At 44.5% G+C, this 72,089-nt stretch overlaps 1 protein-coding gene across 1 annotated transcript; it reads right to left on the bottom strand.

The window, feature by feature from the left end:
* Positions 1 to 31,353: 31,353 nt before the first annotated feature.
* On the bottom strand, positions 31,354 to 33,957 carry LOC123410912 (uncharacterized protein At1g01500-like). The gene is made up of 2 exons (XM_045103839.1): positions 33,351 to 33,957; positions 31,354 to 31,896 (listed from the first exon to the last, which is right to left on the bottom strand). The coding sequence occupies exons 1-2, from the start codon at positions 33,846 to 33,848 to the stop codon at positions 31,672 to 31,674; spliced, it is 723 nt and encodes a 240-aa protein (XP_044959774.1). The 5' UTR covers positions 33,849 to 33,957; the 3' UTR covers positions 31,354 to 31,671.
* Positions 33,958 to 72,089: the final 38,132 nt, after the last annotated feature.

Raw genomic sequence — 72,089 nt, 5'->3', positions numbered from 1 at the left:
GGAGTTAACCGTGCGTGAAACCACAAAGGGATGCGATGTGTTACAGGCTGGATTCCTATGGCTTAGGATCGGGGTCCCGACATGGGGTTAATCGGAAAGGAGACTTGAGTTTACCCAGGTTTGGCCCATCTATTCAAGGTAAAATCTAGTCCTTCATGTTTTCTTATTAATCGTGTTGTTTCTCAATTACAAGGGTGCTGCATCGCTACCTCTGTCTCAAGAGCTTCTCCCCAGTTCCTTTAGATGACCTAGGAACCCCTTTATATAATAGTCGGGTTCCTAGGATTACAGGTGATTCTAGGTTCTCCCCATAGTCGGAGTCCTACACTTAGTCCTTCGTGCTTTCCGATTACGAAGTCGTAGTCTTGTATGTGTACTCTGTCAAGCCGGGTCTTACCAATCTTGGTCGAGTTCCAACCGGGCTTACCAGCCCGCTCAGACCTGGACTAGGTGGTTACCTATACAATATAGTCTTGGGATTCTTGCCTACATGGGTCATGTTCCCTTTAGGCCCTCTGGCTTACTAGGACCCTACCCAGATGTCTTCTGGACAATTCGGTCTTGGGAGTTCTGGTCTTCACATGTCCGGCTCCCTTTAGGCCCTCCAGCTCATTGGGGGCCAACCGAGGTAGCTTCCTTAACAACCTTTTCATATCCTCTTTACGCTGGGCAAGTTGTTGATGACCCACATGTATAGGGTATGAATCGTAGTCCCTTTTATAAGTAATAGTGTCGAACTCAATGAGGAGTAGAAGGGATGACAAGTGGTTTCTAGCAAGGTGATTCCTGCAGGCATTGAGAGTAGCGGTAACATGTAGTTTGATAGTAATGCAATTTGTAACAAATGAGAAGTAACAAGTGTAAATAAGGTGCAACAAGGTGTCCCAATCCTTTCTGTAGCAAAGGACAACCCTGAAAGTTCTCATATATAAAGTAAAGCGCTCTCGGGGACACATGTGAATTGTCGACTAGTCATGTTCATCATGTTTAGTTGATTCGCATTCGATACTTTAATAATTTGATATGTGGGTGGACTGGTACTAGGATGTTGTTCTTAATCTAACAAAGAACCCACTTATGACTACCCCCTCTCGCAAGCATCCGCAACTTTGAAATAAGAATTAAGATAAATCTAACCATAACAAGAAACATATGGATCCAAATGAGACCCTTACGGAACAACGCATAAACTACGGTTTAAGCTTCCATCACTCTCGCAACCCATCATCTACTTATTACTCCTCAATGCTTTCCCTTAGGCCCAAGTATGGTGAAGTGTCACGTAGTCGATGTTCACATGACACCACCAAAGGAAGAGAAAAATACACATCATCAAAATATCGAACGAATACCAACATCACATGATTATTTATAACCAGACTTATCCCATATCCTCAAGAACAAAAGTAACTACTCACAAATCATCATGATGTTCAAGACTAGACGTATAATGAATCTTCTTAAGGATCTGAACATATAATATTTCACCAAGTAAACCAACAAGAATCAACTACAAGGTGTAATCAACACTACTAGCAACCCCCAGGTACCAAATTGAGGTTTTCAAACAAAGATAGAATACAAGAGATGAACTAGGGTTTGAGATGAGATGGTGTTGGTGAAGATGTTGATGGATATTGGTCCTCCCACAAATAAGGAAGCGTTGGTGATGATGATGGCTTCGATTTCCCCCTCCCGGATGGAAGTTTCCCCAAAGGAATCGCTCACGAGAGCAAAAGTGCTCATGCCAAGGTTCCACCTTAATATGGTGGTGTTTCATCCTAAAAGTCTTCTTATTATTTTTTTTATAGGTAAAAACCCCTCATATAGCAAAATATAGGCACCAGAGGCCGCTTGTGGGACCCACAAGCCATTAGGGCACGTGTGAAGGTGGACGTGCCATGTTGCCTTGTGGGAAGGTAGTGGGCCCCCTCAGGTATTTCTTTGCTCCAGTATATTTTATATATTGCATAAAAATGTCCACCAAGTTTCACGTCATTTGGATTTCTATAGAATAGGTATCTTATCTCTCTTGTAGATTTTCCAGGTCCAGAATTCCAACTGCCGATAATATCCCTCTCCATGTAAATCTTGCAAATTAAGAGAGAAAAGGCATTAGAATTGCATCATAAGGTGGAATAATGACCAAAAACAATATATATAATAGTACGAAATTATGATGCAAAATTGATGTATCAGTTGTGCCTTAGGTACCACGGTCCGATGTGCGAGTAATATCCCCAACATAGGGTTTGGATGCAAAGTGCTACGTCTCCAACGTATCTATAATTTTTTATTGTTCTATGTTGTTATATTACAATTCTTGGATGTTTTATAATCATTTCATAGGAACTTTATATCATTTTTTGGGACTAACCTATTGGCATACTGCCTAGTGCCACTTGCTATTTTTTGTTGGTTTTCCTTTGGAAAAAATCAATATAAGATGAAGTCCAAATGCCACAAAACTTTTTGGAGATTTTTTTGGACGAGAAGGAAACTTGAGACCCAGGGATGCCAACCAGGGGAGGACGAGGTGGCCCACTAGGCACCAGGACGCGCCCTGGGCCCCTGGCTCGCCCTGGTGGGTAGTGGAGGCCTCGGGCACCTCCTCCACTGCATGTGAGCTCTATAAATACCACAATATTCCAAAACCCCTAGAAGAGAATACGAACAACCGTTTCAGCCGCCGCAAGTTCTAGAAGCCACGAAATCCAATCTAGATTCCGTTCTAGAGAGGAACACGGTCATGGAGGGGTTCACCATCCTCATTGGTGCTCCTTCGATGATGCGTGAGTAGTTCATATAAGGCCTACAGGTCTATAGGCAGTAGCTAGATGGCTTTCTATCTCGTTTTGCTTCTCAATACAATGGTCTCTTGGAGATGTATTTGATGTAACTCTATCTTTTGTGGTGTGTTTGTTGGGATCCGATGAATTGTGAATTTATGATCGGATCTATGAAATTATATCCATTCTTGATTATTATGGCCTCGTATTTCTCCTTCGATATTTGGGTTTTGTGTGGCCAACTCGGTCTTTTTTTATCTTCCAATGGGAAGAGGTGCTTTGTGATGGGTTCGATCTTGCGGTGCTCAATCTCAATGACACGAAGAGACATGACACGCATGTATTGTTGCTATTAAGGATAAAACGACGGGGTTTATTCCTACATTAATAGATCTTGTGTACATCATGTCATCATTCTTAAAGCATTACTCCATTTGTCCATGAACTTAATACACTAGATGAATGATGGATAGCAGTAGATGTGTGGAGTAATAGAAGTAGATGCACCCAGAAGTCAGTCTACTTGTCTTGGGTGTGATGCCTATATACATGATCATTGTCTTGGATATCGTCATAATTATTCACTCTTCTATCAATTGCCCAACAGTAATTTGTCTACCCATCGTTTGTTATTTTCTCGAGAGAAGCCACTAGTAAACCTATGGCCCCCGGGTCTATTTTACATCATCTATTTGCAATCTCTATTTTGCTACTCGCGTTTCCATTTTATTTTCTCTTTTATTTTCAGATCTATATTATCAAAAACCCAAAAATACCTTGCCGAGTTTTATGTCCCATCACTTTAATTGCATCTATCAATCTATCCTTTTACCTTTTTATTTTACCCACGAGGGATTGACAACCCCTACACGCGTTGGGTTCCAAGTATTTGTTACTTGTGTGCAGGTACCGCTTGCATAGTCTTGTGGATCTTCCTACTGGATTGATACCTAGGTTTCATAAATGAGGGAAATACTTTTCATCGTTGTGCTACATCACCCTTTAAGCTTGGAGGGAAACCAGCACAATCAGCGAGGAGTCAAGATTTGTGGCGCCATTGTCGGGGAAGATCAAGTCAAGAGTTATCAGGTTCCTACACATAAACTCTCATCTCGTTGCAAATACATTATTTGTCATTTACCTCTTGTTTTCCTCTCCTCCACTTCACAAAATTTAACTTTTCATTTGCCCTCTTTTCGTTTGTCATTTTCTTGTCGGATTTCTTTTTTGTATGCATTCTTGTTTGCATAGTCACGATGACTCAAGAAAACACTAAGTTGTGTGATTTTTCCAATACCAATGATAATTATTTTATTAGCACTCCAATTGATCCTCCCGGCACTAGCGCGGAGTCTTGTGATATTAATGTCGCTTTGCTGAATCTTGTTATTAAGGAGCAATTTTCCGTCACTCGTATTGAGGATGTCACGTCCCATTTGAACACTTTCGTACAATTATGTAATATGCAAAAGAAGAAAGATGTGGACAATGATTGTTTCCGTTCTCTTTGCGTGATCGTGGTAATTTGGTTCTCGTTGCCATGAAATAGTATCGATTCTTGGAACAAGTGCAAAGATACTTTTATCACGAAGTATTTTCGTCCCTCGAAATTTATTTCTCTTAGAAATCAGATTATGAATTTTAAACAACATGAGCATGATCATGTTTCCCAATCTTGGGAAAGGATGAAATTAATGATAAGAAATTGCCCAACTCAAGGTTTGAATTCGTGGATGATCATACAAATGTTTTATGCGGGATTGAATTTTGTTTCTAAAGATCTTTTAGATTCTATTGCGGGTGGTACTTTTATGGAAATTACTTTGGGTGATGCTACTAAATTTCTTGATAATATTATGGCTAATTATTCACAATGGCATACTAAAAGAGCTCCTACTAGTAAAAAGTTATTTCTATTGAAGAAATTGATGATTTGAGTGATAAAGTTGATGCTCTTATGAAATTGGTTGCTACTAAACATGCTCCTATTGATCCTAATGATGTGTCTTAGTCTACTTGATTGAGAAAAATAATGATCCCATAGATGTGAATTTTGTCTCACGAAACAACTTTAATAATAATGCTTATAGGAACAATTTTAATCCTAGGCCGTATCTGGAAGTTCTTCAAATAATTATGGTAATTCTCATAATAATAATTCTAGGATGCCCTCTGATCTTGAGAATAATATTAAGGAATTTATCAATGCGCAAAAAGCTTTCAATACTATGACAGAAGAAAAGTTGAATAAGATTGATGATATGTCTAGAAGTACTGACAGAATTTCGCATGATGTAGAAAATCCCAAGAATAATAATTTTCCTAAGGTTGATATTAATGAATCAATTACAGCTTTATATGTTTCCATAGATGAAAGTAAGAAAATAACCGCTATGCTTAGAGCTAAAAGAGAATTTTTAGAAAGAAAAATGATGAAGAAATTAAAATGATTGGTGTTTCTTCTATTGATTCCTTCTTTAGTAATGTTAAAATGAATGATGATGGAACTGAAGAAGAGTCAACTTTTTCTATAAGGCGTTCCCATGATTTGGAGGGTGAAAATCTTTTTGAAAAAATTGATAAAAGTGGGATTCAAGATGTCAAAACTTTAGCTAGTGATGCACCCACTATTTCGAATCACAAATACTTTAATTTTGATAGTTGCTCTTTGATTTAGTGTATTTCTATGTTGCAATCTATGATAAATTCACCCAATGCCTATCACCAAAACAACGCTTTTACTAAACATATTTTGGATGCGGTAATAAAATCTTTGGAAGAGAAGTTAGAACTAGATATTTCAATTCCTAGAAAATTATATGATGAATGGGAACCCACCATTAAGATGAAGATTACAAAATTGAGTGCTATGCTTTCTGTGATTTGGGTGCTAGTGTTTCCGTACTTCTGAAATCTCTTTGTGATGTGCTTGGTCTTACCAATATTGAAGAATGTTCTCTCAATTTGCACTTGGCGGACTGTACTATTAAAAAACCTATGGGAAGAATTAATGATATTCTTATTATTGCATATAGAAATTATGTGCCCATATATTTATTGTTCTTGGTATTGATTGCAATACGTCTTGTCCAATAATTCTTGGTAGACCATTCTTGCATACTATAGGGGCCATGATTGATATGAAAGAAGAGAATATTAAAGTTCAATGGTCAAATCATTCTGAAAAAGAGTCAACTTGGGAAAGAGAGGATCGTCTCCGACTTGAGTATCCTGCGTTATTCCCGACGACTTCTAAATCTCGGGACGAGATTCTTTTGAGTGGGGGTGAGTTGTCACATCCCTCACACCTTAATCAAGTTAGCTTTGTGCTCATGCTTTCTTTGCATTGCATCTAGGAAATTTTCAACAAGAACAAACCAAGTGGTGAAGGAAAATTCTAAAACGCTAGCCACTTCTCAAAATAAAGGAAAATTCAAACTAGTTAAAATCAGTGAACCCAAAATGGCCTCAAGAAAAGTTCAATCTTTCTGATAAATCATGGAAGTAAATAAGCAATGAAGAAAACCATTTTCTTGATACTTTAAGCATTTTAAATAAATGCAAAAAGCTACTGGTTTCAAGTTTAAAATTTGAAATCAGAAACTTTAAATTTTCAAAAATGTTGAAAACTCCAGGAATGGTTGGATATATTCCAACAAATATTCTGGGGTGTTCAAAATAGTTTTTACAAACTATTTGGGAGCTGAAACAAATAGTAAATAAATTAGTTAGCAGAACGGAAACAAAACAGAAAAAAATAGAGGAAGAAACTACCTGTCGCTCACCTCAGCCCAGGCCTAGTAGCGTTGTCGTCTTCCTCCTCGCCACTAGGAGCAGGAGGTGGCCGCTGCGTCACCGCGCGCCTCCACGCAGCTCCCTGCCTTCCTGGCCGCCGCTTCGCGCTGGCAAGCACGGGGATAACCTCCCCGAGCACGTAGCTATCCATTCCCGTGCTCATTCTTCCTCCTCTCCTATCGGTTCTCCCGATCCCCTCTGCCGCCATTGACAGGAACTCGAGCTCGAGCTGCCCGTGCCCCTAGCCATAGGATCTTCCTCCCGAGTGTGCCGTTAGCTCCGCCTCGACGAGCTGGTCCTCCCTGCAGAAGCCGAAGCCTCCCCGAGCCCTGCAACGCCTACGGCACCGTCGTCTTCAACCTTCGGCCGCCGGCGAGCTTTGCTCGATTCGTCGCCCTCAGTGCTTCCCCGAGCCGTCTAAGCCCTCCTCTGCACTCCTCGTGAGCTTGCGCATCTTTCCCCTAAGATCTCCTCGTCGATCCCCTCCTCTAGGCCTAGTTCCATCGGAGCCCGACGAGGACCGCCACTGCAGCTCGTCGCCGGTAGCCCTCCGGTGAAGGGTTGGTCCGTCTGAGGCCACCAGCAGCTTCAGGACATCACGTAGATGCTTTAGGAGCCCAGCCCCGCGCGTTTTCACCCTGTAATCGATGGCTTCGACGATGGCCGAACTTGGTTGCCGCCAAGCTCGTCGCCGGCGTTGATTCCGGCCACCCCAGCCCCTGGGGTTTGTCCCATCGTGCGCGCCGTCGAGTGGTCGTTCTCCCCGTGGCCTCTGCCGTGAGTTTGGTCGTCGGAGGCGAGTTTCCGATGCCCTCCACCGTACTGGTGGTCGCCGGAGGCTCCCCGCTGGCGAGGACGACCTCGTCGCCGGTGGATCTCAGCTGGCCTGAGCCACTGACGTGTGGGGCCAGCCTCTGGATAATCTGGAATAATAAAAATTAAATCAAATAATTTAATAAGTCACTGAAATGTGGGTCCAGTGAGATTAATTAGCTAATTAAGATTAATTCTAATCTAAAATTGACAAGAGTCACTGACCAGTGGGTCCCACTGGTCAGGTTTGACTTTCAACGGCCAGTTGGACCTGCTGATGTCATGCCGATGCAATAAAGAGTTCTGATTTAGAAGAATTCCAGAAAAATGTTAAAACTTCTAAAATTCGTAGAAATTAATCTTTAACTCCACTGAAAATAATTTATATATGAAAAAGTATCAGAAAAATTCAAGGAATCTGAATATGTCATTCTCAAACATGTTTGAAAATGTTACAGAACCCAAACATGTAGATTAATGAATAAGTTAATTCTTATAAATACTTTGTAGATGGAATTTGGGAAAATATTTAAATTTCACTTTAAATGACATGATCAAACACTGTCCTAATTACAAACCAGCAACCTAACATGTCATCCCATGCATGTTAAAAGCAAGTTGATCAGAGCATCAGGTCGAATCAATTAAAATGGTATCCGAGAATACCTCGTTTGAAGTGATATTTGAATTTGATTCAAATCAACTTGAAACCTAATACATGTTAGCTATAATAGTTTACCATCTTGCATTCTCATGCCATGCTCATGCAACATCTTGACTACATATGTTTGATATTGATTGTTGTCATTCCTTTCGGTAGGCTCCGCTCCCCCGGATTCCACCGAATATCCGTGTGACGGATATTATCACTCCTCTGAGCAACAAGGCAAGCAACCATTTTTGATCATCCCGATAAATCCCATGTTCTTGCTCCTGCACTTACTTATTGCATTAGGATCAAATGCTTCAAATGCTTTTGCCACGTTAGTTGAACCCACTTCCTTTGCATGACCTATCCTTGTCACAGTAAATAGTTGAACCTTGCAACCTAGCATACCTGGTAGTTGCTTGAGCCATGATGTGCCTTATCCTGCTATGCTTAGAGCTGTGTATGGTCTGTCATCTGGGAGATGAACAGAATTGTGAGAATGTGTTCGGTAAGCAAAGGTTGCGTATTGAAACTGATTTGGTAAAGGTACCGGTGAAAGGCTGCGTAGGAGTACATGGCGGGTTGTTTCATTGGAACCCTTCTTAGGAACTGAGTTTCGTGTATGTAATCCAAGACTAGATACTACCACACGTTGGGATATTTAATTGACCCTCTCAACTTATTAATCGCTTAATTTTCGGTCCAGGAGTTGCAAGTAGTTTCTGGTGTTTATAGTCATGCTGGAGGCCGTGCATAGCGCTGGCCTGAGAGGTGGGCTGTGATGCGGTAGGCAGTGGCACGGTGTACCAAGTGGCACCCGGATGGTGGGCTTGGGAACCCTGCGCACATCGTTTGAGGCCGTGGCGGAAACCTCGGCCGGACTTCCGTACGGGTTACTCTCAGATAGGCGATAAACCTGGACCAGGTACTAGTGTGGTTAACGGTCGTGGCCGACTCCCTCGCTGGGCTTCCACTTGAAGGTTGCCAAGGTGCATGACGTGCACATGGCGATAAGTGGCGAGAGCGTGTCTGACGAAGTACACCCCTGCAGGGTTATGATCTATTCGAATAGCCTCGTCCGCGGATATGGACTACTTGGAGACATATGTTCATAGATAACTTCAATGGCTACACATAAAATTGTCAAGATAAGTGTGAGTGTCGTGGACGGTATTTCCGTATGGAGACGGAATGATTCCATGATGGAGTATTGTTGTGGTGTTAGTGGACTCGAGTGCGAGAAGTCAAGTTGTCAAAATTATTCAAAAATGCAAGTTGTCTAGCCACGAGTCAAATGTTGGCTTTCCGCATGAAACCCACAATACCTTATTGATACATTGCATGAGTAGATAGTTATCCTGAAGTCTTGCTGAGTACCTCCGTACTCATGTTTGCTTAATAAATGTTGCAGAGGTTGCTAATGACCCAAATGGTGGGTTCTTCATAGACATCGACGACGACGAGTAGCTGGTGTCCCAACTACAATCTGGCCCTAGGTTGGGTCTGTAGTATAGTCAGGCTATGTGCCTTCTAGTTGCACCTGTCTGTACTCAGACAGTTTTAAACACTTCCGCTGGCTTGTAACTGAATGACTGCTATGATGGGTCGTGAGACCCTTACTGTGTAATATTATGTGTGTGGCTCTTCCGAGCCTCTTAAAGAAAGCTTGTATGTTTATGGTTATGTTGTGATGCCATCGATGTATCTATACATATCGGTATGCCATGCGTACGTGTGTCGTACTTGATATGTATGGGGTTCGATTACCTAGCCGTAAACTTTAGTAGCACTCCTTACAGGGAAATGCCCCTTTGTGATCCAACGAGCCATGGTAGCTCGCTACTGCTCCAGATACATTGGTTGACCGGCATGTGTCCTTCTTAGCTATTGTGTCTGTCCCCTTTGGGGAAATGTCGCGCGATGTAACGGAGTCCTTGTAGCTTGCTATGACTCGTCTACACTCGCTGGTGACCGACACCTGCTTTGTTGGGTCATGTATGCCTGTCCTTGTGCGGTACTGCCACTTTGGTTTATGACTAGACTTGTCGATCCGGGTTCTTTGACATTGGAATGCTAGCGACACAATTGCATACGTGACTCAAAAGGCGCAAACGGTCCCGACTAAGGTAAGGCTACAGCCGTGGGGTTAACTGTGCGTGAGACCGCAAAGGGATGTGACGTGTTACAGGCTGGATTCATATGGCTTAGGATCGGGGTCCCGACAGCGTTGGTATCAGAGCCTGACTGACTGTAGGATTTCTAAGCCAAACTGGTCGAAGTTGAGTCTAGAATTGCTTTAGTTATATATAAGGGAATTGTTTGTGGAAGGGAACGTAATACTCTTGTTCTCTTCTCAAGTTATTCTATTCTGGTCATCCTCGTCTTTTCTGCGGGAATTAAGGACTAGGTTACTCATCTTCTTCTAGGCTCGTGTTTCTGATCGGTAGATTATAGGACTACGGGTCAAGAGATATTTGGGTTTCTTTCATTCCTAGGAAAAAGGAAGTAAGTTTGATGATCAGAGAGTTGAACTTGATAGTTGAGTGGTTACGCTACCATTTTTGGGTTGTCTCAAAATTTGTTTTTGAGCATTTACAGCCGTTATGCTGCCCAATTTTGCATTCGGAGCTCTAATGCTTTTGCATTACTCTCTATTTACAGATGCCTGGCCGTCCTTCTCGTCAGGTGGTACGTCTAACCAGGTGCATTGATGTACCGGGTCATACGGCCATGCTGGTCAGGGTGATGTCGGTGTGCGGTTACCGCTGGTACCCCGAGTACATAGTGGAGGAACAGTACCGAGACTTCAACCAGAGCCAGTATATCTGCACTGTTAGGGTATTTCCAGACTACCCTGGAGCTGAGGAGCCAATCCATTGGTCCTATGGGTTGGGAGTCACTGTTGACATGGCAGTACAAGATGTTGCCTATTCAATGCTGACCATTATGAGAGCGAGACATGCACTGCTGCAGAATTCAGAGTCCTGCTATGTTCCGGCCTCTTAGCCTAGTGAAGAGGGATACCTCAGTAGAGTCTATTTTGATTCTTCTATGGAGGATCCACTACTGCAGTCCACAGTTGAGATGCTAGAGAACAGATACAGGGATGCTCGTGCTCTTCGCATGGAGCTTTATGCTACACGTGCCCGTCTGTGGACGGCTTTGACGCAGCTGGCACCGGCAGTCCAGACAGGGTACGGAGATATGGAGATGTTGAACCCTGTTAGGACCCATCTTCCGGCCCACGTTGACTGGCCAGCTATAGGAGGAGTCACCCCTCTTCGGGGACCCCTCTTACCACCAGTCAGGGGACCAAGGCCACATCCGTGTCCTTATGGATCCCAGGGATCTCAGGCTAGAGTGTTTCCTGATCCGCAAGTTGAGCTTCCAGGTCATGGAGGTAATCTCTATGAGATGTTCTATGCGGATGCCTGAGCTGTGAGCGGAAGGATAGTATGGTAGTAGCCGTACGTTCACAATCCTGCGTGACTTGTGAAGTATGCCTGTGATGTGAAATGAATTCCAGAGGCCTAGATAAATAATGTACAGGAAGCTTGTAAGCCTGTGATGAGTAGTTTCATAATTTCAGTAGTTTGCTCTTCCGATAAGGTTGTACTAAACTATGTAAGGGTGTGTATGAACCATGGTGTATATATAGCAGTTGCTTGTTACCATGCTGTTCGGATATTCATTTCCGCATTCCGTGTGCTCAGTACATTCTTAATCCATAGCTAGTATTGATATGATATTGGTCTAAGCTGTGAGTTTGTTTGCCACGATGGTGTTCACCAGGTTGAACCGTGCCCCTGCTCATGAGCAAGGCGAGGGTAGTCAAGTGTCGCAGGAAGACCTGCCTCACCCGCCCTCTCTGGCGGAAGTTATGCTTGAGGTAGAGAGAAACAAAAGGGAGACCAACCGACTGTTAGAGCGTATTGAGCAGAATACGACTCGTCAGCCTAGGAATGCTGCAGTATCCCTCAACGACTTTGTGAAGCTGAATCCTCCAAAGTTTCATCATTCCGTCGATCCCCTCGACGCTGATGACTGGCTGTGCAGCATCTCACGCAAGATTTGCTCTGCGAATGTTTCTGAGGCCGACAAGGTGACCTTTGTGGCGTATTTCCTGGAAGGACCCGCCAATCTGTGGTGGGAGAACTTTGAAGCTATGCGTCCTGCTGAACCAGCAGCCACATGGGCAGACTTCAGTGCAGCCTTTCGTCTGCACCATATTCCAGAGGGCCTGATGGACAGAAACAGAGAGGAGTTCTGTGCTTTCACCCAGGGAAAGTTGACCGTGGATGCCTATAGCCGCGAGTTCGGTAACCTCGCCCGCTATGCAACAGAGGAGGTGTCTACTGACGCCAAGAAGCAAGCAAGATCCCGTAAGGGTCTGAGCCCTGAGCTTCGTCGTGATCTGCGCCTCCACGAGTGTGCAAGCTTTCAAGCCCTGGTCAACAAGGCGATCACTGCCGAGACTGGTCATACTGACTTTGAAGCCACAAGGAAGCACCCCCGTGACTTTGGCTCGTCTTCTGGTTCCGCGTTTCCAAAACGCAGGTTGTGGGTTCCGAACAGTTCTCTGCCGCCAAGATACACTCCGAGGCCATCCTACGTGGCGCCTCAGACAAATCAGACCAACCCTCCAGCAAAAACCTATGGTGGTCCAGCTAGCAATGCTGCACCACGTGCCAACCAAGTGATATGCTACAAGTGTGGACAACCAGGGCACTATTCCCGTGAGTGTCCTCAAAATGTGGGTGCCAAGCAACCCGGAAAGTCCGTCGGGCAAGGAAAGTCGGGCAAAGCTTACTATGTGAAGCCAACTCCTGCACGTGGCCGTGTGAACTCTGTCTCAGCAGAAGAAGCTGCAGAGGATCCCGACGTCATACTGGGTACGCTTCTTGTTAATCATCACCCAGCGTCTGTTCTCTTTTACACTGGGTCTTCTCATTCCTTCATTTCAGAAAGTTATGCACAGTTGCATAACATGTCTTTTTGTGATATGCCAATTCCATTGGTTGTCCAAACTCCTGGTAGTAAATGGCAAACCTTTAGGATAACCTATGACAATGAAATTCTAGTAGACAGGCTAGTTTTTCTAGCCTCATTGATAGCCTTGAAATCTTCGGATATTAATATCATCTTGGGTATGGCCTGGATGTCAGCTCACTATGCCAAGATTGATACTCATTCTAGAAATGTCCACCTTACCCATCCCTCGGGTGAGATAGTAAATGTCTCTACTCGGGTTGCCAAATGCCAACTCTATTCCTTAAATGCCAACCCTCTTCCGGAACTTGAAGACATTCCGGTAGTCCGTGACTTCCCGGATGTTTTTCCAGAGGAACTGCCAGGAATTCCACCTGACAGAGATGTAGAGTTTGTGATAGATCTTGTTCCAGGAACTGTCCCAATAGCCAGAAGACCATATAAGATGGCACCCTGGAGCTAGCCGAACTTAAGAAGCAACTAGATGAGGCCTTGAATAAAGGTTTCATTCGTCCTAGCTCTTCTCCTTGGGCTTGCCCCGTCCTCTTCGTCAAGAAGAAGGACGGAACGGATCGGATGGTTGTAGATTACCCACCAATTAATCTGGTCACCATAAAGAACAAGTATCCGCTCCCCAGGATCAACGACCCGTACGATCAGCTCGTTGGGTCCTCAGTCTTCTCCAAAATGGATTTGAGGTTGGGATACCATCAAATTAAGATCAAGAACGGGGACATTCCAAAAACGGCTTTTGTTACTCGTTATGGCCAATATGAGTACACCGTCATGTCCTTCGGTTAACCAATGCCCCAGCCACCTTCTCTCGTTTGATGAATTCAATCTTCATGGAGTATTTGGATAAATTCGTCGTGGTATACCTCGATGATATTCTCATCTACTCGAAGAACGAACAAGAACATGCCGAGCATCTAAGGCTGGTATTGATGAAACTTCGAGAGCATCGCCTTTATGCCAAGTTTTCAAAATGTGAATTTTGGTTATCAGAAGTGACCTATATAGGTCACGTAATCTCTGGTAAGGGTATTGCTGTCAATCTCAAGAGAGTTCAAGCTGTCGTTGATTGGACTCAACCTGAATCGGTTAAGCAAGTTAGGAGTTTTCTTGGTCTAGCGAGCTATTGTCGCTGCTTTGTCGAGAATTTCTCCAAGGTTGCAAAGCCTCTAACTGAACTCCTCAAGAAGGATAAAAAGTTCGAGTGGACACCACAGTGTGAGCATAGTTTTCAGGAACTGAAAAGACGCCTGACTTCCGCACCTGTGTTGCTACCACCAGATTTTTCTAAGGACTTTGTTATCTATTGCGACGCCTCGCGACAAGGATTAGGTTGCATTCTCATGCAAGATCGTCATGTGATCGCATACGCATCTCGATAGTTGCGTCCACATGAGGAGAATTATCCCACACATGACCTTGAGCTTGCATCTGTGGTCCATGCACTAAAAACCTGGCGACATTACCTTTTGGGTAATCATTGCGAAATATTCACTGATCACCAAAGTCTGAAATATATCTTCACCCGGCCGGATTTGTATCTCAGGCAAAGACGGTGGGTTGAGTTGATCTCGGATTACGACTTAGGGATAACTTACACCCCGGGGAAGGCCAATGTTATGGCCGATGCACTAAGTCGTAAATCTTATTGTAATAATTTGATGCTACAACAAGGTCAACCACATCTCTATGAGGAATTTCGGAAGTTGAATCTTCATATTGTTCCTCAAGGATTCCTTTCTACCCTGGTGGCGAAGCCTACTCTTAGGGATCAAATCATAGCCGTGCAGGCTTATGATAAGGGTATATCCCGGATCAAGGAGAATATTGCTAGCGGTAACGCTAGGGATTTCTCCATCAATGAGAAAGGTGTTGTGTTCTTTCAGAACCGTTTAGTGGTTCCTAAGAGCAAACGTCTGCGGCAATTGATCCTTAAGGAGGCTCATGACTCTCCTCTCACCATTCATCCCGGTAGTACTAAGATGTATCAGGACCTACGCCAGAGGTTCTGGTGGACTAGAATGAAGAGAGAAATTGTTGAGTTCGTTGCTAACTGCGACGTTTGTCGTCGAGTTAAGGCAGAACATCAAAGGCCTGCTGGCACCCTTCAACCTCTAGCTATTCCTGAATGGGAATGGGATAAAGTTAGTATGAATTTCATTACCAGATTTCCCAAGACCAAGAAAGGAAATAATGCTATCTTTGTGGTCATTGACCGTCTTTCCAAAGTGGCTCATTTTCTTCCCGTTCGTGAGAGTATAACAGCTAGCCAGCTAGCAGAGTTATATATCTCTCGAATAGTGTCTCTTCATGGTGTTCCCCTCGAGATTAACTCGGACCGTGGGAGTATCTTTACTTCTTGCTTCTGGGAAAGTTTTCAGAATGCCATGGGGACTCACTTGTCTTTTAGCACTGCTTTCCATCCCCAATCAAGTGGTCAAGTAGAAAGAGTGAATCAAATCCTAGAGGATATGCTCCAAGCTTGTGTTATATCGTTCGGTATGAATTGGGAGAAGTGCCTTCCATTCGCCGAATTCGCTTATAACAATAGTTATCAATCAAGCTTGGGCAAAGCTCCTTTTGAAGTTCTCTATGGACGAAGATGTCGAACACCTCTTAATTGGTCAGAAACCGGAGACAGGCAACTCTTTGGCCCGGATATGATCCAGGATGCAGAAGAGCAGGTTCGCATTATTCGTGAAAAGTTGAAAACAGCTCAGTCTCGTCAAAAGAGCCAATATGATCGTCATCATAAGGTTGTGAACTTTGAAGTTGACGAGAAGGCTTACCTTCGGGTTACACCTTTGAAGGGTACCCAACGATTCGGTATCAACAGCAAGTTGGCTCCTCGTTACATTGGTCCTTTTCGCATTCTTGCCAAACGAGGAGAAGTTGCCTACCAGTTGGAACTTCCTCCGCATCTTTCCAAGGTTCATGATGTCTTCCACGTCTCGCAACTCAGGCGTTGCTTTTTGGATCATATCCGTGAAGTGGACCACGAAACGCTTGATCTCCAAGATAACCTTTCATATTGAGAATACCCCGTGCGTATTCTTGATCAAGCTGAGCGTACCACTCGACGTCGAAACCTTAAGTTTCTTAAAGTTCAATGGTCAAATCATTCTGAAAAAGAATCAACTTGGGAAAGAGAGGATCGTCTCCGACTTGAGTATCCTGCGTTATTCCGGACGACTTCTAAATCTCGGGACGAGATTCTTTTGAGTGGGGGTGAGTTGTCACATCCCTGACACCTTAATCAAGTTAGCTTTGTGCTCATGTTTTCTTTGCATTGCATCTAGGAAATTTTCAACAAGAACAAAGCATGTGGTGAAGGAAAATTCTAAAACCCTAGCCACTTATCAAAATAAAGGAAAATTCAAACTAGTTAAAATCAATGAACCCAAAATGGCCTCAAGAAAAGTTCAATCTTTCTGATAAATCATGGAAGTAAATAAGCAATGAAGAAAACCATTTTCTTGATACTTTAAGCATTTTAAATAAATGCAAAAAGTTTAAAATTTGAAATCAGAAACTTTAAATTTTCAAAAATGTTGAAAACTCTAGGAATGGTTGGATATATTCCAACAAATATTCTGGGGTGTTCAAAATAGTTTTTACAAACTATTTGGGAGCTGAAACAAATAGTAAATCAATTAGTTAGCAGAACAGAAACAAAACAGAAAAAAATAGAGGAAGAAACTACCTGTCGCTCACCTCAGCCCAGGCCCAGTAGCGTTGTCATCTTCCTCCTCGCCAGTAGGAGCAGGAGGTGGCCGCCGCGTCGCCGCACGCCTCCACGCAGCTCCCTGCCTGCCTGGCCGCCGCTTCGCGCTGGCAAGCACGGGGATAACCTCCCCGAGCACGTAGCTATCCATTCCCGTGCTCATTCTTCCCCCTCTCCTCTCGGTTCTCCCGATCCCCTCTGCCGCCATTGACAGGAGCTCGAGCTCGAGCTGCCCGTGCCCCTAGCCATAGGATCTTCCTCCCGAGTGTGCCGTTAGCTCCGCCTCGACGAGCTGGTCCTCCCTGCAGAAGCCGAAGCCTCCCCGAGCCCTGCAACTCCTACGGCACCGTCGTCTTCAACCTTCGGCCGCCGGCGAGCTTTGCTCGATTCGTCGCCCTCAGTGCTTCCCCGAGCCGTCTAAGCCCTCCTCTGCACTACTCGTGAGCTTGCGCATCTTTCCCCTAAGATCTCCTCGTCGATCCCCTCATCTAGGCCTAGTTCCATCGGAGCCCGACGAGGACCGCCACTGCAGCTCGTCGCCGGTAGCCCTCCGGTGAAGGGTTGGTCCGTCTGAGGCCACCAACAGCCTCAGGACATCACGTAGATGCTTTGGGAGCCCAGCCCCGCGCGTTTTGACCCTGTAATCGATGGCTTCGACGATGGCCGAACTTGGTCGCCGCCAAGCTCGTCGCCGGCGTTGATTCCGGCCACCCCAGCCCCTGGGGTTTGTCCCATCGTGTGCGCCGTCGAGTGCTCGTTCTCCCCGTGGCCTCTGCCGTGAGTTTGGTCGTCGGAGGCGAGTTTCCGATGCCCTCCACCGTACTGGTGGTCGCCGGAGGCTCCTCGCCGGCGAGGACGACCTCGTCGCCGGTGGATCTCAGCTGGCCTGAGCCACTGACGTGTGGGGCCAGCCTCTGGATAATCTGGAATAATAAAAATTAAATCAAATAATTTAATAAGTCACTGAAATGTGGGTCCAGTGAGATTAATTAGCTAATTAAGATTAATTCTAATCTAAAACTGACCAGAGTCACTGACCAGTGGGTCCCACTTGTTAGGTTTGACTTTCAACGACGAGTTGGACCTGCTGATGTCATGCTGGTGCAATAAAGAGTTTTCTGATTTAAAAGAATTCCAGAAAAATGTTAAAACTTCTAAAATTCGTAGAAATTAATCTTTAACTCCAATGAAAATAATTTATATATGAAAACATACCAGAAAAATTCAAGGAATCTGAATATGTCATTTTCAAACATGTTTGAAAATGTTACAGAACCCAAACATGTAGATTAATGAATAAGTTAATTCTTATAAATACTTTGTAGATGGAATTTGGGAAAATATTTAAATTTCACTTTAAATGACATGATCAAACACTGTCCTAATTACAAACCAGCAACCTAACATGTCATCCCATGCATGTTAAAAGCAAGTTGATCTGAGCATCAGGTCGAATCAATTAAAATGGTATCCGAGAATACCTCGTTTGAAGTGATATTTGAATTTGATTCAAATCAACTTCAAACCTAATACATGTTAGCTATAATAGTTTACCATCTTGCATTCTCATGCCATGCTCATGCATCATCTTGATTGCATATGTTTGATATTGATTGTTGTCATTCCTTTCGGTAGGCTCCGCTCCCCCGGATTCCACCGAATATCCGTCTGATGGATATTGCCACTCCTCTAAGCAACAAGGCAAGCAACCATTTTTTATCATCCCGATAAATCCCATTTTCTTGCTCCTGCACTTACTTATTGCATTAGAATCAAATGCTTCAAATGCTTTTGACACGTTAGTTGAACCCACTTCATTGCATGACCTATCCTTGTCACGGTAAATAGCTGAACCTTGCAACCTAGCATACCTGGTAGTTTCTTGAGCCATGATGTGCCTTATCCTGCTATGCATGCTATGCTTAGAGTTGTGTATGGTCTGTCATCTGGGAGATGAACAGAATTGTGAGAATGTGTTCGGTAAGCAAAGGTTGTGTGTTGAACCTGATTTGGTAAAGGTACCGGTGAAAGGCTGTGTAGGAGTACATGGCGGGTTGTTTCATTGGAACCGTCCTTAGGAACTGAGTTCCGTGTATGTAATCCAAGACTAGATACTACCTCACGTTGGGATACTTAATTGACCCTCTCGACTTATTAATCGCTTAGTATTCGGTCCAGGAGTTGCAAGTAGTTTCTGGTGTTTATAGTCATGCTGGAGGCCGTGCATAGCGCTGACCTGAGAGCTGGGCTGTGATGCGGTAGGCAGTGGCACGGTGTACCAAGTGGCACCCGGATGGTGGGCTTGAGAACCCTGCGCACATCGTTTGAGGCCGTGGCGGAAACCTCGGCCGGACTTCCGTACGGGTTACTCTCAGATAGGCGATAAACCCGGACTAGGTACTAGTGTGGTTAACGGTCGTGGCCGACTCCCTCGCTGGGCTTCCGCTTGAAGGTTGCCGAGGTGCATGACGTGCACATGGCGATAAGTGGCGAGAGCGTGTGTGACGAAGTACACCCCTGCAGGGTTATGATCTATTCGAATAGCCGCGTCCGCGGATATGGACTACTTGGAGACATATGTTGTTCATAGATAACTTCAATGGCTACTCATAAAATTGTCAAGATAAGCGTGAGTGTCGTGGACGGCATTTCCGTATGGAGACGGAATGATTCCACGATGGAGTATTGTTGTGGTGTTAGTGGACTCGACTGCGAGAAGTCAAGTTGTCAAAATTATTTAAAAATGCAAGTTGTCTAGCCAGGAGTCAAAAGCTGGCTTCCCGCATGAAACCCCACAATACCTTATTGATATATTGCATGAGTAGATAGTTATCCTAAAGTCTTGCTGAGTACCTCCGTACTCATGTTTGCTTAATAAATGTTGTAGAGGTTGCTAATGACCCTAATGGTGGGTTCTTCATAGACATCGACGACGACGAGTAGCTGGTGTCCCAGCTACGATCTGGCCCTAGGTTGGGTTTGTAGTATAGTCAGGCCATGTGCCTTCTAGTTGCACCTGTCTGTACTCAGACAGTTTTAAACACTTCCGCTGGCTTGTAAGTGAATGACTGCTATGATGGGTCGTGAGACCCTTACTGTGTAATATTATGTGTGTGGCTCTTCCGAGCCTCTTAAATAAAGCTTGTATGTTTATGGTTATGTTGTGATGCCATCGATGTATCTATACATATCGGTATGCCATGCGTACGTATGTCGTACTTGATATGTATGGGGTTCGATTACCTAGACGTGAACTTCAGTAGCACTCCTTACAGGGAAATGCCCCTTTGTGATCCAACGAGCCATGGTAGCTCGCTACTGCTCCGGATACATTGGTTGACCGGCATGTGTCCTTCTTAGCTGCTGTGTCTGTCCCCTTTGGGGAAATGTCGCGCGATGTAATGGAGTCCTTGTAGCTTGCTACGAGTCGTCTACACTCGCTGGTGACCGACACCTGCTTTGTTGGGTCATGTATGCCTGTCCTTGTGCGGTACTGCCACTTTGGTTTATGACTAGACTTGTCGATCCGGGTTCTTTGACATTGGAATGCTAGCGACACAATTGCATACGTGACTCAAAAGGCGCAAACGGTCCCGGCTAAGGTAAGGCTGCAGACGTGGGGTTAACCGTGCGTGAGACCGCAAAGGGATGTGACGTGTTACAGGCTGGATTCCTATGGCTTAGGATCGGGGTCCCGACAACTAAGAAAGGGTATGAAACACCTCCCTAGAACTAATATTAAATTACCCTATGAATCAATCATGACGGAAACCTACAGATCAATCTCTAAGGATGACAATACTTGAATCTATGCTTTATGCCTAGCTAGGGGCATAAAACGGTAGCACTTGCTGGGAGGCAACGCAATGAATAAAAATTATTTTTCACTTTTGCTTTCTATTCTTGAGTATTTGCACAAGTCTGCAACTGCTATGATTGTGTTTTTATGTTTTAATTAGTGTTTGTGCCAAGCAAAGCCTTTAGGATCATGTGGGGTGATAGTTGCTTTAATCTTGGTGAAAAATAGAAACTTCTGCGTCGAGTAGCAGAAATTCTAAAAATCATAGAAGTAACAAAAGTGTCATAATAAACCCTCTTGAGCACACCCATTTGAGAGAGCCAAATTATGCTATGATTTGTTAGAATCTCTCTTTATGCTTCTCTTAAATTTTTTAGATCCATGGAATTGCTCTGGTGCTTCACTTATATGTTTTTGAGCACGGTGGTGCTGTTATTTTGAAGAAATTTTCTCTCATGCTTCACTTAGATTATTTTGAGAGTTAGTAGAAATTTTTAAGAAATCCTCTCCAGCTTCACTTATATTATTTTGAGAGTTGAATTTTTTAAAGAAACGTGTGCTCTCATTCTTCACTTATATTTTTTTGAGAGCTTGTTATATGAAATGGCAATTTGCTTTAAATGAAATTAGTCCCAAAGTGATAGATATCCAGGGGAGATATAATAAAAACTTTCATGAAGATCATTGGATGTTAAACTTGATTCTTTGAAATAGTTTTGCGATATGAAGATAGTGACATGTGAGTTATGTTGATGAGTAATTATGCTTTTGTAAGAATATTGGTGTTAAGGTTTGTGATTCCCTATGCATGCACATGAAGTCAATAATTATGCTATTAAATTACATCATACTTTGTGTTGCATTATTTGATGTTAGTTATGTTTAATGTTGGCTTATGATGGCTTTTGTTCCTTGGTTGGGCGCTTCTCAATCTATTTGCTAGCCTTCACTTGTACTAAGCAGGAATACTGCTTGTGCATCCAAATCCTAAACCCAAAGTTGTGCCAAATGAGTCCATCATACCTACCTATATGTGGTATTTCAACGCCGTTCTAAGTAAATTTGCAAGTGCCAACTCTAATGTTTAAATAAATTTCTGTTTTTTGTGCCTGTACCGCTCATGAAGCAGCGAGGGGTGGCAGATATCTGCCATGTTAAATAGGTTATTCTCAAGATGAGTATTTATTCACTTTTCATTGCACGAGAGTATGGCGCTAATAGAGATGCCCAGTCCCGACATGCAAAGAAAATTTATTTTTTGTTGTCAAATAATAAATTCCTTGGAAAGTGTTGGTATGGACGGTACCCATGGATGCGGCTAGCCGTGGAGTGTGAAAGAATGGTGGAAAAAGGAATCAACTTTATTTTTAGTTTGGGAACCGCCTATGATTTGTTTAGCATGGAAGATATTGGAAACTATTAGTCGTTTTCGTTGAGAGGAAAAGCATACCACCCAAAATATTTTATCATTAAATTTGTCACTTTGAGCTCTCGCACCGCTACAAATCTCTGATTCCCTCTGCGAAGGGCCTATCTATTTACTTTATGCAATTTTCATTTTGAATTTGAGTCTCCGTCTTCTCTTATAAAGTACCAACTAAGGAACACTATTGTCATACTTGAGCATTGGATGTAGCTAACATTTGGGTGTGTTGCATGAATGGGTGAATGATGGAGCATGATGTGCTAGGGATAGCGTTCTTTAGCGTTGATATTTTGAAAGACTTGGTTGCTTGTTGATATGCTTGAGTATTGAAGTTTTCACGTCAAATTATAGACTATTGCTTTGAATCATTTACAAGTCCATATGTCCATGCTAAAAATAAATGAATATGATGAACATGGTAGGCAGCATTCCACACTTCTTATCATTTACCTAATCGAGGACGAGCAGGAATTAAGCTTGAGGATGTTGATGCGTCTCCAATGTATCTATAATTTTTTATTGTTCCATGTTGTTATATTATCATTATTGGATGTTTTATAATCATTTTATAGCAACTTTATATAATTTTTTGGGACTAAGCTATTGACATAGTGTCGAGTGCTAGTTGTTGTTTTTTGCTATTTTTTCCTTCGTGCAAAATCAATATTAGATGAAGTCCAAATGCCATGAAACTTTTTGGAGATTTTTGGACCACAAGGAAACTTAAGGGACAAGGATGCCAGCAAGGGGAGGGCCAGGCAGCCCACTACGCACTAAGGCGCGCCCTGGTGGGTAGTGAGGGCCTCGGGCACCTCCTCCACCACCTTTGAGCTCTATAAATACAACAATATTCCAGAAACCCTAGAAGAGAAGATGGAAAATCGTTTCAGCCGCTGCAAGTTCTAGAAGCCAAGAAATCCAATCTAGAGCCATCCGGAGAGGAACACAGTCACAAAGGGGTTGACCATCCTCACTGGTGCTCCTCCGATGATGCGTGAGTAGTTCATATCACACCTACGGGTCCATAGGCAGTAGATAGATGGCTTTCTCTCTCGTTTTGCTTCTCAATACAATGGTCCCTTGGAGATTTATTTGATGTAACTCTATCTTTTGCGGTGCATTTGTTGGGATCCGTCGAATTGTCATTTTATGATCAGATCTATGAAATTATATCCATTCTTGATTATTATAGCCTCGTATTTCTTATCCGATATTTGGGTTTTGTGTGGCCTACTTGATCTTTTTATCTTCCAATGGGAAGAGGTGCTTTGTGATGGGTTCGATCTTGCAGTGCTCAATCTCAATGACACAAAGAGACATGACATGCATGTATCGGTGCTATTGAGGATAAAACGATGGGGTCTATTCCTACATGAATAGATCTTGTCTACATCATGTCATTGTTCTTAAAGCATTACTCCGTTTCTTCATGAACTTAATACACTAGATGCATGCTGGATAGTGGTCGGTGTGTGGAGTAATAGAAGTAGATGCAGACAGAAGTCTTAGATATCATCATTGTGGACGTGATGCCTATATACATGATCATTGTCTTAGATATCATCATAATTATTCACTCTTCTATCAATTTCCCAACAGTAATTTGTCTACCCACCGTTTGCTATTTTCTCGAGAGAAGCCACTAGTGAAACCTACGGCCCCCGGGTCTATTTTACATCAGCTATTTGCAATCTCTATTTTGCTATTCGTGTTTCCATTTTCTTTTTTCTTTTATTTTTAGATCTATATGATCATAAACCAAAAACACCTTGCTACGTTTTATTTGCCATCACTTTATTTGCATCTATCAATCTATCCTTTTACCGTTCTATTTTACCCACGAGGGATTCACATCCCCTACACGTGTTGGGTTGCAAGGATTTGTTATTTGTGTGCAGTTACCGCTTACTTAGTCTTGTGGATCATCCTACTGGATTGATACCTTGGTTTCATAACTCAGGAAAATACTTGTCGTCATTGTGATACATCCCCTTTAAGCTTGGAGGGAAACCAACGCAATCAGTGATGAGTCACAAAGCAAGCGGAAGAAGTGGTGGAGTGGAAGCAAATGGGACCAAGAAGGCGGATTTAGTGGGCCTAGGGTGTCGGAGTCCAATGTGGTTGTTTCCCAGACTCCCGAAGCCCCCCCCCCCCACACACACACATACACTTTTTCTCCACTTTGTGGGTGAAAGTTCATCCGGACCGTTGAGCGAACCGATACAGGACCGCATTGGATGGCTTCTGCGGTCCGGACCATCATGGTCCGGATGTATGTGGGTAGTTTGAGGGTCGGCGTTGGAGATGCCCTAATGATAATTTCCTCTGGAGCTAGCTTTGTGTAGAGGTAGATCTCGTTACATCTGGACATCCAAAACTATTCAAACACAATGCTTCATGTTTGTGAGAGTGTACGTCGACTGTAAAAAACTAGTTGTCTCTAGCATCCGCCACCTCTCACCGCCGCCAAACCGCGTCGTCGGGATAAATCCAGTGTGGTGGCGACGGTGACCACAAGGTATGGTTTAGGGGCAGCTTGTTGAGGAGGTCCTAGAGGTTGAGAGTTTATGTGGTCGAAGAAGAAGACGTGGTCTCGAGTGATCTTCATGTATGGCCTTAGTCCTTTTTTCTCAAAGAAAGTGATCCAAACACATCTAGCCATGTCAAGCAAATTGTTTGAGTTTTTTCAGGTCCAGACCAGGCTAGTATCCGAGAACCCTCTGACCCGAAAAGTCAACCATCACACTCACTAGCACCATCCACCTCGTTCACGAATCACACTCACCGTGGAGTTGGGGCCTCATCCTATTTGTGAGTTGCGTTGAGTTTTTACCCGAAGAGGAAGACTGAAGCAAATAGTAGTTCATAAGTATTTCCCTCGGTGAGAACCAAGGTTATCGAACCAATAGGAGAACCATGCAAATTCCCATCTTCATTAACTACACACACAAAAGAAAACAGTTGCATCCAATGCAGGCAAGAGGGTTGTCAATCCCTTGAAGTCGTTACTTGCAAGGATTAATTCTGATAGTGAAGTTGTAATAAAAGAAAAGTAAAAGTAAAGTAAATAAATTGCAGCAAGGCGTTTAGATTTTTAGCAATATGATTAAGTAGATCCGGGGTCATAGTTTTCACTAGAGACTTCTCTCTCGAACACATAGCCTACAGTGGATGGACAAATCACTGTTGGGAAATTGACACAAAAGCGCGTAGTTATGATGTTATTCATAGCAATGATCATGTGTATAGGCATCATGTCAGTAACAAGTAGACCAACTCCTGTCTGCATCTACTACTATTACTCCAACAATTGACCGCTATCCAGCATGCATCTATGGTATTAAGTTCATAACAAATAGAGTAATGCTTTAGGCAAGATGGCAATGATGTATATAAAGTAAACCCAATCAATATGAATAAATCCTATTGTTGTATCCTTAATGACAACAATACAAATATGTGCCTCGTCTCCTTCTGTCACTGAGATATAGAGCACCGCAAGATTGAACCTAGTACAACGCACCACTCCCATTGGAGATAAATTAATCTAGTTGGCCAAACTAAATGGATAGATCGGAGAGAGGTATGAAGCTATAAAAAGCATGCATAATAAAGTTCAGATTTGGCTCAATTACCTTCAATGAATAATCTGATCATAACATCATAATTCATCGGATCCCAACAAACACACTGCAAAAGAATATTACATCATTTAGAACTCCAAGGAGATCGAGGAGAACATTGTATTGAAGATCAAAGAGAGAGAGAGAATAAGCCATCTAGCTAATAATTATGAACTCGTAGGTCTGTGGTCAACTACTCACACATCATCATGGCGTCAGCAAGGTTGGTATAGACGGCATCTGTGATCGATTCCCCTTCGGTAGATTACCGGTGGAGGTCTCGAGATGGGATCACGACAGAACAGAGGCTTGTGGTGGTGGAAAAAGTATTTCAGGTGTGTCTCTCTGTTGGTTTTGGGGTATTTGCAAATATATAGAAGTGGAATTAGGTCAGAGGGCACGCGAGGGAGTCACAAGCCTGCACGGTGCACCCTACCCCGTGGGCGCGCCATGCGGGATTGTTGCTCCTTCGTGGCTCTCCTGGCATCTCCCGAAGCTTCTAGCGTCTCTTTATGTCCAAAAATACCCCCATAAAGTTTGGTCATGTTTGGACTTCGTCTAGTATCGTTTCTCTAAAAAGGTCAAAAACACGCAAAAAACAAAAAATCACACTGAGTAAATAGGTTAGTCCCAAAAATGATATATAACATATAATTGCATATAAATCATCTAAGATTGATAATATAATAGAATGAAACAATCAAAATTACAGATAGTTGGAAATGTATCACCTCCCTATCTCGCGCTCAGGGCTGCATTGGCGTCAGAAATATTTAGAAGGATGAGATATAGCAAAATCATTTTAAGGGAAAAGTAATAGTACCTCTTTTATGATTTGTAAGGCTTGTGTGTATCTCTAGTGAGGGTGTCCCAGACTAGGGGGTACACGCCCAAGGTGTTTGGCTCATATGGGCCAAACAGGGACCTGCTAAGCCACCGCCTAAAGTATGGCCGAAGCGTCTGGACTTGTCCATGCGTAAGATGGAAGCTACCGAAGACTTGGCATGCACTCCAAGGATAGTTTTGTATTTGGTATATCGGCAACCGACCTAACATGTAGCCTAGGGACCCTAGATATCTCTATAAATCCAGGGGGTAGATCCATAGAGGACACAATTACACGCCTTAGGGTTTAGAACTCACATTACGATCTCGAGGTAGACCATCCTCTTGTACTCGATACCCCATTATCAATACAATCAAAACAGGACGTAGGATTTTACCTCTTCGAGAGGGCCCAAAGCTGGGTAAACATCATCTCCCCAAGTCTCATGTTACCATTGATCCTAGATCCACACCTCAGGACCCCCTACCCGAGATCAGTCAATGTTAGCACCAACATTGGTGGCACATACATGTGCCCCTATGTGGTCAACCTCGATCAATGGCTCGTCTCGAGATCAATAGTGACATCACCTATGGCAACATCTTCATCTCCGACCATCTTTTTGCGTTCGAAAGCATGGTTCTCCATGGTGACCCCACTAGACGCCTTGGCCGGGTCGGGAGCTTTGACCTTGACCAGGTGGTCATGTTCGGGGACCTGGAATACACCGCGAACGCAAGCGGCGACCTCGCCCTTTCTGGTTGGTTCCTGGATCGGCTAGAGAAATCATTCGGCACCGCGGCCTTGACCCCGGAACCGACCTCCAACCCTTGCCTTAGAGCAAGTCTAGTAGAGCCCTCAAACCCTCAAACCCCTAAAAATAACTATTCTTTTACAGTTTTCATCAAAAAAAAAGCCGTAGACTAGAACCCCTAAACCCTCAAACCCGTAAAAAAATTAGAGGTCCAACCCTCAAACATTTTCCCAACTTGTAGAAGTGAGGGTTGGGAGGAAAAACTCCCCCCAACCCGCACTCCTTTTCCACCCTCGCGCGGGAGGGAAGTTTCATCCCTGCGTCGCGCCGTCTCCCGATCCCGCCGTCGCCGCCGCCAGCCAGCCGCCCCTCCGCGCCCCGCCCGTCGCCCCTCCGCGCCCCGGACGCCAGCCGCCCGCCCGCCGCCCCTCCGCGCCCCGCCCCGGCCGCTCGGCCCGCCCGCGCCCCGCCTCGGCTGCCCGCCCACGTCCCCGCCCTGCTCGACACCGGCCCCCGACGCGTCCCCGCCCCGCTTGACGCCGGCCCCCGGCTCCCGAAGGTGAGATTTTTTTAATTTTTCAGTTTTTAATTTTTGCTTCATTGGCACTCACAATTGTTGCCACTCGATATGTAGATGGAGGTGAACAACGACGACATGGACTCGTTGTCCGATTCGTCGGATTGGTCATCATCCGACGATTCGGACATTGACGAGTTGTTGAAAAGACGACGACGTCGAGATGATGAGCCTCCTCGTCGACGTGCAAGCGTTTGAAGACCGCGTGAAGCTTATGGATCAGAGGAGAGGGTCAAAGATGGGGCGACTCACCATCTATCGGAACCGCGCTCTCGGACACGAGCATTTGATGCAAGACTACTTCGCGGAGGTACCTACATACCCTCCTCGTCTCTTCCGCAGAAGGTACCGAATGCGTCGTAGTTTGTTTGTGAAGATTGTCACCGATTGTGAGGCCGCCTCCTATTACTTTAAACGTCGTAGATCCGCCGCCGGTATCATGGGGTTTAGTGCATATCAAAATATATCGTCGGCAATGCGGGTACTCGCTTATGGCATACCCGCAGATTATACCGACGAGTATCTTCGCATTGGGCAAGATACAACCACGGAGTCCGTCCGTAGGTTTGCCAAGTTGGTCATCCGGTTGTATGGTGAGCAGTATCTTAGGGCACCAAACGAGGAAGATACAAAGAGATTAATGGAAATGAATGAAAAAAGGGGATGGCCGGGGATGCTTGGTAGTCTTGATTGCATGCATTGGAGGTGGAAAAATTTCCCAAAGGCATGGCACAGAATGTATTGCAGTAAAAGCCGTGATGCTACCATTGTGCTTGAGGCCGTAGCATCCGAGGACACATGGATTTGGCATGCATTCTTTGGGTTGCCGGAAACACTCAATGATATCAATGTCCTTAATAGATCTCCTTTGTTCAAAAGATTAATTTCCGGGGATGCTCCAGCTTGCAACTACAAAATCATGGACAATGAGTACTCAATGGGATACTATCTCACCGATGGAATCTATCCCAAATGGGCAACTCTTGTGAAGTCCATCAAGGAGAAAAATGGGGTGCCCTTAACAAGAAAAGAGGCTCATTTCACCAAGGCACAAGAGGCAGCCCGCAAGGATATTGAGAGAGCTTTCGGTGTTTTGCAAGCAAGGTTTGCCATAGTTCGAGGTCCAGCTCAGTTTTGGGACAAAAAACCTTGGTGAACATCATGAAATGTTGTGTGATTCTACACAACATGATCCTAGAGGATGAGAGAGGGTTAAACCTCTCTTGTTTCTATGACAATGTTGGTACCCGTATGCAACCGGAAAGAAACCCTTCTCGCATACACGCTTTTCTTCAAGCACATCGTGAGATTGAGGATGCAACCACTCATGGTCGGCTCCGGGATGATCTAGTAGAGCACCACTGGCAGTTGGATGGGCGGCGCATTGGCCCATGATGTATCTTTAGTTTACTTTTCTATGTCCTATTTGATTCAAACAATTATTGTAATTTGCTTAAACATTGTTGTAATAATTTGAATGATTATTATTTTATTCGGTGGTGTAATAATAACTAGAATGATTATTGTTTTATGTCAAATGTGATGGAATTTGTGATATGTCATATGATGAAATGTGATGAAATGTGTGATATATGAAATGAGAGTTTTAAAGGTTGGGGTTGAGGCAAGGACTAGAACCCTCAAATCCAACCCTTAAAGCAGTTTAAGGATTGGGTTTGAGGGTTCTAGTCTTTGCCCCTGTTTTTCAACCCTTAAAAGTGCCAAAAACTGGCACTTCTCAACCCTTAAAACTGCTTTAAGGGTTTGAGGGTTTGAGGGTTCTACTAGACGTGCTCTTAGCCCGGGCACCATGGAATATCCAGCCTTGAGCACGGATCCATCTCTCCCAACCTCGGATCATGACTTCATGTTCGGTCCCGCTCCCGCATCGTCTTTAAGCATAGAACGGGAGTCCAATTCCTCCTCAAGCGTAAACCCGATCATCGCTTCAGATCTCGAATACAGATCCGATCCCACTTCGGGTGTCACTTTAGTCTTCGGTCCGACTACCTTCAGGACGAGTCGGGCCCCAACGGAGACCGACTCTAACCTCAACACCACTCCCACATCTCCGAGAAACGTGCTCCAGATCAGTCCAACTTATAGCCAGACGATGGACTCCACCAAATTCTCGCTTTTTAACGAGATGTTCGACCTAATACAAAGCCTCGGATCTCGAACGGTAACATTCGGTCAATGATCAGATTGGATGTAAGATTGATACCCTGGAACGCCCTCAGCATCTAGAAATATATCACAAAATATATATCATTAGAAATTTCAAATCGTCTACTTTCTAATGGTATAATTTTTGGGCAGCACTACACTTCCTCTGATGGATAATCTGAAAAGATCCACCACCTCATCAATCGTTTGATCTAGTCCATCCAACGGCTTAGCCCCATGCTCATTATTGCAACAAAGTTAGTGTTGTAGAGCTGTTTGCAACAGAGGTCATGTTGCAGAAACATTCAACAAAGATTGTGTTGCAAATTTTTCTTACCATCTTCGTAGTTTTGCAACATAGATGATGTTACAGAAGGACTTTTGCAACACGTATAATGTTGCAAAAATCAGAGGTAAAACATCATGTAGAACAGGAGCTTGGGAGGAGCACGGGAGTCGACCGCTCTTAAAGGATCCAAATTCAAATCCTACAACATACGAGTTGTTGCAGTGAGCAGACTGCAACAATGACTTAGTTGCAAAATCGCAAGGGATAATGCTAGGTGAGCCCACCCAAGACACACAGACGGCGGACGCCCACGTGCAATCCGCTAGCTGAAGCCAAGTGTTTTTTTATAATTTTTAGACCACACAATTCATCTTATGTTGGTCAAATTATAGATCTAGAGATACACACAAGCCTTATAAACAAGAAAGAAGGTAATATCTCACTTTCATGTTAGGAAAAATAATATCCCACTTCATTCATCAAAAAGAAACATGCGGATCTATGGATACATGCAAGCTTTATAGACCAGAAAAAAGGTAGTATCTCACTTTCATGACAAGGGAAAATAATATCCCACTTCGTTCGCGGAAAAGGAGCATGCGGACATACGTACTCCTTGTTTCTTTCAGTTCTGACCCATCTTGATCGTTCTTTCTTCCGGGTTTCCCCAAGTTCCCAAAACACACACACTCGACATCTTTATCTTTTTTGACGAAGCGCAGCAGACTGATGCTTTTCATTCAGTAAGGGGATGAAACAAAGTACACCGTACTGAACAGAAGTTTAGAGAAGGAACGAAAGTACACCGTACTGAACAGAAGTTTAGAGAAGGAACAAAAAGGAGAGAAAGCTAACACTTACACAGAACAAGATGAAACTCTACAGCGCGCCAGTCCATTGAACTCATTTGATTCCAGCCGATCTCCAAGTGGCGAGCTCAGTCATGATGCAACCTGAAGGAAATTCAGAGCTCGGTTGATAAATATTCTGTTGCCCGCTTTTCTGTTCTGTTAGCAGGCAGAACGACCCATTATAGACAAACTGTCTGACGAAGAATCTTTACCTACCACGCCAACATGTGTTTTCTAAACACTCAAACATACCACCGACAACATTTGCTTATAGGGGAAGGCTCAAAGCTGTCGCATTTGTATACACATTATTGATGATTTATAGCACAATTCCGAAGCGTACAAAATATGTGCGGCTGCTCCATGCTGAGTCCATTTTTGCCACATCCACAAGTCCAGGGACACCTTCACAGATTACATACACAGAGATGAGAGCTACAGAAGTCAAAAAAAACCCAGACGAACGGCAACAACGGAACGAACAACAAATCCATCAACTATACATACGACGGTTGGTTCACTGCAGAACATCACCGGATGGGCCGTCTCTGCTGGCCATCCGAGCCCGTGTGCCTTTGTAGCGATAGTGTCAGAAGAACCGCCTCTTCAGGTTTCTGGCCGTTGCTTGGTAGGAGCTCATGAGGAGCCCAACACCTATACCAACTCCAACACAGACTCCCAGGCCAATCCCGACGCCAACTCTAACACCAGCGTTGAACCATGTGAGTTGCCCGTCGTCATCATCAGAGTACCAGCCTTCAGGGTATGCCCTGGTTCCCATGTTAATGTCACTGTCGTCTTCATCACACATAGCCTGCCAAAGACACACTAATTAACTAACAGAAATTTTAGCGGTTCAAAAAACAAGAAACTAGGATTCACCCGATGCTGTTCCAACTGAAGTGTGACAAAGCAAAGAACCCAAGATAATGTCAGTGACAGACACAGCATCAAATGTTGTAATACCCTGACTTACCAACAATTTCCCACTATCTCTGAACCTTGAACGCAACAAGATTATCTGCAACAGCTAGATCGAAACAAAAACTCATGGCACCTAATACCTGTGACAGATCTCTTTGCTCTAGCTACGCGAATCATCAAAGGAAACACTACAAAGAAGTTACCAAGAGACAACTGGAAAGTAGACCTAAACTAAGAGTGTAATTCTCCGTGATTTGAAGTTTCAAACCCTTATTAACATATGACATGAGTCTGGTAGCAGAGTGAATGTAGCCACCTTTGTTGCATTGCTAGGTAATACTCCCTCCGTCCCAAAATAACTGTCTCAACTTTGTACTAGCTCTAGTACAAAATTGTACTAAGCTTAAGACACTTATTTTGGGACGGAGGGAGTAGCATAATATAAGAATACATGTTTGATCCAATTTTGAGGAGGCGACACATGGCAAGCAGGCTGCTGAAGGATAATAGCAGCATCCCTACACCACCAATTTTTATCTTATTTGTTTACATAATAGTATGCCACTTGATATACTCTTTTTAAGATGAGATCTACACGTATGATCTAACGATGATCACATGGCAAAAAGATTAAGTAACGTTCAACTTCATAATATTCCAAGCTACACTAGCTAACACATAAATAAACAACAGACTATGTGACTAGGATTTCCATCGATATAGAATATATTTATCAAATGTACTGACAACACTAATACTTCAAAATATCAACACGACACTTCTAAATATGGTTTAAAACCTACAAGAGTACTTTGCAGCAATAGGAAAAAATAAATAAATTCAGGAGTCTAGTAAAAGACACTATTACCAGAGTACCAGTCATAATCAGTTTAATAACAAAAGGTTACAGGGAGGGTGTAACATCTAAAGCAGCTTTCCCATTTTCGGGCGTAGCGATAGCACAGTTAGTGACAAATGTTTGCTGAAAAGCAACGCAAATTTGCAACCACAAACACCCTGCACGAGCAAAGCAATTACAATAACTAGACACTATTGTGTGATAACAGTGAGACTGGGGCTCAGTCCCCAAATACAAGAACACTAGTACATGCATAGGAAGAAGTGGAAGAGAAATCCACACATAATCGGGCTCTCAGAGCATTTGCCTGTCACCTGGCACCAATCAATAGTTCAAACAAGTAGGCACACAACCACATTCTGCACCTATGCATATTATTACAATATTAGGATCCCATTTTGTTGCCACAATTGTTCATGCAAAGTTAGATCCCTTGTAATCAGTAAGATGGGTCAACTAATTATGTCGAATTCGGATTAACTCACCGTCAAAGGCGCTGATCGCCGGCGAACCAACCCACCAGCAGCCTCTTCTGGGGTGGCCATGCGCAGGGCTCGCGTGAGGACGGCGGGCTCGCCTGCGCAGTACCCGGCAACATAGACCTCAAAGGCCGAGGCTGAGGCCGCCGCTGCATCCGCGGGGACGCAGTCGATCGCCCAGGCAGGGGAATCGGCCTTGGCGTCAGGGCACTGTCGAAGGGTGCCTCGGAGGAGGGTGGCGTCGCGGTGGTCTGCAACCTCGAAGGAGACGGCGGGCGGGGGGAGGCGCGCTGCCGCAGTGGATACGTAGGTGGCCTCGCCGGAGGCTGGGTCGCGGCGGTCGAGGCGGAGAGGGATCGAGGAGGGGGAGGCCTCGCCACCGGCGTGGTGGATAGCCAGCGAGAGCCGTGGCGGGGCGGCAGCTCCGGAGCCGCGGGGCGAGAGGCGCACATAGAATAGGCGGACCTCGAGGCAGCCGCCGGCGTCCGACGACGGCTTGTCCATGCGCGCTGCGCGAGGTGGGAGGCGTGGAATTAGCTTAGGGTTCCGCCATTGGGAGGCTTAAAGGAGACGAGTATGGTTAATTGATTTTGACAGTACCAGCCTGTTTGGGACAGCTCTTTTTAAAAAAAATTCAGCTCCGCTTTAAAAAATATTCGCCCTTGTCTATACGGATCAGGGACTTAGCTAACGCGTGGAACACTCCGCATGGAGAGTACGTTCGCAAGATGAAACTTAAAAGAATTGACGGGCCCTGCACAAGCGGTGGAGCATGTGGTTTAATTCCATACAACGCACAAAACCTTACCCGCATTTGACATATGAACAACAAAACTTGTCCTTAACAGGATGATACTTACTTTTATACAGGTGTTGCATGGTTGTCGTCAGTTCATGTCGTGAGATGTTTGGTCAAGTCATATAACGAGCAAAATCCTCGTTTTGTGTTGCTGAGGCATACGCCTAAGAAGAAATTGCCACCGAAGTGAACCAAGGAGCCGAGTGACGTAGTTGTACTTTCAGCAAGAATTTCACCATTAGGAGCCGGTGCCTTTCGAAGCACTTTCACATGAGAACTGAAGTCGTCTTGCCCAAGACCCATGGAGACCTACCTATAGTGATGTCAAAGGACGAGTGAGCATGGAGGTTTGGTTGAAATTGGTTATGACGACGTCGAGTTGGCGGCGGAGGAAGACTCGGCATGAAGGCCAGCCGCCCGGTGGTGTGGTACATAGTGGTAATAGTACGTGCCCCGCTCCGAAACAAAGAAAAAGATGCATGTCGCACTCACGAGGGACTACGAGTGAGATACCGGAGGAAGGTGGGATGACGTCAAGTCCACATGGCCCTTATGGGTTGGGCCACACACGTGCTACAGTGTCACTGACAATGGGAAGCAAGGTTGTAAGGTGGAACGAATCCGGAAAGATTGCCTCGATTCGGATTGTTCTCTGCAACTCGGGAACATGAAGTTGAAATCGCTAGTAATCGCGGATCACCATGCCGCGGTGAATATGTGCTTGGGCCGTGTACTCACCGCCCGTCAAACCCTGGGAATTGGTTTCTCCCGAAGCATCGGACCAGTGATCACCCATGACTTCTATGTACCACTAGTGCCCCAAAAGGCCTTGGGTGGTCTTATTGGCGCATACCACGGTGGGGTCTTCGACTAGGGTGAAGTCGTAACAAGGTAGCCGTAGGGGAACCTGTGGCTGGATTGAATCCTTCGCGATGGAAATGCCCTTACCTACTTGACTAAACTAAGGACCTCAATGGTATAAACATGTAGATTTTCTACTTTTTCATTTTCCTTCTTGTTTAGCAATCACCAATCAAGACAAACCGGGCACTATGGTGAGACGTGAAAACACCCGATCCCATTCCGACCTCGATATATATATGTGGAATCGTCTTGCGCCATATGCACTGAAATTGTTCGGGAGACATGGTCAAAGCCCAAAGATAGAGCAAGAAAAGTAAAGAAAGCGTGCGCATTGGACTGGAAATCCAAAATGTGTTAGGTGACAATGAAAAAACAGAATATAACACAGAAATATTGGTTCTGGCTAGCAGCGGGCATAGAACTGAAAATCCTCTTTCGCCGGGCCTTTTGGACTCAAAATCAAAACGGAGAGAGTGGTTCAAATCCACCTCAGAACAAACAATGGAAAAGGCGTCGAGTGGGTGCAAACACGAGGAGCTAGGAAGGATAGAAGAAAGCTTGACCATTTTTTCACTGAACTACTCCATTTTTTGTTAGAAAAAGCGGAAATAGCTCCGTTCGAGAGAGGGTTGAGCTTCATCGGTTAGTGTGCACCAAAGGATGAGGTTTCTTTCCTGTCTTACAAATTGAAACCGTTCTAGCTGAATCCTGCAATATCGTCAAATCACCCAACAAAGCATGGAAACCATTTCGGTGGCGGTAATGGCCTCCAGCAGTTTTCTATGGAACCATACCACTATGATCATCTATATGATTAGACTGTGCCACTTCACTAGAATTTTCTGAACCATCCATTTGATCCCCACGGTCGTGACACCACTTTCTAAACAGAAGTTTCCAAAATGCAATGCGGAACCAAGCAGTAAGAGAAATTCATCATGGTAATTATTAGTCGAAAACCAAAGTGGAACGGAGAGAACAGAGAGTCGGTTATAATGAAAAGTTGTTGAGGAATCATGTTGAAAGAACAACATTCTGTGTCATAAATATCGTATATAGAGATTTTTCATGTATTAACGCTTTTGATTCAATTATGAAAGTACGTTGTACTCGACTTGCACCCCTAGTTACGCAGAAGTGCAAGCACATAAGCGGATGACCGGACCTTACCAACATACTCAAAAAAGTATTCTATACTAGGGTCTGGGCTCTTGACAAGCAGTGTTTCCAATCTAGCTGTGTCAAATCGTGTGTGAAGGGTCCTTCTAGGTTTTGGCTGGTAGAGCAGAGGACTGAAAATCCTCTCCAGTTTCATGCATGGGACTCTAAATCCCAATTGCGCTAGCTCTGTGGTTCGATTCCGCAACAGAACGAACAATGAATGAATGTGGGCGGTCAACCAGGTAAGCCTGTGCCCAGGAAATAAAGGACTAGGGAGGGATTGAGAGAAGCTTTCACGGTGGAAAATGAAAAAACGCATATCGTTCTTAGAAATTGTGGAATTTGACTCAGTTAGAGCTATGGTTTAGCATCAAGAGAGAAGTTTTGTAAAAGCAACACGAAGAATTGATCAGATACCCATGAGTGTATATAACTTGGGTCGTGTTATAAATGCTCTTGCTAAACCTATTGATGAGAGAGGCGAAATTGTAGCTTCAGAATCTCACTTAATTGAATCTCCTGCCCCGGGTAGAATTTCCAGGCGTTCTGCATATGAACCCCTTTCAAACATTTATAATTGTTATCGATTCGATGATCCCTATAGGGCGCGGTCAGCGAGAGTTCATTATTGGGGACAGACTGGCAAAACTGCAGTAGCCACAGATACAATTCGAAAGAATAAAGGGCAAGATGTAAGAAGAATGAAAGCGAGCATTCATGAAAGAAAATGCAAGTGAAAGAGAATTGTAAAAAAATTCCTAAAAGCGGTGGTTATTTTTTATGGATTGGGTAGATCCATATGTTCTGAGGGGGAGACGAGGTGTAGCGCAGTCTGGTCAGCGCATCTGTTTTGGGTACAGAGTGCCATAGGTTCGAATCATGTCACCTTGATGTGGTATTCACACAATGGTGCCAAAGTGCAAAGCCTCGTAGCCTATTCGTGGTCGGGAAGGCAGGCGAAAAGCGCGCACATAAGAAAAAGAAAGTTAAAAATCTTATTTTGCAATCCATTATCTTTGGTATTCTTCTATATTTAGATCATATTATATAGCTATTTCACAGGTTTTTATTTACATACTTTAGTCATGTTATTTGTCTATCCTTCAATCAAAATAGCCTCTCCACCGGTTCTGAAGATTCTTTCGGCATCAATGTGCTTTTGGAATCTTCCTATGCAACAAATAACATTCTGGAACTGTTTAGGACAAAACAGGCCTCAGTAGAAAGCGAGCTTTTTTCGCGTATAGCCACCTCGAAGCCCAATTAGCGCACGGGCTGCCCCCTCAACTCAACCCTGACGAGTACGCAAACTTGGTCAGGGAGCATTTAGACGGTGCAGTTAGTATTAACCACTACCGCCAAGTCCATAATTCACAAATTGATGAAGTACACATAATGGAGCTCAAAAGCCGATTACCAAATCTACTTTTTTAGCATCTTGAAAGCGCACATAAGAAATATTATGACTGAATCACCTTACAATAACATACGAGAGACAGCTTTCTATTTTGTCGAACAACAAGTCAAACCCAATGAACAATTCCATTCAAAGGAATGTTCTATAGTTTTCCACTATATTAGAGATACTTAACAAAATGGAATAAATTCTTCATGATTTCTAGAGTTCCGTAATTACTTCAGTGATATCGATTTTTGTCTAGGCACGACCTCTAGGTTAGTTCAAAGTGTAATACAACAAACTATCAATACACCGAAAACGAGTCAAGATGGATACATAAAATGGAGACAACGTCGATTACCCAAATTGGGACGACGATAGGACATTTCACTTTCTATTGCAATATTTCTGATCATGACTCAACCACTAGGAAAGGGGGTTGCTTACTCTCAGCCACGTTTTCGCTTATGCTTAGTCAAGAGAGGATTCTGATGGGGTTATAGCCCTAGGGTAGGGTCATAGGCCTGACTTATAAGTCCTACCCAAGGGCACCTCATTATTAGCTTAAAGTTCACAAGATACCTACCGACTGGATTAAGACAACCTCTTGTCCACTCGGTAGAAAATCACTCAGAAGATCATCTTGTACTCGACGACTGGAGTCCACTTGGTGAAGACCAGAAGCCAGTCGACACAGAAGGCCAGAAGCCACGTCAGCAAGGCTAACGGTCATACGTTAGACTACTGTAGTTATTGTCATTTATGGCATACATTACATGTAACGTATGCATTCAAGCTCACTTATTGCACCCTTGAAGGCTGGACACTTATGAGGGGCAACGCACTCTATATAAGCCACCCCTCCCCTCTGGCACAAGGGTTCGCATTCTATAACACTGATAACCCACAAATATAGGGGATCAATTGTAGCCTTTCTCGATAAGTAGGAGTGTCGAACCCAACGAGGAGCTAAAGGCAGGACAAATATTCCCTCAAGTTCTATCGACCACCGATACAACTCTACGCACACTTTACGTTCGCTTTACCTAGAACAAGTATGAAACTAGAAGTACTTTGAAAGAGGGATGGGATAGGCTTGCAAGAAAGTAAAGAACACGTAAATAAAACTAGGGGCTGGTTAGAAAAAGAAACAACTACGAGTGTCTAACGAGTGTGGAAAATTGGTGGTAGGAGTTGTGGAATTGTCCCTAAGCAATTGACTACGTTACTAGATCGATAGCAAGTATCATGTGGGAGAGGCCTATGCTAGCATGTCATCCCTTACTTGGAATTCTATGCACTTATGATTGGAACTATTAGCAAGCGTCCGCAACTACTAACGTTCATTAAGGTAAAACCCAACCATAGCAATAATATATATTGGCCCCCCTTCAATCCCATATGCATCAATTTCTATGCTAGGTTTGAAGCTTCTGTCACTCTAGCCTGCCAATACATAGTCCTATCAACATACAACTAACCCTATGGTGTGATCCACGCGCGCGATCATATGATGGGCACCAAAGGACAGCAACATAACCACAAGCAAATTGAACCAACCATATCAATTCATCAATCACCGATAGGACAACGATAATCTACTCAGACATCATAGGATAGCAACACATCATTGGATAATAATATGTAGCATAAAGCACCATGTTCAAGTAGAGGGTACAGCGGGTTGCGGGAGAGTGAACCGCTGAATATAGATGGGGGAAGATGATGAAGATGTTGGTGAAGATGACGGAGGTGTTGGTGTAGATCGCCGTCACACGATGATGTCCCGGGCGGCGTTCCGGCGCCGCCGGGAGAGAGGGGGAGAGAGCCCCCCTCCTTCTTCTTATTCCTTGACCTCCTCCCTAGATGGGAGAAGGGTTTCCCCTCTGGTCCATGGTCTCCATGGCGGTGGAGGGGCGAGAGCCCCTCCGAGATTGGATCTCTCTCTGTGTGTCCTTCTGTTTCTGCGCTCCCAGATTCTACGTTTCACCGTTTCTTAAATTTCCGGAGATCCGTAACTCCGATTGGGCTGAAATTTTAACACGATTTTCTTCCGGATATTATCTTTCTTGTGGCGAAAGAAGGGCTCCAACCGCATTAAGGGGTGGTCACAAGCCTGCCAGCCTCCGCCGTACCTCCTGGTGGCGGCTACAAGGCTTGTGGGCCCTCCGTGCATCAACTCGCGTTGATTCTTCTTCCCAAAAATCATAAATATTCCAAAAAAAAATCCCCGTAATTTTTTATTATGTTTGGACTTCGTTTGGTATGGATATTCTGTGAAACAAAAAACATGCAGCAAACAAGAACTGGCACTGGGCAATGGATCAATATGTTAGTCCCAAAAATAGTATAAAAAGTTGCCAAAAGTATATGAAAGTTGTAGAATATTGGCATGAAACAATCAAAAATTATAGATACGACGGAGACGTATCAGCATCCCCAAGCTTAATTCCTGCTCGTCGTCGAGTAGTTAAATGATAAAAAAGATAATTTTTGATGTGGAATGCTACCTAGCATAATCTTGATCATATAATCTAATCATGGCATGAATACTAAAACACGAGTGATTCGAAGCAATAGTCTATCGTTTGACATAAAGACAATAATATTTCAAGCATACTAACAAAGAAATCATGTCTTCTCGAAATATCATGGCCAAAGAAAGTTATCCCTACAAAATCATATAGTCTGGCTATGCTCCATCTTCCCCACACAACATATTTAAATCATGCACAACCCCGGTTTTAGCCAAACAATTGTTTCATACTTTAGTATTCTCAAACTTTTCAACTTTCACGCAATACATGAGCGTGAGCCATGGACATAGCACTATAGGTGGAATAGAATATGGTGGTTGTGGAGAAGACAAAAAAGGAGGAGATAGTCTCACATCAACTAGGCATATCAACGGACAATGGAGATGCCCATCAATAGATATCAATGTGAGTGAGTAGGGATTGCCATGCAATGGATGCACTAGACTTATAAGTGTATGAAAGCTCACAAAAGAAACTAGTGGGTGTGCACCCAACTTGCTTGCTCACGAAGACCTAGGGCAATTTTGAGGAAGCCCATCATTGGAATATACAAGCCAAGTTATATAATCAAAATTTCCCACTAGTATATGGAAGTGACAACATAGGAGACTCTCTGTCATGAAGATCATAATGTTGGGGAACGTCGCATGGGAAACAAAAATTTTCCTACGCGCACGAAGACCTATCATGGTGATGTCCATCTACGAGAGGGGATGTGTGATCTACGTACCCTTGTAGACCGTACATAAGAAGCGTTAGTGAACGCGGTTGATGTAGTGGAACGTCCTCACGTCCCTCGATCCGCCCCGCGAACCGTCCCGCGATCAGTCCCACGATCTAGTGCCGAACGGACGGCACCTCCGCGTTCAGCACACGTACAGCTCGATGATGATCTCGGCCTTCTTGATCCAGCAAGAGAGAAGGAGAGGTAGAAGAGTTCTCCGGCAGCGTGACGGCGCTCCGGAGGTTGGTGGTGATCTTATCTCAGCAGGGCTCCGCAGAAACGCGATCTAGAGGAAAAACCGTGGAGGTATGTGGTCGGGCTGCCGTGGAAAAGTCGTCTCAAATCAGCCCTAAAACCTCCTTATATATAGGTGGGAGAGGGGGGGCCTTGCCTTGGGGCTCAAGGAGCCCCAAGGGGGTCGACCAAGCCAAAGGGGGGAAGGTCTCCCCTTCCAAACCGAATCCAACTTGGTTTGGAAGGTGGAGTCCTTCTTCCCTTTCCCACCTCCTCCTTTCTTTTTCTTTTCTCTTTGATTTTCTTCCTATGGCGCATAGGGCCTTCTTGGGCTGTCCCACCAGCCCACTAAGGGCTGGTGCGCCACCCCCAAGGCCTATGGGCTTCCCCGGGGTGGGTTGCCCCCCCCGGTGAACACCCGGAACCCATTCGTCATTCCCGGTACATTCCCGGTAACTCCGAAAACCTTCGGGTAATCAAATGAGGTCATCCTATATATCAATCTTCGTTTCTGGACCATTCCGGAAACCCTCGTGATGTCCGTGATCTCATCCGGGACTCCGAACAACATTCGGTAACCAACCATATAACTCAAATACACATAAAACAACGTCGAACCTTAAGTGTGCAGACCCTGCGGGTTTGAGAACTATGTAGACATGACCCGAGAGACTCCTCGGTCAATATCCAATAGCGGGACCTGGATGCCCATATTGGATCCTACATATTCTATGAAGATCTTATCGTTTGAACCTCAGTGCCAAGGATTCATATAATCCCGTACGTCATTCCCTTTGTCCTTCGGTATGTTACTTGCCCGAGATTCGATCGTCAGTATCCGCATACCTATTTCAATCTCGTTTACCGACAAGTCTCTTTACTCGTTCCGTAATACAAGATCCCGCAACTTACACTAAGTCAAATTGCTTGCAAGGCTTGTGTGTGATGTTGTATTACCGAGTGGGCCCCGAGATACCTCTCCGTCACACGGAGTGACAAATCCCAGTCTCGATCCATACTAACTCAACTAACACCTTCGGAGATACCTGTAGAGCATCTTTATAGTCACCCAGTTACGTTGCCATGTTTGATACACACAAAGCATTCCTCCGGTGTCAGTGAGTTATATGATCTCATGGTCATAGGAACAAATACTTGACACGCAGAAAACAGTAGCAACAAAATGACACGATCAACATGCTATGTCTATTAGTTTGGGTCTAGTCCATCACATGATTCTCCTAATGATGTGATGCCGTTATCAAGTGACAACACTTGCCTATGGTCAGGAAACCTTGACCATCTTTGATCAACGAGCTAGTCAACTAGAGGCTTACTAGGGACAGTGTTTTGTCTATGTATCCACACATGCACTGTGTTTCCAATCAATACAATTATAGCATGGATAATAAACGATTATCATGAAGAAAGAAATATAATAATAACTAATTTATTATTGCCTCTAGGGCATATTTCCAACAGTCTCCCACTTGCACTAGAGTCAATAATCTAGTTCACATCACCATGTGATTTCAACGAATCCAACACCCATATAGTTATGGGGTCTGATCACGTCTTGCTCGTGCGAGAGGTTTTAGTCAACGGTTCTGGAACTTTCAGATCCGTGCGTTCTTTACAAATCTTTATGTCATCTTATAGATGCTGCTACTACGTGCTATTCGGAAATGCTCCAAATATCTACTCTACTATACGAATCCGTTTCACTACTCATAGTTATTCGGATTAGTGTCAAAGCTTGCATCGACGTAACCCTTTACGACGAACTCTTTAACCACCTCCATAATCGAGAAAAATCCTTAGTCCATTTAGTTACTAAGGATAACTATGACCGCTGCTAGTGATTCAATCATGGATCACTCTCTGTACCTGTCAACAGACTTTGAGTCAAGGCACACATCAGGTGCGGTGCTCAGCATGGCATACTTTAGAGTCTACGGCTAAGTCATAGAAGACGACCTTCGTCTATTCTCTTTATTCTGCCGTGGTCGGGTTTTGAGTCTTACTCAAATTCACACCTTACAACGCAACCAAGAACTCCTTCTTTGCTGATCTATTTTGAACTCTTTCAAAAATTTGTCAAGGCATGCATCTTGTTGAAACTTCCATTAAGCGCTTTTGATCTATCTCCATAGATCTTTGATGCTCAACGTTCAAGTAGCTCAATCTAGGTATTCCTTTGAAAACTCCTTTCAAACAACCTTGTATGCTTCACAGAAATTCTACATTACTTCTGATCCACAATGCTTCAACCACATATACTTATCAGAAATTCTATAGTGCTCCCACTCACCTTTTTGGAAATACAAGTTTCTCATAAACCTTGTACAAACCCAAAATCCTTGATCATCTCATCAAAGTGTATATTCCAACTCCGAGATGCTTGCACCAGTCCATTTAAGGATCGCTGGAGCTTGCATACTTGCTAGTATCTTTAGGATCGACAAAACCTCATGGTTGTACCTCATACAATGTTTGCTCAAGGAAACCGTCGAGGAAACAATGTTTTGACATCCTACATGCAATATTTCATAAATAATGCAGCAACTACTAACATAATTCTAACAGACTTTTAGCATCGCTACGAGTGAGAAAGTCTCATCATAGTCAACTGTTTGATCTTGTCGGAATCATCTTTGCGACAAGTCGAGCTTTTCTTAATAGTGACTTATCACTATCATCGTCTGTCTTCCTTTTAAAGATCCATCTTTACTCAATAGTCCTGTGACCATCAAGTAGTTCTTCCAAAGTCTACACTTTGTTTTCATACATGGATCCTCTCTCGGATTTCATGGCTTCCAGCCATTTGTTGGAATCTGGGCCCACCATTGCTTTCTCCATAACTCGTAGGTTCACTGTTGCTCAACAACATGACCTCCAAGACAGGGTTACCGTACCACTCTGTAGTAGTACGCGACCTTGTCAACCTACGAGGCTTGTAGTAACTTGATCCGATGCTCGATGATCACCATCATCAGCTTTCACTTCAATTGGTGTAGGCGCCACAGGAACAACTTCCTGCGCCCTGCTACACACTGGTCGAAGTGATGGTTCAATAACCTCATCAAGTTCTACCACCCTCCCACTCAATTCTTTCGAGAGAAACCTTTCCTCGAGAAAGGATCCGTTTCTAGAAACAAACACTTTGCTTTTGGATCTGAGATAGGAGATGTACCCAAATGTTTTGGATATCCTATGAAGATGCATTTATCCGCTTTGGGTTCGAGCTTATCAGACTGAAACTTTTTCACATAAGTGTCGAAACCCCAAACTTTCAAGAAACGACAGTTTAGATTTCTCTAAACCTCAGTCTATACTGTGTCATCTCAACGGAAATACGTGGTGCCCTATTTAAAGTGAATGTGGTTGTCTCTAATGCTTAACCCATAAACGATAGTGGTAATTCGATAAGAGACATCATAGCATGCACCATACCAAATAGTGTATGGCTATGACGTTCAGACACATCATCACACTATGATGTTCTAGGTGGCATGAACCGCGAAACAATTTCCACATTGTCTTAACTGCGTACCAAAACTCGTAACTTAGATATTCATTTCTATGATCATATCGTAGACAGTTTATCCTCTTGTTACGACGAACTTCACTCCGAAACAGAATTGAACTTTTCAATATTTCAGACTTGTGATTCATTAAGCAAATACTCTAGTATCTACTCAAATCGTCATTGAAGTAAGAACATAATGATATCCACTGCGTGCCTCAGCACCCATTGGACTGCATACATCAAAATGTATCACTTCCAATAAGTTACTATCTTATTTCATCTCAATGAAAACAAGGCCTTGCTCATGTGGTATGATTTGCATGTCACGAGTGATTCAAAATCAAGTGAGTATAAAGATCCATCAGCATGGAGCCTCTTCATGCAATTTATACCAACATGACTCAAGCGGTAGTGCCACAAGTAAGTGGTACTATCATCATTACCTCGTATCTTTTGGCACCAATATCATCAACATGTGTAACACTACGATCGAGATTCAATAAACCATTGAAGGTGATTATTCAAGAAAATAGAGTAACCATTATTCTCTTTAAATGAATAATCGTATTGCAATAAACACGATCCAATCATGTTCATGCTTAACGCAAGCACCAAATAACAATTATTTAGGTTTAACACCAATCCCGATGGTAGAGGGAGCGTGCGACGTTTGATCATATCAACCTTGGAAACACTTCCAACACGTATCGTCACCTCACCTTTAGCTAGTCTCCGTTTATGCCGTAGCTTTCATTTCGTGTTACTAATCACTTAGCAACCGAACCGTATCCAATACCCTCATGCTACTAGGAGTACTGATAAAGTACACATCAACATCATGTATATCAAATATACTTCTTTCGACTTTTGCCAGCCTTCTTATCTACCAAGTATCTAGAGTTGCTCCGCCTCAGTGACTGTTCCCCTCATTACAGAAGCACTTAGTCTCGGGTTTGGGTTTAATCTTGGGTCTCTTCATTAGTGCAGCAACTGTTTTGCCGTTTCACAAAGTATCCCTTCTAGCCCTTGCCTTTCTTGAAACTTAGTGGTTTTACAAACCATCAACTATTGATGCTCCTTCTTGATTTCTACTTTCGCAGTGTCAAACATCGCGAATCGCTCAAGGATCATTGTATCTATCCTTGATATGTTATAGTTCATCACGAAGCTCTCACAGCTTGGTGGCAGTGACTTTGGAGAACCATCACTATCTCATCTGGAAGATTAACTCCCACTTGATTAAAGTGATTGTCGTACTCAGACAATCTGAGCACACGCTCAACGATTGAGTTTTTCTCCTTTACTTTGTGGACAAAGAATCTTGTCGGAGGTCTCGTACCTCTCAACAAGGGCACGAGCATGAAATCACAATTTCATCTCTTTAGAACATCACTTATGTTCCGTGACGTTTCAAAACGTCTTCGGTGCCTTGCTTCTAAGCCATTAAGTATTTTGCACTGAACTATCGTGTAGTCATCAAAAACGTGTATGTCGGATGTTCACAGCATAGACATAAGCCTTCTGCGCAGCACACCGAGTGGTGCATTAAGGACATAAGCCTTCTGCGCAGCAACGAGGACAATCCTCTTCAAAGTTTTCTACTATCAACTTTCAACTAAATTTTCTCTAGGAACATATAAAAACAGTAGAGCTATAGCGCAAGCTACATCGTAATTCGCAAAGACCATTAGACTATGTTCATGACAATTAGTTCAATTAATCATATTACTTAAGAACTCCCACTCAAAAAGTACATCTCTCTAGTCATTCGAGTGGTACATGATCCAAATCCACTATCTCAAGTCCGATCATCACGTGAGTCGAGAATAGTTTCAGTGGTAAGCATCTCTATGCTAATCATATCAACTATACGATTCATGCTCAACCTTTCGGTCTCATGTGTTCCGAGGCCATGTCGGCACATGCTAGGCTCGTCAAGCTTAACCCGAGTGTTCTGCGTGTGCAACTGTTTTGCACCCGTTGTATGTGAACGTTGAGTCTATCACACCCGATCATCACATGGTGTCACGAAACGAAGAACTGTCGCAATGGTGCACAGTCGGGGAGAACACAATTTCGTCTTGAAATTTTAGTGAGAGATCACCTCATAATGCTACTGTCGTTCTAAGCAAGATAAGCTGCAAAAAGGATTAACATCACATGCAATTCATAAGTGACATGATATGGCCATCATCATGCGCTTCTTGATCTCCATCACCAAAGCACCGGCACGATCTTCTTGTCACCGGCGTCACACCATGATCTCCATCATCATGATCTCCATCAACGTGTCGCCATCGGGGTTGTCGTGCTACTCATGCTATTACTACTAAAGCTACGTCCTAGCAACATAGTAAACGCATCTGCAAGCACAAACGTTAGTTTAAAGACAACCCTATGGCTCCTGCCGGTTGCCGTACCATCGACGTGCAAGTCAATATTAACTATTACAACATGATCATCTCATACATCCAATATATCACATCACATCGTTGGCCATATCACATCACAAGCATACCCTGCGAAAACAAGTTAGACGTCCTCTAATTTTGTTGTTGCATGTTTTACGTGGTGACCATGGGTATCTAGTAGGATCGCAGCTTACTTACGTAAACACCACAACGGAGATATATGAATTGCTATTTAACCTCATCCAAGGACCTCCTCGGTCAATTCCGATTCAACTAAAGTTGGAGAAACTCACACCCGCCAGTCATCTTTGAGCAACGGAGTTACTCGTAGCGATGAAACCAGTCTCTCGTAAGCGTACGAGTAATGTCGGTCCGAGCCGCTTCGATCCAACAACACCGCAGAATCAAGAAAAGACTAAGGAGGGCAGCAAAACGCACATCACCGCCCACAAAAACTTTTGTGTTCTACTCGAGAAGACATCTACGCATGAACCTAGCTCATGATGCCACTTTTGGGGAACGTCGCATGGGAAACAAAAAATTTCCTACGCGCACGAAGACCTATCATGGTGATGTCCATCTACGAGAGGGGATGTGTGATCTACGTACCCTTGTAGACCGTATAGCAGAAGCGTTAGTGAACGCGGTTGATGTAGTGGAACGTCCTCACGTCCCTCGATCCGCCCCGCGAACCGTCCCGCGATCAGTCCCACGATCTAGTGCCGAACGGACGGCACCTCCGCGTTCAGCACACATACAGCTCAACGATGATCTCGGCCTTCTTGATCCAGCAAGAGAGACGGAGAGTTAGAAGAGTTCTCCAGCAGCATGACGGCGCTCCGGAGGTTGGTGGTGATCTTATCTCAGCAGGGCTCCGCCCGAGCTCCGCAGAAACGCGATCTAGAGGAAAAACCGTGGAGGTATGTGGTCAGGCTGCCGTGGAAAAGTCGTCTCAAATCAGCCCTAAAACCTCCGTATATATAGGTGGGAGAGGGGGGGGGGCCTTGCCTTGGGGCTCAAGGAGCCCCAAGGGGGTCGACCGAGCCAAAGGGGGGAAGGTCTCCCCTTCCAAACCGAATCCAACTTGGTTTGTAAGGTGGAGTCCTTCTTCCCTTTCCCACCTCCTCCTTTTTTTTTCTTTTCTCTTTGATTTTCTTCCTATGGCGCATAGGGCCTTCTTGGGCTGTCCCACCAGCCTACTAAGGGCTGGTGCGCCACCCCCAAGGCCTATGGGCTTCCCCGGGGTGGGTTGCCCCCCCTCCCCCCGGTGAACACCCGGAACCAATTCGTCATTCCCGGTACATTCCCGGTAACTCCGAAAACCTTCGGGTAATCAAATGAGGTCATCCTATATATCAATCTTCGTTTCCGAACCATTCCGGAAACCCTCGTGACGTCCGTGATCTCATCCGGGACTCCGAACAACATTCGGTAACGAACCATATAACTCAAATACGCATAAAACAACGTCAAACCTTAAGTGTGCAGACCCTGCGGATTCGAGAACTATGTAGACATGACCCGAGAGACTCCTCGGTCAATATCCAATAGCGGGACCTGGATGCCCATATTGGATCCTACATATTCTACGAAGATCTTATCGTTTGAACCTCAGTGCCAAGGATTCATATAATCCCGTATGTCATTCCCTTTGTCCTTCGGTATGTTACTTGCCCGAGATTCGATCGTTAGTATCCGCATACCTATTTCAATCTCGTTTACCGGCAAGTCTCTTTACTCATTCCGTAATACAAGATCCCGCAACTTACACTAAGTCACATTGCTTGCAAGGCTTGTGTGTGGTGTTGTATTACCGAGTGGGCCCCGAGATACCTCTTCGTCACACGGAGTGACAAATCCCACTCTCGATCCATACTAACTCAACTAACACCTTCGGAGATACCTGTAGAGCATCTTTATAGTCACCCAGTTACGTTGCGACGTTTGATACACACAAAGCATTCCTCCGGTGTCAGTGAGTTATATGATCTCATGGTCATAGGAACAAATACTTGACACGCAGAAAACAGTAGCAACAAAATGACACGATTAACATGCTACGTCTATTAGTTTGGGTCTAGTCCATCACATGATTCTCCTAATGATGTGATGCCGTTATCAAGTGACAACACTTGCCTATGGTCTGGAAACCTTGACCATCTTTGATCAACGAGCTAGTCAACACTTGCCTTTGGCCTCTTTTTTTTATATTTTTTATATTTTGGTGGGCATCTTTGGCCTCTTTTTTGTAAATGGGCTTCGCTGGCCTCTTTTATTTCTCACATGGGACAATGCTCTATTAATAATGATCATCACACATACAACTCAATACTTAGAGCAATGATGACTCTATATGAAATGCCTTCTGTAGTGTACCGTGACAATGATCTAGCATAGCAATGACATAAAAAAACGGACAAGCCATGGAAACATCATGCTAGCTATCTTACGATCATGCAATGGCAATATGGAAGTGGTGGCACATGTCATGAGATGGAACGGTGGTAGTTGCATGGCAATATATCTCAGAATGGCTATGAAAATGCCATAATAGGTAGGTATGGTGGCTGTTTTGAGGGAGGCTATATGGTGGGTGTAATGCACCGGCGAAAGTGCGCGGTACTAGAGAGGCTAGCAATGGTGGAAGGGTGAGAGTGTGTATCATCCATGGACTCAACATTAGTCATAAAGAACTCACATACTTATTGCAAAAGTCTATTAGTCATCGAAACAAGGTACTACACGCATGCTCCTAGGGGAAAGGTTGGTAGGAGTTAACCATCGCGTGATCCTGACCTCCACACAAAGGGTGACAATCAATAAATAAATCATGCTCTGACTTCATCACATAACGGTTCACCATACATGCATGCTATGGGAATCACAAACCTTAACATAAGTATTTCTACGAATACACCATTACTCACTAGCATGACTCTAATATCACATAATCATGTCGCAAAACTATTGCAAGGAATCAAACATATCATATTCAGTGATCTACAAGTTTTATGTAGCGTTTTATGACTAACCATGTGAATGACCAACTCCTGTTAACTCTCTAAATAGGTATAAGTGAAGCATGAGAGTTTAATTCTTTCTATAAAAGATATGCCCCGCTCTAACAAATATAAGTGAAGCAAAAGAGCATTCTACAAATGGCGGTTTTCTATGTGTAGGGAAACATGCAATCCAAACTTCAAAAGATATAAGTGAAGCACAAGAAGCATTCTATAAAGCCAACCAAGGACTATCTCATACCATCATGGTGCATAAAAGAAAAAGCAAAAATAAACACAAAATACACTCCAAGCATTTGCACATATCATGTGACGAATTAAAATATAGCTCCGAGTAAAATTACCGATAGATTGTAGACGAAAGAGGGGATGCCTTCCTCGGGCATCCCCAAGCTTAGACGCTTGAGTCTTCCTTGAATATTACCTTGGGGTGCCTTGGGCATCCCCTAGCTTAGGCTCTTGCCTCTCCTTATTCCTTCATCCATCGTGCTCTCACCCAAAACTTGAAAACTTCAATCACACAAAACTCAACAAAACTTCATGAGATCCGTTAGTATAATAAAATAAATCACCACTTCAAGTACTGTTATGAACTCATTCTAAATTCATATTAGCATTATATCTACTGTAATCCAACTTCACCATGGTTCATACCCCCTGATACTACCCATAGATTCATCAAAATAAGAGAACAATGCATAGAAAACAAAATCTATCAAAACAGAATAGTCTGTAGCAATCTGTATATTCCGTATACCTCTGATATCTCAAAAAATCTGAAACATTAAGAACGTCTGGAAAATTTGCATATAAATCAGCAGAAAAACGAATGAACTCAAAAGATCTTCTAGAATAAAAATTAAAATTAATTTTGTGAGCAGAAAGTTTCTGTCTTTTCTCAGCGTGATCAAACAACTATCACCCAAACTAATCGTAAAGGCTTTACTTGGCACATTATTTTTAAAAACACAAAGGAATTGTACAAGGGGATAATTATTTTTGTGAGAAACTTCCATGAAAAAATCTACACTGTTTCCATGAGCATGAACACAAGTGTTCAAGGTCGACCCTCACTTTCGCAATGCATCACCTTTCAATCGCTTCTCTTTTTGAAAAAGTTTTAAGTTCCCCTCTATATTTTTTTAAAACTAAATAAAATCACTCAACGGAAATAAATGACTCTCTAAAACTTCCGGGTTGTCTCCCAGACATCACTTTTTTTAAAGCCATTAAGCTAGGCATAAAGTGCTCAAGTAATGGATCCACCCGGATCCCAAGGTATATCAAAGCCAATTTTAATTAGCAATGATTCGAAATTTAGTAGTGAGCACAAGGTAACATATATCAAGCAATGATGAAGTCTAACTCTCTTCCTATGCATTGGCATACCATAAAAGAACAATTCATGCACATCAAGTAAAGGCCAATACATAGCATAAGCAGTTTCTTGCAATTTTATCGTATTGGAAACATAGAGAGGTGGAGACGTAGTTCCTCTCTCATAATAATTGCAAGTAGGAGCAGCAAGCACATGCATATTATATTCATCAAAATCATCATGTGTAACATAAGGAACTATAGCTAGCTCATCTTCATAAGCATCATTCATAGTGGCATCATGGCCACAAGCGTAGCAAGCATCAAGTTCATCAAAAAGGGATATTTCAAACGAATCCAAGGGATCATAGCATTCATCCTTCAGTAAGAACGAAGGGAAATTAAATGATGTATGAGTAGAAGAGTTACTCTCATTAGAAGGTGGACATGGGTAGCTAGTCCGTTCTTCCTCCTTTTGTTCTTCGCTCTCCTCGTCATCATTTTCATCTAATGAGCTCACAATTTCAGCATTTTCTTCTTCCATAGTTTCCTGCAAAATAATAGTCTCTTCTTGGGCAGCATAGGATTTCTCCTTAAATCGTTCAATATGGGCATTATATTCATAATTAGTATAACAATAACGAAGCATAGCCAAATTTTCAGATCGATAAGGAGCATCATCATTATCATCATACCTTTTAAACAGAGCCTCAATTGCATAAGCACCCATAAAAGCAACAAACTCTTCTATTTGATCCACATCATAGCAATCATATATACCATTAGCATAAGAATCCAAGGTTCTATGATCATTAACCTCACAAGAAAAGGGAAGGTGTGGAGCCTTCATCCTAGAGCAACAAGTAACACCATGTCTCCTGCATAGTTCCCAAGCATACCATTTCAACAAATGGATTTGATCTCATAAAAGTTTCCCTTTTTGAGTCAAGCGATAATCCCTAAAGTATTCACGTTGATCCAACGTGTATCCCATTATATAATTGAATAGGGCTTTCTCAGGATTATTAAAGAAGTACATAATATTTTCCACATAACGAACCTCGAGGGTTTTAGGAGGTTCCCCATCTCCATGAGTAGCAAGTACACCTAATTTTTTTGGTATTTCGTGTTCCATATCCATAACTAAAGATACAGAACAACTTAGAACAACAAATAAATCTACTTAGTGATAAATCAAACAAGCACACACAAGAATATTCACCCCACGCTATTGCTCCCTGGCAACGGCGCCAGAAAAAGGTCTTGATAACCCACAAGTATAGGGGATCAACTGTAGCCTTTCTCGATAAGTAGGAGTGTCGAACCCAACGAGGAGCTAAAGGCAGGACAAATATTCCCTCAAGTTCTATCGACCACCAGTACAACTCTACGCACACTTTCCGTTCGCTTTACCTAGAACAAGTATGAAACTAGAAGTACTTTGAAGGAGGGATAGGATAGGCTTGCAAGAAAGTAAAGAACACGTAAATAAAACTAGGGGCTGGTTAGAAAAAGAAACAACTACGAGTGTCTAACGAGTGTGGAAAAGTGGTGGTAGGAGTTGTGGAATTGTCCCTAAGCAATTGACTACGTTACTAGATCGATAGCAAGTATCATGTGGGAGAGGCGTCTGCTAGCATGTCATCCCTTACTTGGAATTCTATGAACTTATGATTGGAACTATCAGCAAGCGTCTGCAACTACTAACGTTCATTAAGGTAAAACCCAACCATAGCAATAAGATATATTGGTCCCCCTTCAATCCCATATGCATCAATTTCTATGCTAGGTTTGAAGCTTCTGTCACTCTAGCCTGCCAATACATAGTCCTATCAACATAAAACTAACCCTATGGTGTGATCCACGCGCGCGATCATATGATGGGCACCAAAGGACAGCAACATAACCACAAGCAAATTAAACCAACCATAGCAATTCATCAATCACCGATAGGACAACGATAGTCTACTCAGACATCACAGGATAGCAACACATCATTGGATAATAATATGTAGCATAAAGCACCATGTTCAAGTAGAGGGTACAGCGGGTTGCGGGAGAGTGAACCGCTGAATATAGATGGGGGAAGATGATGGAGATGTTGGTGAATATGACAGAGGTGTTGGTGTAGATCGCCATCACACGATGATGTCCCGGCCGGCGTTCCGGCGCCGCCGGGAGAGAGGGGGAGAGAGCCCCCCCTCCTTCTTCTTATTCTTCCTTGACCTTCTCCCTATATGGTAGAAGGGTTTCCCATATGGTCCATGGTCTCCATGGCGGCGAAGGGGCGAGAGCCCCTCCGAGATTGGATCTCTCTCTCTCTCTGTGTCCTTCTGTTTCTGCGCTCCCAGATTCTGCGTTTCACCGTTTCTTAAATTTCTGGAGATCCGTAACTCCGATTGGGCTGAAATTTTAACACGATTTTCGTCTGGATATTATCTTTGTTGCGGCGAAAGAAGGGCTCCAACCGCCTTAAGGGGTGGACACAAGCCTGCCAGCCGCCGCCGTACCTCCTAGTGGCGGCTACAGGGCTTGTGGGCCCTCCGTGCATCGCCTCGCGTTGATTCTTCTTCCCAAAAATCATAAATATGCCAAAAAAAAATCCCCGTAAGTTTTTATTACGTTTAGACTTCATTTGGTATGGATATTTTGCGAAACAAAAAACATGCAAGAAACAGGAACTGGCACTGGCTACTGGATCAATATGTTAGTCCCAAAATTAGTATAAAAAGTTGCCAAAAGTATATGAAAGTTGTAGAATATTGGCATGAAACAATCAAAAATTATAGATACGGCGGAGACGTATCAAACACCTATATTCCACTCGACACAAAAGCTCCAAAGCACTGAGACGTAGGGCTGTTACCTCCATCGCAGAGGGGCCTGAACTCATACAACCTTGCCATAGCTAGGACTCTGCCCTCTATTTCCGTACCCTACTCATCCACTGTCAGGCTTATACCCACGACAGTTGGCGCCCACCATGGGGCAGGCGTCTAGGCGACTTCGGGCAAGTTTTCGTTTTTTGTCCTTCACCATGTCTTCTGACGGCGATTTGTGCTTGGGTCACGAGATCGTTTTCGGCACACTCGTTTTTGTCGCCGATGATTCAGCATGGCTTCGGGAGGCGCTGTAATGCCCCAAGTTTGGAACTTTCCCTTTTTGGATCTTGTTGTATGTGGGTCCACCCTGTCAGAGATATGTTGATGACACTTATGTCTATGATTCCCTGTGCCACCCTGAGTTCCTTGCATATCTTCCTTGCATGCATGCTTAGCATAACATAACATGTCATCTCCTTGATCTTGTGATTTCATGTGACTCTTATTTTTAGTTTTCTTTGCATGAATGTATCTTTGCCATACCTTGATTCTATGCCATACTTTATGATTGCATGTCATGATCATGGTGGCATATGCTCTTACTAGGAGTTAGTATTGTGGTGAGTTAATGCATGTGATATTGATAGGTGTGAGGGTGTGGTTTAGTAATATTTTGGTTGATGCCCATGTGATAATGGTGTGTGTAATGTAGGAGTGAGTGCTAGTCATTTTAAGCTCTTGCTATTTAAACTCCTTTTCCCTCCTATTATTCCATATAAAAAATTCCTTCTTCCCAAAAATGATTCTAAAATGTCTCGTGGTTAGAGTAAATTGTGATTATGAGGAGGTGCAGTTTTGCTGATTTGTTCTTTGGTATTTAGAGGTGCTAATAAACCCAAAACAGTAAATTAATTACTGTTTTGCATTTATTTCAAATGGCTCCAAATATTTTTTTTCCTATTTATTCTATTAGGTCATATTTTTCCAAGACCAGGGGGAATTTTCTTTTATTTTTATCCCTACTAGGTGGCTGTGTATATTTCTTTTCTTCCAGGCCCTATTTTTATTAGGAAACAGTCCCACGGATTCTTTCTCTCTACCTAGAGCCAACTTGGGCCATAAACCCTCTTCCCAGGCCCATACCCCTTCGCTGTGCAGCCCACTCGCCGTCCCTCTCCTTCCTCCCGACGTCACTCTCGTACGACCAAGGCTCCACCTCCCGATCGCCTCCCCCTCAATCCAGCGGCTCAAGCTCGCCTCCCGAGACCATAAAAGGAGCCCAGGTCCTCCTCCTCCACCCTAGGGTTCCCTCTCCTTCTCCCCAGTGCCGCCACCTTCCCCCTTCTCTCTTTCTTCCCCTGGTAAGTTCTGTAGAAGTAGCAGAGAGAGAGAGAGTGCAGCGCCGCCGCCGTCAACCCCGTGTTCTTTCGTCTCCGGCACCGGTGGCATGTCCAGGGGCTTGGGGTGGTTCCCCGCGCTCCATTCCCGCCATCGCTGAGGTCGAGGAGCGACCTCAATGACGGCCAGGACCCCGTCATCGCCTCGGTCCAGGGGCCTTCTTCCTCTCCTTCCGTAGCAGCAGCTGTTCGCCCCTCCCTCTACGTCGTCTCGTCGCCGTGGGTTCCCTCCTTCCTTCCCCAAGGTGAGACGCCTTCCCCTTCCTTCGTCCTTCCTTCTCCCTCGTCGGCTCCAGCTAGACGAAATCCTGTGCCGAGCTCGTGCGTGCTTGTTGAGTGGAGAGGCGAGGCGTAGTGGTGTAGCAGGGCGTTGCTAGCAAGCCGAAATAGCAGGGTAGCGTCGGGTAGCCTAGCGGCGCAGTAGTAGCAGCAGCTCGACGTGCAGCCGGCGCTCTCTGTCGCCGTGCTCCCAGGCGGGCGGTGCTGCCGTAGCAGAGAACACCGATGCAGTTCCGGGTAGCCAAGGGGGAGCCTTTTCCCGTGCTCAGGACGGGAATGGAACCCCTGAGGTTCCCGCGTCCCCCGTCGATAGCTCCCCCTGCCGGTAGTAGCCGGGAGTGGCACCGCCAGCTCTCTCTGGTCCGGCCGCCGGCGGAGCTCTCCTCTGCAGTGGAGAGTGCTTTTCCACTTTTCCTTCCTGTCATAGCCAGTCATCGATCCGTATCCTGATGGTAGTGTTGCACTGACATATGCTTGCGCCTGTAGGAGGGCGTGGGTTCGAGTCCCCCCTCGGCGCCTTTTGTTGTTTTGTTTTGATTTATTCGCATCAGGGGCCTGCAGGCAACTTACCTTGCCATTTTCTCTTCTCCTGTTAACAACAGTAGCAGCAGCGCAGTGGATGTGTTGTGGGGTGTTGTATCAGGGGATCTGGGGTTCAAATCCTAGAGAAACCCCATAGTTTTTTTCCTTTCATTTCTTGCTGATTTTTTTTTGTTTTGTTTTTCCCTTGCTTTGTTTGCTACTCTAAGCCTAGATCAAAGGGTTGCAGGTGCCCTTATATATCTTTACTTCCCTGTTGTTTGTTGGAGGGTGAGAGAGAGCATGTATGTAGGGCATGAATGTGTATGTGGTCTTGTAGTTCATGTTGTTGGGGTGTTTGCAAATAGGCATTTGTGCATAGAGGTTGTAAGTGGAGTTGATGGTGTAGTTATGGAGATGATGTTGTTGTGAGTGCACACCACTTGTGGTACCTACTAAAAGTGTTGAGAGGTGATGCTACCAAGTTACTTGCTTAGTTTTTCCCCCTCTTGTTGTTCTTAGGTTTAAGAGCATGATGTTGTTTTGAATGAAGTGGAATATATGTGAGAGTGTGCACCATCACATGCCCATATGTGGGGGTGTGCATACTCTCTTGTTAGCTTAGAGTCCCATTGTGATGTGCTTGATTCTAGTAATATTGTGATATGGGTGTGGGTGTTGTTGATGTGCATGACACAAACATGGGGTTCAAACCCCCATGTCACTTTTTCATTGTGCACATAATATTCACCTATGTATTTGTCATCTTATAAGCATACCTTATGGAGTTGCATTTACATTTTTGTTGAAAGTTTGGGCTTTGTTTCCATGGTATAGATGGAGCCCAAGGGCATGGATTTTTGTGTGTTAGTAGTAGGGGTTTGTGCTCAACACCATAGTGGTGTCAATCACCTCCTGGTGACATGTGTGTGCAAACTATGCCTAGACAAAGTGGGCATGTGGCTGGAAAATTCCAGATTTTTGAACCCTGAAAATTTCACCAAGTCTGGAATGCTGGAAACATTTTCTTCCCCTGTAGATGAGGATGTGCTGGTCATTCTGTTGAGAACTGGACTTAGTTCATTGCTAGTATTTTGAACCTGGTATGTTTTTGAAGCTTTCTGTAAATTTTCAAGTCATTTGGAGTCCAGTAGCTTGTGTTTTGATTGCTGTCAAAAAGCTTCAGAACAGAAACAGAAACTCAGGTGCAGGAATTTTCACTAAGTCCCTGAGATCTGATGGTTTTGGCAAAGTTTGTGGCCTTGTATCTTCTAGAGTTTAATTCCTTTGGCTGTGATTCTTGCTGGGACTTGTAGTGTTCTTGGTTGGCAACAGCCACATATATTATTTGCCATATTTGAAGACCTGTAGCTATGTTGCATGTTGCTCACAAACAGCTAAGATGCAAAAACTGGCAGATTGCGTAGTCTTGCCATTTTGTTCAAAGTTTGTGCTCAATTGTTGTTGTGGTGTTCTACCTTGCTCCATTTCAGTCATGTTGGGTTAATATATGTCTTGGCAACCTGGGCACACCAGATTTGTGCCAATTGTGTGTGTGGTGTTGAATCTTTCACGTAGGGCTTCATATCGTGTTTCGTTGATTCCCGTTGATCCGTAGCTCCGTTTGCAAAGTTCTTTATATGGTTTTGCACCGTTTTTACGAGCTGCATCTGCTCATATAATTGCCATGCATGTCCAAATAGTTTAGTGCAAAGTTCTGTCTAGAAACTTGTTGTAGTTTATTTTGCTTGTGCTGGTGTTAGAAATAGTGGTGCATGCTCAACTTTCATCTCATGCATCATGTGATTGTTGCATTTTGTGGTGCTGCTGTTCATTGGATGTTATTCTTGTGTTGGTAGCACAGGGAGCGGAGAACGAATACGTGGAGTCAGGAGAGTACGTGCAGGACGATCCAGAACCATTCCAAGCTGAGGATATCACATGCAAGATGATATGACCTTGATCCCATCTCTAGACTTGTTATGTTAGTTTCGATTCCATGTCAAATTGCTCGCTGCCTACCACTGAAAATATATTGCCTCTTCTTATGCCATGAGCCTAAACACCTGACTCTTTCCTAGCAAACTTGCATGGCTAGGTAGGCTTGCTCAGCTACTAATGTTAGCATTGTTAGTTGCAGGTGTTTTCAACTCATGTGATGACATGAGCTTGATATAATTATATTAAATTCTGTTTTTTAATTAATGTATCTATATATTTGGTAAATGACGGGAGGCCTAGCCTTTTGCCGGGTGTCTTGTTCCGTTGTTGCCGCCTTAGTTACCGGTTACCGGTGTTTGATTCCATAATGATCGCTCCTAACACGTTCGGGGTTGTTATGGGGACCCCCTTGATAAATCGCGTAGTGCTAAGGCTTGTCCGGCAGGACCCAACTTTGGTTTTAATCTGCTAATCACATAATAATCTGCATAGGGAATAGCTACCCCGAGGAATTTAATCAACAACCCGGGCCAGTGCTCCCCATGAGTGTTGGCCCCACCCGAGCGATGTCCGGGGCCCCACTAGTCACCCAGAGGTTTAGCCATCCCGACGTCTAGCTCATCTGTCGTGTCCTGAGACTGAGATACGCGCTTATCAGGGTCGTCGACACGACGGGAGGTCCTGCTGGTCGTGTCTTACCTTAGCGGTATATCTTGCGTATAGGAATCCCAGTGAAGCTTTGGTTTTCCCCAGAGTTGAGGTTTTCCTCTAAGGAATCCGACGAGATCACGAGATTCGTGATAGACTAGTTGGAGCAACCCTACAGGGTTTAATCTTTCGGAAAGCCGTGCCCGCGGTTATGTGGCAACTTGGAATATTTTGTTAACATCCGGTATTAGGGAACTTAAACATAAACTAATAAAATATGCCAACTGTGTGCGTAACCGTGACTGTCCCTTCGAAGATCTCTCTTCGACCGGGAACATGGTGGGGTTCTGATTGCCGTAGGTAGGTGTTCAGGATCACTTTCTGATCAAGTATTCCCGACCGCTAGCGTAGACCATTTTCACTTCCTTCTCGCGTAAGTTAGCCACTTATTCAGTCATAGGATGGAGCAGCCTGAAACACTTCACCCCTTCCTTACACAATAACATGACTAGTTCTGGCACCAAGGTCTTAGATTGCTGAGTCCCCGTGGCTCACGGATTCCTCCAAAACTCCCAGCAGGTACAGGTACCCCAGGGACTGATGATCCCGACGGCACCCAGCTGGCGTGGCAGTACGACGAGGAGACAGATTGCCTTTACGTGAACTATCTAGAGGACTGAGCCGTGGTCGTGATCGTGGGCTTGCAGCGGGTAGCATAGCATTTCCCTGTGTTGTAGTCCGTACCGGAACTACCTTGTTTGTATCTGCGTTGTACTCTGTATAATTAATAATAAGACAGTTGAATCCCAGATTGTCTACTGTAACTATTATTATGTGCTATGTTTACTTGCTTGCGAAACACTTAGATGCGCTTCTTTCCTATTCGGGGGCCTCGATCCCCAGATCGGAAAGGAGCGCATCTTGGGCGTTACAAGTTGGTAATCAGAGCTTTACGACCATAGGAGCCTTTGTGTGATCGTATTTGGCCGAGTCGAGTCTAGTATATGTTTTGAGTCTTAGTTATATCGGAGAGTAGGTTTCATTTTTCTCCTCTTCTTTGCTCTGGTCAGGCTTCCATCTTAGGAAATCTTTAACTCTACTCCTTTTCTCGCTCAAATTTTTTTAGGATCACGCGGGTGTTTGCGAAATCTATATGATTTCGATGTGACGGAATCATGTCCTGGTGCCTCCTATCTGCTCTAAGTATCAGGGGAGTTGAGCTCCAGGGATTATCGCACACATCGCCATCATTCAGATTTCTGAGTACCTAAGAACGGAGGGTGTTCGTTGTTGCTTCAATATGGTAGTGGTGAGATAACCCCGATGTCCCCAGTACTGTTGTAGATTGTTCGGGGGTACTACCACACTTTGTATCGTGGTGATCACGAGGATCTGTGGTAGAGGAAGGTCCGAGATGCTGGTCGTGTGTTGAAGGGTGTGATACAGGTGACGGGTTAGTTTAGGAGTTGTGTGAAATACTCCTTGTATCCGGGTGCCTGATTGCATGACCAGTTATTTCGGGAATTCATAGGTGGGATATCTGGTAGTATCCTATAGGACTATCTTCCTACAGACGCTTGATTGAGGTTTGGGAAATCTCGATCATATGTTTGTTCCGAGCAGTTCTAGCTCACACTTGTTTGCTGTGGCCGTATCGGAATTTTGTCGTCTGTTACTTTGAGAATGCACTCTTGCTATGTTGTTCGAGTGCAATGCTAAGTTCTATTCAGATATTATGTCTTTTGATTCAGCTTATCTTCAATTATTCTGTGGACTAATATGCTGTCCGTCTTCAGGATGGCTCCACCAACTCGTCAGACCCCAGCGCGTGAGGATATGCCGCCTCCGCCTCCTCCTCCGCCACCGCCGCCGCCTCCTCCTGCAGAGGCCTGGCAGGCGATGATGGCAGCTACCAATGCAAATACTCAGATGCTGTTGCAGTTGATACAGGAGAGAGCCAATCATCAGCAGGGCAATTTCCAGCAGGGTGGCAATCACTTCGCCAGTCTGAGTCAGTTCCTGTCAAACCAGCCTAGGACGTTCACTTCTTGCGACCAGCCGTTTGATGCGGAAGATTGGATCCGTGATATGAACAAGCATTTCGAGTGTAGCAATGTGCGTCCAGAGGATTATGTCAAGTTTGCAACATTCTAGTTGAAGGGGCAGGCTTCTATTTGGTGGCAGCAGCTTAAGGACTCGAGAGGTGGCAGGGTGATGACTTGGGACGAGTTTTGTCGTGACTTCAGGTCCCACTACATCCCTTCCAGTTTTGTTGAGGAGATGCGCGAGAAGTTCAGGCGCTTGAAGCAGGGAAGCAATTCTGTGTACAAGTACAATGTTGAGTTCCACGAGCTGGCCCGTTACGCGTTGCAGGATGTTCCGGATCAAAAGAGCAAGATATACCAGTTCAGGGGTAGCTTGAAGGAGGATTTGCAGTTAGCACTCGCTTTGCACGATCCTGAGGAGTTTGACAAATTCTATAACTTAGCTCTCAGAGCAGAGGCAGCCTTGCTCAGGGTGGAGAACTCCAAGAAATGTTTCAGAGAGTCCAGCTCTTCCTCGACTCAGGTGGTTCAGAAGAAATAGAGATTTTGGGTTTCTCCTCCTCCTCCTTGGCACTCTCAGCAGCCAAAGCACTCAGGTGGACGTGGTTCTTCCCGCCCACCCAACCCTGGATTCCAGCAGCGATATCAGCATCAGAAGCAAGGGCCTCCTCAGATTCAGTTCCGGCAGCCAGCAGATGTCACTTGTCACAAATGTGGGCAGAAGGGTCACTATGCCAACAAATGCACTTCTCAGCTCCGTCTGCCGCCTCCTCCTCCAGGCAAACCTCCTAGCAACGCTCTTGCGAAGTTCAACCCCAGATCAGCTCGAGTCAACATGGTGAATGCAGCTGAAGCAGAAAATTCTTCGGATGTGATCATGGGTAATCTCTTAGTCAATGATTTTCCTGCTAAAGTCTTGTTTGATTCTGGTGCTTCGCATTCGTTCCTCTCCATTCCATTTGCATCCAAGCATAATGTTCCTGTTGAAGAGCTTCCTAGTCCGTTGTCAGTAGTTTCACCAGGCAAGTTCATGCATGCTAGTACCCGTGCTCCGGATGTTTCTATCAAGATGGACAATTATGCTTTTCTGGCCTCTCCGTATGTCTTGGGCAAGTCCGACATTGATTTGATCCTTGGTATGGACTGGTTGGCCATGAATAAGGCATCAATTGATTGTGCAGCTAAAGAAGTGAAACTAACCCACTCTTTGGAGGATGTGATTATATTCGCGGCGCGCGATGACACAATCCGTTTGTTCTCCTTGAATGAAAAGGGTGAGATCAATCCCATTGAGCAAGTTCCAGTAGTCTGCGAATATCAGGACGTGTTTCCTGAAGAGTTGCCAGGGATGCCTCCGCACCGTGAAGTGGAGTTCGTCATTGAGCTTGAGCCAGGCACAGAGCCAGTGTGCAAGCGGCCGTACAAGCTGGGTCCAGAAGAGTTGAAGGAACTCAAGAGGCAACTCGATGAGCAGGAGCGTTTGGGTTTGATCAGACCAAGCTCGTCTCCGTGGGGATGTGGTGTTCTGTTTGTCAAGAAGAAGGATGGTACGGAACGGCTGTGTGTCGATTACCGCCCATTGAACAAGAAGACAATCAAGAACAAATACCCACTTCCGAACATAAATGAGTTGTTCGAGCAGCTGAAAGGTGCTAAAGTATTCTCCAAGCTTGATCTCAGAATGGGCTATCATCAGATTCGCATTCGTGAGGAAGACATTCCAAAGACGACATTCAGGACCAGTTTTGGCTCATATGAGTATACGGTCATGTCTTTTGGTCTGGCTAATGCTCCTCTGACTTTTTGCCGATTGATGAACTATATTTTCTCGCCATTCAAGAATGAGTTTGTCTTGCTCTATCTCGATGACATTCTAGTCTTTTCTGAGGATGAGGAAGAACATGAGAAACATCTCAGGTTGGTGCTTGATAAACTGAGAGAATACAAGCTGTATGCCAAGTTTTCCAAGTGCGAGTTCTGGCTGAAAGAAGTGGTGTATCTTGGGCATATTATCTCTGCCGAGGGCATTAAGGTTGACCCGTCCAAGGTTCAGGCCATTGTTGAATGGGAACCTCCGCAGAATGTGAAGCAGCTTCGAAGCTTTCTCGGTCTTGCCGGTTATTGCAGAAGATTCGTTGAGAACTTCTCCAAAATCGCCAAGCCGCTCTCTAGTCTTCTTCAGAAGGGTGTCAAGTATGTGTGGTCTCCAGAGTGTCAACTGGCTTTTGATACACTCAAAGAGAAGCTTACCTCCACTCCGGTATTGGCTCCTCCGGATGATTCCAAGCCGTAGCAGGTCTTTTGCGATGCTTCTCTCCAGGGTTTTGGTGCAGTCTTGATGCAAGATAGAAAGGTGGTTGCTTATACCTCCAGGCAGCTGAAGCCTGCGGAGAAGAACTATCCTGTGCACGATCTCGAGCTAGCAGCTGTTGTGCACACCTTGATGACTTGGAGACATCTCTTGTTGGAACGTAAGGTGGAAGTTTTCACCGATCACAAGAGCCTCAAGTATATCTTCACTCAGCCTAACTTGAATCTTCGGCAAACACGTTGGGTGGAAATGCTACAGGATTTTAATTCGAGTGTTGAGTACACGCCAGGCAAGGCAAATGTTGTGGCAGATGCATTGAGCAGGAAGGAATATTGCAACAGTCTGGTTCTGCAACCTCTCCAGCCGGGTCTTTCTGAGTCTTTCAGGAAGCTCAATCTTCAGCTGGTTCCTCAGGGTTTTCTTGCGAACCTTCAGATCTCTCCTACCTTGGAAGATCAGGTCAGAGCAGCTCAGCTACTTGATGCTATGGTGAAGAAGGTCAAGATTGGTGTGGGAAAGAGTCTTCCCAAGTATAAGTGTTTCACTGTTGATGCCAGGGACACTTTGTTTTTCGAGGACCGTCTTGTCGTCCCGAAAGGTGATGTCAGGAAGGTGATCTTGGAAGAAGCTCATAATTCTCTGCTTTCTATTCATCCGGGTAGTTCCAAGATGTACCATGACTTGAAGCAGTCGTTCTGGTGGACCCGTATGAAGCATGAAATTGCTCAATTCGTTAATGAGTGTGATGTATGTCGAAGGGTGAAAGCAGAACATCAAAGACCAGCGGGCCTCTTGCAGCCTTTGCCGATTCCCGAGTGGAAGTTCGATCACGTTGAGATGGACTTCGTCACAGGGTTTCCGAAGTCCAAGAAGGGTAATGACGCTATCTTCGTCGTCATCGACAAATTGAGTAAAGTGGCGCATTTCCTTCCAGTCAAGGAGTCCATTTCAGCAGCTCAGCTGGCAGAGTTGTACACCTCGAGGATTGTCTCGTTGCACGGTGTACCTATGATGATCTCATCAGATCGCGGGAGTATCTGCTTCTCCCTTCCACTTTCGCATTCTCTCAACAATGACCCGACGAAGATCATCATCGGGCACATCGTCTTCTTCCTCTTGATCTTCAGCTTTGTGACAACCCGAGACCGATGCTGCAGAAGATTCCCCTTTTATTCCGTTCTCGTCGTGTGTTTCGTTTGTCTGTCGCATTCATCATTGCATCATGCGCAACATCTCCATTGCATCGGCATCTCGTTGCCGCCAGTTTTCAAACTCGCATCCGTTATTAGTTGCCGGTTTTCTCCGTTTTTGTCGTTGACCGTTTTGAGACTAACCACACACGCACGCGCCCACGACATCGTCAAAACCTTGTTTTTAAAAGTGTGTATAAAATATTATTGGATTGGGATGAAACTTGGCGTGCGGTTTTATTATAGTGTAGGTAGGCCTCCTGCCAATTTTCGTCGCCATCGGAGTCCGTGTGGTACCCGAACGTCGACCGCAGCGGTACCGTCTTCGGTTTATTCGTCGGACGTTTTTCTGTATTTTAAAACGCGTGTCACGGGCCGCACTATTTCCCTCTCATTTTCGCCTAAGCAACTCTACACGGCCTAACCCAACCCTAGGGCATTTCCGGAGCCGTCCAATCGAGATCGGAGGGTCCGAAAACGCATGAAATGGCAAACCCTAGCCTCTGTCTATAAATAGACAACCTCCCCTTCCTATTTTGGCCAAACCTAATCCCTCCTCGAGATCCGCACCCACCAACCCAGCCAGCCAGCCACCTCCAAACGCTTCTCCCACCTCTAGCCACGCCGGGCCCGCAGAAGCCCATCGCAGGCCTGCCCCGCGGCCCGAAATCCTAACCCTAGCCGCGCCCACGAGCTCTCCTCCCGAGATCCTCTCATGGTTGCCGCTGCTCGCGCCGCCGCCGCCTGCAGCCATCGCCTCTACCCCACTGCCGAGCTCCTACAACACTGAGCGCCCCCATGCCCTGGAATCGCGCCGCCATGCACCTGCGGTGCCTCCGCCCCATCGCTTCCCCTGCCGACCCCGTGCAGACATGTGCCGGCACGAGATGTCCCGGCCGTCGCTCCGGGCTGCCATCGTGCCGCCACCCAGATCCGGCCGGATCCGGCCAGATTCAGCAGGATCCGGCCCGGGAGGCTCGTTCTCGAGCTTCGCCACCCAGCCCCCGCCGGAGTGCCTCGCCGCCGCGTAGACCCGGGTGCTGCTCCTTCCAGCCTCTCACGGGCGAGATGGACGAGGAGTGCGAGCGCTCGTGCCTGCATGGGCAACGAGGAGCCGGCCCAGCGCCTCCGCCAGCTCGCGAGCGAGCCTACTCTGCCTCATGTGCCAGCCTCCACAGTGCCATGGGCCCGAGCCCACCAAGGTAGCTCTGCTAGACCCATCTATCCTTCGCCCTGCGTGCATGATAGTTATCTTGCCGCCTGTTGAGCCCCTAGTAACCAGATTCAGCCTGTGGGCATTTTCTTTATTATTAACCCTGCGAATTTAATATTTCAGGAATTAGGATATTTTAAAACGCCCATATCTTTTTACTCGTGCATCGGATCGCAGCGAATGATATATGTAACTTGTGTAGTTTTTCACGTAGAACATTATTTTGCGACTTGCATGCATATTTGGAGTGGTTTGACCCGCTGTTTGCCTAGAATTGCATGCTGTCCTAATAGTTTAACTGTTCCGTAGTTATTTTTGTGCGCGTCCGGTTTGTTCAAATCCCATAGATAAAATATTCACGATGTTCATGACCCTTTGCCATATATTTGGAGAGGTTGCTTGCATTTTTGCATATAAGAGCTGTCAATAGTTTGTTATGTCGTGTTTAGAACATATTCTCGAATAAATGTGTGGCATTAGTTTCATTTTTCAACCCCACATATTATATATGTTTTCGGGGTAGAAAATTCCATGGAATTTAACAGTGCATTTAGTTTTGCCTTTTGAGTAAGTTAGTGCGCATGTTATTTTGCCTTGTTACCCTCTTGTGTATGTTGTGGTATTTATTCCGTGTGTGATATGCATGAGTTGTGAACTAGAGGTATGCTCTTGGATATGCATGTTAGCCCCTGATAGTTTTGGTTGCAATAAAAATCCATCTTTAGGTGTTGTTTGCTTGTTGCCAACATGCTAGAAAATAGTGTTGATTTGGAGATGCTGAAATATGTCTAAGTATGAGATTTGTAATATTTTGTTGTTGTATTGCCAAGAGTTTTGCTAGTGATCTACAACTCCTTTGGGGTTGGTGCAATGGAGTTATTTGTAGTCCTTAAGGTTCTCTAGCAGGTTTTAAATTTTCATTCTATTCGGAGGCCGTAGCTTATGGTTTTACTACTGTCAATATGCCTTCAGATCAAAAACTGCACTATCAAAGTGTGATTTTCACTAAGTCTGGAACTGTGTGCGAGATGCCATTTTGTGAGTTCTTTTCCTAATGTTGCATGTTTCCATGACAGTGCTCCGCATGAGTGTTGGTCCAACCTGTCAACCGCCGGTGGCTACTAGGGGCAACTCTGTGTTTGGCCTACCGGAAGTTTGGACAATCAGTCGTGTCCTGAGAACGAGATACGCGGCTCCTATCGGGATCGTCGACACGTCGGCCGGCCTTGCTGGATTAGTTTTACCTTTGACGAATGTCTTGTGCATCGGGATTCCGGTGATGCTTTGAGATTCTCAGAGTTGAGGTTTTCCACTAACGAATCTGACGAATTCATAATTTTCGTGATCGAGGCTTTCTATGTGACTTGTGGTAATTTATGATGGAGTAGTTGGAGCACCCATGCAGAGTTAATCTTTCGTAAAGCCATGCCCGCGGTTATGTGGTAACGTGGAAACTTTGTTTCACATCCGGTTCTAGATAACTGAAAGTAAGCTTAATTAAAATATGCCAACTGAGTGCCTAAGCGTGACTGTCTGTTTCGTGAGCTCCTTCTTTGATCGAGGACACGGTGGGGTTATGTCTGACGTAAGTAGGTGTTCATGATCATTCATTTGATCATCAACAGATCACGTCCACTATGCGTAGAACACCCCCTCTTTATTCTTGTACTCGTAAGTTAGCCACTAAATAAATGCTTAGCCGCTTGCTGCAGCCTCACCACTTAACCACACCTCACCCATTAAGCTTTGCTGTTCTTGATACCTTTGGAAATGAGCTTTGCTGAGTCCCGTGTGGCTCACAGATTACGACAACACCAGTTGCAGGTACACGTAAAGGATATTAAGACATGAGCGCGATGATTGTTCATTTGGAGTTTCTTCTTCTTCCTCTTCGTCGATCTAGGATGGGTTCTTGGTCGGCAGCCTAGGATAGCAAGGATGGACGTCATTCTTTTCTCGTTTTTTGGGTCATAGTCGGACCCTGCTCTTCTTCGTGATATTTATGTATTGTACTGATGTGACTCTGATGTAGCTTGTGGCAAGTGTAAGCCAATTCCATATACTCTTCTCTTTAGTACATGTACTTGTAACTCCATTCTTGCGAAACGACGAGATGCGCTTCTATCCCTGTCAAGGCCCTCGTGCCAAAATAAGGATATGGTCGCATCTTGGGCGTTACAACTTGGTATCACAGCAGTACTGACCTAGTAGCCTTCTTGATTGATCGAACTTGGTCGAGTCGAGTCTAGTGAAAAACTGCTTTGAGTCTAGTTATATATGAGAGAGTAGGATTCTTTTTTCTCCTCTTCTATGCTCTAGTGAGGAATCTCGACATAATAATTTTAATTCTACTCCTATTCTCACTCAATTTTTTTAGGATCACGTGGATATTTTTGAAATCTATATGATGTCGATGTGACGGAGTTCTGTCTTGGTGCCTCCTGTCTGACTTGATTTCTTTCGGGGAGTGGAGCTCCAGGGTATTCTTGAGCACATCGCTATCATTCAGATTTCTTAGTATCTCAAGACGAAGGATGTTCCAAATTGCTTCAATACTAGTAGTGACGAGAGGAGTCCGGCTTCCCCAGTACTGGTGCAAATAGGTCCAGATGTATCGCCACACTTAGTATCGTTGTGATTATGAGGATCTGAGATAGATGAGTTTCTGAGATCTTTGGTTATGTGTTGACGGATGTGATACACTGGACGTGTTAGATGCTAGGAGTTGAGTGAAATTCCACTCCTTGTATCCGTGGACCCGATTGCATGACCAGAAATTTCGGAAGTTCTTAGGTGGTAATTCAAGTAGTTACTTATAGGACAATCTTCCAACAGATGCATGGTGTGAGGTTGGGGTTCGACATCTAGTGGATTCGTTTGTTCACCGTCGTCTTAAAGTGGTTCTCGTTGTGTCTTAAAGAGTCCTTGTAGCTCACTACGACTCGGGGACGCTTCGTATGTCATGTGCACTGCTTTATACATGATGGCTATTGTAGGATCGAGCCCGTGCGAATCTATCCAAAAAAATATCAGATGAAATCTGTGTCATGAATTTGTTTTGGCTTGTCTCATAAGCCTCATCCTTGGTTTTGTTGGAGTATGGTAATTAGAGTTGCTAGGATGTCAAGTGGTAATTTCAGATCTTTCCTAAGCAGTGTTCTCATATTCATATGAGAGTGCAAATTCTTTTGCTCAATCAATTATCTTATCAATTCAACCGGAGTGCTTCTCTTCAAGTGAATTCTATCCTCTCCAGATTTGTAAGACCAATCTCTCATTTCTTTCCGGAGTTTGTCCCATCTGTCCCAAGTTGTCTTTGTTTTCCCTCCGTCCCACCCTTTTCTTTTGTGATTCAATTGTCATCCAAGTTCCTTTCATTTCATTGTTGCTTCCCTATCTTTTCTTTTCTCTCTTATCCGGTGATTCATTGAGAAGATTCTCAGGAGCTTCCTGTTCATCATTCTTCGTTCTTGTTTTCTTCCCCGGTGGATTCTATTTAAGCTTCCGGTGTTCATCATATCCTTTTCAATTGTCAATGATTCCTGTGTTGGAAAATCTTATTCAACTCTTTCTTCTTTTTCATCTCTCTCCATTCTATCCGGAGTGTTCAAGATATTTCAGAGTTTCTTGTTTTCAATTCTTTCAATTATTTTGAGGGTCTCACCTCATCTAGTTTATACCGGTGCAATCAATCAATCTTAATCATTTATTTCAACGATGGGTTCTTTTGAGTGGGCCCATAACCCACAAGTTTTTGTGAGGATCTTATCCGACTCTTGTAATATTTTCCGGAGATCTCTAATCTTTTTAAATATGACATAAGAATGATTTCCATCAGTCATATCCCTTCTCCAAGATCTATTCGAATTAATTCGTTCTTTGGACCAACCTTTCATTCTTCATTATTACGGAGTGTCTCAGTTATTCTTAGTGGTGTTCTCCTCATCTTTTTCAGCTTGGAAGACCGAAAGAGTGTTTCTCTCAAATCTTGGTCCATTCTCTTGAAGATTCATCATTTCAGCTTTGTGGCATCATCTTGAATTGTTCCAATCACGAGTAATCCCTTTCTTGCTATTCGGTGCATTTCCGAGTTGTTTTCATTCTTGATCCTCCGAAGGCCATCATTTCAGAAGATTTCTTTGTTCTCAACTTTCAGCTTTCGTTCTCAAATTCTTCTCAATTGTTGTCTCTTCGTTCGTCTCTCAATTATTATGGTGCCTCTTTCAAGTTTTTTGTTAGGCGGCTCAAGATTTGTTCATTCTCAAGGTGTTCTTGAAGATTCCTGTGGTAGGAGTTCTCATTTTCTTCTTCGTTCTTTTCTTGCTAGGAGCTAGTTTCTATTCTTTCTAATGGAGGCTTTGTGACGTTGCTCTCTTCAATCTATCATATTGTTTTATCAAGATCATGTTCTTTCCTTGTTTTTCAATTTAGTTAGTTTGATGTGAATCTTCTCAAAATCTTTACACTGTATCGAAATTTTGTTCCCCTTTTCCTAACGAAGTGCTGCCAAAATTTTGTTTGAAATCTTCCTTGTTTCTTATATTATTCTTCATCTCTTTGCAACCCCCAAGAGTCATTGGTTTGCCTCGTTTGTCAAGAAGCAACTAAGTTTTACCTCTTGTTTTTTCTCTCTTCCTCTTCCCCTTTTCATTCTTGGATCTCGGGTCGAGATCCTCTTGTAGTGTAGGAGAGTTGTGACAACCCGAGACCAATGCTCCAGAAGATTCCCCTTTTATTCTGTTCTCATCGTGTGGTTCGTTTGTCCGTCGCATTCATCATCGCATCATGCGCAACATCTGCATTGCATCGGCATCCTGTTGCCGCCAGTTTTCAAACTCACATCCGTTATTAGTTGCCGATTATCTCCATTTTTGTCGTTGACCGTTTGAGACCAACCACACACGCACACGCCCGCGGCATCATCAAAACCTTGTTTTTAAAAGTGCGTATAAAATATTATTGGATTGGGATGAAACTTGGCGTGCGGTCTTATTATAGTGTAGGTAGGCCGCGTGCCAATTTTCGTCGCGATCGGAGTCCGTGTGGTACCCGAACGGTCGACCGTAGCGGCAGCGTCTTTGGTTTATTCGTTGGACGTTTTTCGGTATTTTAAAACGCATGTCACGGGCCGCACTACTTCCCTCTCATTTTCGCCTAAGCAACTCTACACGGCCTAACCCAACCCTAGGGCATTTCTGGAGCCGTCCGATTGAGATCGGAGGGTCCGAAAACACCCGAAATGGCAAACCCTAGCCTGTGTCCATAAATAGACAGCCTCCCCTTCTTATTTTGGCCAAACATAATCCCTCCTCGGGATCCGCGCCCACCAACCCAGCTAACCAGCCAACTCCAAGCGCTTCCCCCACCTCCAGCCATGCCGGGCCCGCCGAAGCCCATCGCAGGCCCTCCCTGGGTCCGAAACCCTAACCCTAGCCGCGCCCATTAGCTCTCCTCCCGAGCTCCTCCCATGGCTGCCGCTGCTCGCGCCGCCGCCGCCTGCAGCCATCACCTCTACCCCGCTGCCGAGCTCCCGCAGCATCGAGCGCCCCCGTGTCGTGGCGCTGTGCCGCCGTGCACATGCGGTGCCTCCGCCCCATCGCTTCCCGTGTCGTCCCCGTGCAGACACGCATCGGCCGAGATGTCCCGTCCGCCGCTCCAGGCTGCCATCCGCGCCACCGCCCAGATCCGGCCTGGGGTGGCTCATTCCCGAGCTCCGCTGCCCAGTCCCTTGGTGGAGTGCCCCGCCGCCGCATTGACCCGGCCACCGCTCACTCCTGCCGCTCGTGAGCGAGCTGGACGAGGAGTGCCAGCGCTCGTGCCTGCGTGGGCCACGAGGAGCCGGCCCAGCAGTAGGCCAGGCCCAGCGCCTCCGCCAGCCCGTGAGCCAGCCTGCTCTGCCTCGCCTTCCAGCCTCCACAGCGCCATGGGCCCGAGCCCACCAAGGTAGCTCCGCCAGACCGATCTATCCTTCGCCCTGCGTGCATCATAGTTATCTTGCGCCACCTATTGAGCCCCTAGTAACCAGATTCAGCCTGTGGGCATTTTGTTTATTATTAACCCTACGAATTTAATATTTGAGGAATTAGGATATTTTAAAACGCCCGTATCTTTTTACTCGTGCATCGGATCGCAGTGAATGATATATGTAACTTGTGTAGTTTTTCACGTAGAACATTATTTTGCAACTTGCATGCATATTTGGAGTGGTTTGACCTGCCGTTTGCCTAGAATTGCATGATGTCCTAATAGGTTATGTCTCGTAGTTATCATTGTGCGCGTCCGGTTTGTTCAAATCCCGTAGATAAAATGTTCATGAAGTTCGTGACCCTTTGCCATGTATTTTAGAGTAGTTGCTTGCATTTTTGCATATAGGAGCTGTCAATAG

Source organism: Hordeum vulgare, chromosome 7H (assembly GCF_904849725.1).
Source record: "Hordeum vulgare subsp. vulgare chromosome 7H, MorexV3_pseudomolecules_assembly, whole genome shotgun sequence".
Taxonomy (NCBI): domain Eukaryota; kingdom Viridiplantae; phylum Streptophyta; class Magnoliopsida; order Poales; family Poaceae; genus Hordeum; species Hordeum vulgare.
Note: the sequence above shows the minus strand (reverse complement) of the source record. Positions and strands in the feature narration are given on the sequence as shown.

Excerpts from the sequence above, each read along its gene's own strand:
- LOC123410912 (XM_045103839.1), bottom strand. The coding sequence starts at position 33,848 with ATGGACAAGCCGTCGTCGGACGCCGGCGGCTGCCTCGAGGTCCGCCTA. Across the intron at positions 31,897-33,350 it reads GGCGATCAGCGCCTTTGACG|GCTATGTGTGATGAAGACGA; the intron begins GTGAGTTAATCC and ends TGTCTTTGGCAG.